General features: G+C 38.1%; 6 protein-coding genes across 12 annotated transcripts in view; 4 read left to right on the forward strand and 2 right to left on the reverse strand.

The window, feature by feature from the left end:
• Positions 1–3836: 3836 nt before the first annotated feature.
• LOC127659771 (lysosome-associated membrane glycoprotein 2-like) lies at positions 3837–12566 on the forward strand. 2 transcript variants are annotated; one of them, XM_052149724.1, is made up of 7 exons: positions 3837–4118; positions 4460–4620; positions 6119–6735; positions 6871–7002; positions 7120–7174; positions 7277–7447; positions 12082–12566. In XM_052149724.1, the coding sequence occupies exons 2-7, from the start codon at positions 4575–4577 to the stop codon at positions 12228–12230; spliced, it is 1170 nt and encodes a 389-aa protein (XP_052005684.1). In that variant the 5' UTR covers positions 3837–4118; positions 4460–4574; the 3' UTR covers positions 12231–12566. The 2 variants fall into 2 exon arrangements, with proteins under 2 accessions (XP_052005684.1, XP_052005686.1); XM_052149726.1 differs by lacking the exon at positions 12082–12566 and adding an exon at positions 10063–12054 and having other exon boundaries at positions 3847–4118.
• A 1532-nt stretch (positions 12567–14098) lies between these two features.
• On the reverse strand, positions 14099–20803 carry LOC127659772 (protein ATP1B4-like). The gene is made up of 8 exons (XM_052149727.1): positions 20311–20803; positions 19229–19451; positions 16938–17066; positions 16605–16718; positions 16081–16280; positions 15799–15855; positions 15546–15638; positions 14099–15440 (listed from the first exon to the last, which is right to left on the reverse strand). The coding sequence occupies exons 1-8, from the start codon at positions 20374–20376 to the stop codon at positions 15279–15281; spliced, it is 1044 nt and encodes a 347-aa protein (XP_052005687.1). The 5' UTR covers positions 20377–20803; the 3' UTR covers positions 14099–15278.
• Positions 20804–24164: 3361 nt separating this feature from the next.
• On the forward strand, positions 24165–34224 carry LOC127659988 (transmembrane protein 255A-like). 3 transcript variants are annotated; one of them, XM_052150015.1, is made up of 10 exons: positions 24165–24437; positions 24955–25097; positions 25604–25666; positions 28009–28098; positions 28192–28257; positions 28395–28483; positions 28666–28737; positions 29158–29320; positions 31947–32090; positions 32427–34224. In XM_052150015.1, the coding sequence occupies exons 1-10, from the start codon at positions 24383–24385 to the stop codon at positions 32568–32570; spliced, it is 1029 nt and encodes a 342-aa protein (XP_052005975.1). In that variant the 5' UTR covers positions 24165–24382; the 3' UTR covers positions 32571–34224. The 3 variants fall into 3 exon arrangements, with proteins under 3 accessions (XP_052005975.1, XP_052005977.1, XP_052005976.1); XM_052150017.1 differs by having other exon boundaries at positions 31957–32090; XM_052150016.1 differs by lacking the exon at positions 28666–28737.
• Positions 34225–34312: 88 nt separating this feature from the next.
• LOC127659987 (transcriptional regulator Kaiso-like) lies at positions 34313–44425 on the reverse strand. 2 transcript variants are annotated; one of them, XM_052150013.1, is made up of 2 exons: positions 44306–44425; positions 34313–37346 (listed from the first exon to the last, which is right to left on the reverse strand). In XM_052150013.1, exons 1-2 carry the CDS (start codon positions 44337–44339, stop codon positions 35419–35421), a joined length of 1962 nt encoding a protein of 653 aa, XP_052005973.1. In that variant the 5' UTR covers positions 44340–44425; the 3' UTR covers positions 34313–35418. The 2 variants fall into 2 exon arrangements, with proteins under 2 accessions (XP_052005973.1, XP_052005974.1); XM_052150014.1 differs by lacking the exon at positions 44306–44425 and adding an exon at positions 38037–38144 and having other exon boundaries at positions 34315–37346.
• On the forward strand, positions 40424–53283 carry LOC127659989 (NF-kappa-B-activating protein-like). 3 transcript variants are annotated; one of them, XM_052150018.1, is made up of 8 exons: positions 40424–41043; positions 51288–51368; positions 52120–52184; positions 52316–52408; positions 52496–52535; positions 52619–52804; positions 52905–53054; positions 53172–53283. In XM_052150018.1, the coding sequence occupies exons 1-8, from the start codon at positions 40724–40726 to the stop codon at positions 53281–53283; spliced, it is 1047 nt and encodes a 348-aa protein (XP_052005978.1). In that variant the 5' UTR covers positions 40424–40723. The 3 variants fall into 3 exon arrangements, 1 of the variants encoding a protein (XP_052005978.1); XR_007972585.1 differs by lacking the exons at positions 51288–51368; positions 52120–52184; positions 52316–52408; ... (2 more) ...; positions 52905–53054; positions 53172–53283 and adding exons at positions 44101–44137; positions 46816–47396; positions 47581–47721; positions 48330–49038 and having other exon boundaries at positions 40932–41043; XR_007972584.1 differs by lacking the exons at positions 51288–51368; positions 52120–52184; positions 52316–52408; ... (2 more) ...; positions 52905–53054; positions 53172–53283 and adding exons at positions 46816–47721; positions 48330–49038 and having other exon boundaries at positions 40901–41043.
• A 10313-nt stretch (positions 53284–63596) lies between these two features.
• LOC127659852 (regulator of nonsense transcripts 3B-like) overlaps positions 63597–70549 on the forward strand; it is a 10337-nt gene continuing 3384 nt past the window's right edge. Inside the window, exons 1-7 of the mRNA XM_052149809.1 lie at positions 63597–63813; positions 65580–65686; positions 65786–65892; positions 66610–66708; positions 66798–66908; positions 67000–67043; positions 67168–67353. Of these exons, the coding sequence (XP_052005769.1) occupies positions 63700–63813; positions 65580–65686; positions 65786–65892; positions 66610–66708; positions 66798–66908; positions 67000–67043; positions 67168–67353 (768 nt within the window). The 5' untranslated portion in view covers positions 63597–63699. The remainder of the gene's footprint in view (positions 63814–65579; positions 65687–65785; positions 65893–66609; positions 66709–66797; positions 66909–66999; positions 67044–67167; positions 67354–70549) is intronic.

The raw sequence follows: 70549 nt of genomic DNA on the forward strand, positions 1-70549 counted from the left end.
GCCTTCGAAACTAGTAGGCTTTTGCAAAACTATTCTTTACTGTATATAAGATAGTCCTAAAGTATGAGGCTTAATGTCAAACTGAAGTTGAACTGATAAACCATTGGTGAAATTATATTTAAAGTTAAAATTTTGGTTAGTTTTTCACCATTTAATTTAATTATTTTGATTCATTATATTTAATTTTGCAATGCAATATATTATAGTAACATTTATTATATGTATGTTTCCTTTTCATTTTGTTGGATGTTGGTAATATTAGTTCCGCTTTTTCTTGTTTCCGCGGGGAGTGTAATAAGGGCGATACGCTCTCTCGTGAGGTAAACAAATGACAGGAGAATGAAGAGAAGTTTCTTGGCTCTACAGGTATTTCTGTTAATGCTGTTTGCTCAGCAATCATTTAATAAAGATGTTTGAATTATACCCCATCTTGTATTCTGCCTTATTATTATGATGCATGTGCCTTTCTGAGACGGAGATGCTGCTACCGCAGATAATAATAAAAACCGCTTCATGCAAGAAGCGCCAGTTGAGTGTAAATAAAGCGTTTAGCGCATTTAAGCAAACGGAACCGAACTCCGAGCACTTCTGTTACTCTAAGGATGAGAGGGAGTTGTGGAGTGCAGAACCGATCTGAAAACACTGTAACAATGCGCTAATTTAATATAGAGTGGACAGAGCAGCGCAAATAAACTTTGAAAGGAGCAGAATATTTATTTAATTAAATCGCAGCCCTTTGCTATTTAATAATCGCAAAAGGTCATATCGCGGTTTCGATTTCGATTAATTGTTTGGCCCCAGTTCAGTTTATAAATCCAGTTTATAAATATGCTGCGAACAGAAACACTCAGCGTATATTTGATCTCCCCCTCCCCCCAAAAAATCAAGTATATACCTAACAAGAAGTAGTATCTGCACTTTTTTTTTCTCACTTCAAGGATTTGTATTTTGTATTATTTTTTGTTCTTATTGTCCGAATTGTATTTGCACTTCATTACTTGTGCTTACATTTGTGAGAAAAATTTAGAAATTGCATGGGATATTTGACTTTTGGACTTGCAAGCATATCTTAAAAACAAAACCTCTGTTATGATCAGTGATGAGTAAATTATTTAAGATCGTAATCCACTACAAATTAACAATTATTTCTCTAAAATTTGTATCATATTACATTACTAATTACTTCTTTGGAAAAGTTATCACATACTAATTATTTTCTTTTTAAGTTACTGTCTGTGAGAAATAGGCCTCAGATGGAACAATGGGTCCTTGATCCTTGCTTATCTGCTTTTTGTGTTTTCGGTACTGTCTTGTGCAAAACACTTACTTGATAAAAATACACTTCTGTAAGCGAGAGGAAACAACCCCATATACGGAGGATTGAGAAAGTTTGAGGTGGGGGTTGTAACCAGCCTTGTGTGACAAGAACCATATAAACCCCTTGCTTGTTTTAATAAATTGAAGAACTGCTTGTGACATTATGTGTCCGTGTATTTCTTCCCACCGGTGAATTAATCTCCTGATTGAAGAGTGACTGCGAGGAAGGCAGAATAAAGAATCTGAATCGTATTTTACGAACAGTTACTTTCTAAAACACTTTTCTGCTCAACATATTCAAAATAATGTCTATATTTATTTTTTGTTTATTGTTACACACAAGTCATTCACTCAGCACCTAATTTCTCCTTCACAACTCATTACGGGTCCATAATTCATGTATTCAACATAAATAATATATTACAAAAAGACTTTAATAATGTACTTAAAAGTAATTATATTACTAATATTATTAATTTAATTAATTAAATATGAAGTATAAGTATTATTATATTAAATGAAAGGCAGTAACTGCTATCTGATTACAAGTATTAAAAATGTAATGCACTACTTTCCCCCTTTTTTTTTTTTTTTTTACTAAAAAAGTAATTAGATTACAGTAACAAATAGGATTACACCAAACACTGGCTCTATGCACCTATGTGGTAGGAATCAACATTGTCAGATCTACTGAGGTTTTAATAATAGTCTTGATGTGCTTATAAAAACTGCATTTCACAACCACACCTCAATGACTCCTTTCTTGTGAGAACTGTGATTTTGAACTGAGAGCCAACTGAGATGCCTCTTATTAATTGCGCACTAATAGAGGAATAAAAGCACTTGTGGGGCTGATTTAATTACAGCCAGGTTTGATCAGCAAATTAACTGTCTCAACTCGACGACAGGCACATGTGATATGGAAGCATATGAGTAGCAATATTCAATTTGAAATGTAATATGCAAAATGACAATGCAATATGTAAAATGGCAATGCATTCTGTATTTAAATTTACATTTTACATTACCATTCTAGCAACGTTTGGTGCAAAATGAAAATGAAATTACATAATTTACATTTGCCATTTCATACACTCGTTTTAATATGCATTATTGAAACGCTTTATAAGTTGCAAAATTAAAATGAAAATGTATTACAGAAATGATTAGATATGTGTAACATGTTCAAGCAAAAACTGTGGCAAAAAGATCATTCAAATGTTATTTTTCTTAATTGCATTTACACTCACAGTCAAAACACTTGCGATTGTTTTTCATTAAATGTCCCGCAATGACTGTAGCAAAATTCAATGTGCACATTGAAAATGCATTCCGAGCCGATCACGCCCCTGCCCCGCCCCCTCCCGCCCTGTCAATCACTGCATCAAGGCGGGGCTCGGCAACAGGTAAACATAACATGTTATGGCTATGTTACGTGTTTTGAGCTTACAGTCTATGGTTTTGAGGTGTTGGAAAAATGGCGGCGGCAGAGCTAATACGAGCGTTAAATTCACTAGCAGATGAAGTGGAGCGTGAACAGAGAAACGGTAGTATTTCCGAAGATTATTACGAGTATGTTGGTGATAGAACCAGTACGTTGTTGGAACGTCTGGGAGAATTTTCTGCCTTATCAGGCGCCACCACCCGTTTGGCTGCTGACCTCTTAAAGGTGGTGGAAGAACAATTGTACTCGGAGAGGCCTAGGGGAGTGGGGAGACCAGCAGCCGTGGAGATCCCTGGCGAGGCCATAGAGGGGTATCTATGGGTTAAAAGTTAAAGATATCGCGGCCTTGTATGGAGTTAGTCGATGGACGGTACATCGACGAATGCAGCAGTGTGGACTGAAGTAAACAACAACTTAAATATATTTTAATGATTTTATACAAATGCCTCAAGGCCATTATCTCTGTGTTTACTCCCGAATTCTGCCATGGGAATTTTAATTTAAAAAAAGGCAGTTTTGTTTTTTATATGTAGTAACGTTATTATTATTCAGATTTAAATCTCATTGAAAAGTTTTGGTGGAATTTGAAGAAAGCGGGGATAATGTGAATGCCAAAGATTATCAGTGATCTGGAAGCTTTTTCAAGCAAGAAATGGGCCAAGATTGCAGTAGAGAGGTGACAGATGCTTCTAAGCACTTACAGGCAGCGTTTGTAAAGAGGTTATAAAGAATAAATTATTCTGCTTTACGTTCTCAAAATCACTCAAATGTGTATTAATAAACTTTCTATAATAGTTTACTGATGCCTTTGTTGAATTTTTTTCATAAAATTGTGTTCTTGGTAGTAAAATGACCTGCAGGCCATGGGGTTGAATAATTTTGATTGCAACTGTACATATGGGATAGAAATGGTGTCCATCAATTGTTCTTCCACCACCTTTAAGAGGTCAGCAGCCAAACGGGTGTCGGCGCCTGATAAGGCAGAAAATTCTCCCAGACGTTCCAACAACGTACTGGTTCTATCACCAACATACTCGTAATAATCTTCGGAAATACTACCGTTTCTCTGTTCACGCTCCACTTCATCTGCTAGTGAATTTAACGCTCGTATTAGCTCTGCCGCCGCCATTTTTCCAACACCTCAAAACCATAGACTGTAAGCTCAAAACACGTAACATAGCCATAACATGTTATGTTTACCTGTTGCCGAGCCCCGCCTTGATGCAGTGATTGACAGGGCGGGAGGGGGCGGGGCAGGGGCGTGATCGGCTCGGAATGCATTTTCAATGTGCACATTGAATTTTGCTACAGTCATTGCGGGATATTTAATGAAAAATCAATCGCAAGTGTCTTGACTGTGAGTGTAAATGCAATTAAGAAAAATAACATTTGAATGATCATTTTGCCACAGTTTTTGCTTGAACATGTTACACATATCTAATCATTTCTGTAATACATTTTCATTTTAATTTTGCAACTTATAAAGCGTTTCAATAATGCATATTAAAACGAGTGTATGAAATGGCAAATGTAAATTATGTAATTTCATTTTCATTTTGCACCAAACGTTGCTAGAATGGTAATGTAAAATGTAAATTTAAATACAGAATGCATTGCCATTTTACATATTGCATTGTCATTTTGCATATTAAATGTCAAATTGAATATTGCTACTCATATGCTTCCATACATGTGCAGGAGGAGGAGAGTTCTGGCCTGTCATATGACTTATATGAGCGCAGGTTTATTAAGGTCGAGCTTATAGTGCTGCTGATCCGGTCTGCCTGCTCAGAGAAACCACCCACTCGTCACCATGGCTTTCCGCGGTTGTTTGACTATGTTCTTGATTCTGCTGAGTGGTATGTACAACCATGTTGTTAAGTGTCATGTTATAGAGGGCTTCATGTTGCAAAGAGTTCAATATATTTTAGGGGGTTTGCGTAGGCCCACAGGAACACGTTAGCTTTAGCATTAATCGGTACCTAGGCCAGTAAAGACGCGTTAGGTAATCAGAGTGTCTACTTGTGGGAAAAATATTTTACTCCCTTTAAGTTGTTTAAATGCATCAATGCATTTTCAAAGTTCTGTGAAACGATATACATCCATTATATATAAATTTTAGCGGGAGCGTCATCATACAACTATGTTTGCTTGGTAGATTCTTAGCAAACTAGCGTTTGCGGGTTTAAGTTAAAACAAAACATGATTAACATGCTCAAAGACATTTTAAATTTCAAAATTCACATGGGCATAGACTTTGCCCTTGCCTCGAAACCCAGTAAGCTGCCTACCTAGAGAGCATTTGTGGGCATCAAAACACCATTTATGCAGTCTAGGTTGGTGCACTAGGTCTTGAAATGCATGCTAGGTAGGACCGCAATAAAGCCAGTAAACCCGTCTGATATTTGTCAATTCTTAATAAATTGTGACAGAATGGTGTGTTATGTTTGTATATATGAGCGTAAACTGTATCATTACATTGGTGTTTTTGTTTAATTAAACCATGGTTTAATGACGTACATTGCCATAGATTGATCGTTTCTCAGTTGACATTTTAAATACAGAAACATGTGATCTTGAATGGCTTGTTCCATGGGTGTGTCTGACACCCTCATTCATAATCATGTGATAGGGTTTGTTTATGAAGACACTCTTTGCTGAGCACACCAGGTTAATAATTTCATTAAACTACTGTTCACCTTAGACAGTAGACCGTCAAATCTCAGACAAGTTCAACAGGGGCAGTGGTGGCTCAGTGGTAGAGGCTCAGGGTTACTGACCAGAAGGTCGGGGGTTCAAGCCCCAGCACCACCAAGATGCCACTGTTGGGCCCTTGAGCAAGGCACTTAACTCCAGGTTGCTCTGGGGGGATTGTCCCTGTAATAAGTGCACTGTAAGTCGCTTTGGATAAAAACGTCTGCAAATGTAAATGTAAAATTCAGTAATACAGGGCATTAGTTTGCTGTTACAAGCCTGCCAGTCAGTCTGGAAGTCAATGCTCCTGTAATGTGCTTTGATTGCTGTTTTTATATCCTTTTGCGTGCCGGTGGTTTACAGACTGTGTTATTGTTCACTTTTGGTTCAATAACAAATCAAGATGTCATTCATAAAGGATGATGTTGTTATGCATTGTTTCATAGTGATATAATTAAGTTTGAATAGTGGAAATATCATTCATCAGACCTCAATTTCAAAGTTTGAGAAGTCCTTGCAACCTCATTCCTTGCTATGGATTATGTTTTTAAAGTTAAAAAGGCAGATGTTTCTAACTCTTCATCTAAATGGAAACCCCACAGGTTGTGAGGCATGATAAAATGGATGCATTTGTCTATAACATTCTGCTTCCTCCCTGCCTAGGTATTGTGTATGCTCGGAAAACAACTTTCTCTACTAGCGAAGTCTCCCCAGTCATAACTGGTTCTCCAACTCACTCTGTTCATACTAGTAGAACAACAGGAGCTCCAACTACTTCATCTCACAATACAACCAATTCTACCTCTGAAGCGCCAACTACCAGCATTCACAATACGACCAATTCTACCACTGAAGCGCCAACTACCAGCATTCACAATACGACCAATTCTACCACTGAAGCGCCAACTACCAGCATTCACAATACGACCAATTCTACCACTGAAGCGCCAACTACCAGCATTCACAATACGACCAATTCTACCACTGAAGCGCCAACTACCAGCATTCACATTACGACCAATTCTACCACTGAAGCGCCAACTACCAGCATTCACAATACGACCAATTCTACCACTGAAGCGCCAACTACCAGCATTCACAATACGACCAATTCTACCACTGAAGCGCCAACTACTGAGCACACTAATGTTACAACAGCCCCGACGACGACTCCAGTCCTCAACCCAACTGTTGGAAACTACAGTGTCAGGCATTTCGCCAATTCCTCAGCCTGTCTTTTGGCAAAGATGGGCCTCCAGTTCAGCTTCAAAACAAGTGTGGTATGTATGAAAAAAGGTTTGGATGTGTTTTCTTTTAGAAGAATGCAAAAATTGGAAGTTGTAATTTTTGCTCTGCAAATTTAAGTTGTTCTTGCATTTGTATAACAATTTTATTTTTTTTTTCTTATTGTGTAGAATGCCAGCCTTCAGACTATTAATCTTGACCCTAATGTAACCACAGCAAGTGGAACCTGTGGAAGTGGTGATTATAATTCTTCTCTTATGCTGAAGTCGGAAAAAATCACAGTTCAGTTTATTTTCACAAATGTAAGTTTTAAGAGTGGATTTCAACCAATGGGATATTTGAGTCAAAATGGCAGTAAATGTTCTTGATTGGCAGATCTTTGTCATCTGACTATATTTGCCATGTTTTGTATCTTACAGGTTTCACAAACATTCCACCTGCATGCTTTGATGTTCTCTCTTGATCTTGGAAATGGTAAGCTGTTTTCAGCATGAGAAACCATCTTATGATAATTCCTCTTCTCTATCCATTCTCTTCTCTAATAATTTTTGGTCCTTATTTGTGTGACCCCAACAGAAGGCATTTTCAATGAATCCAATACTAATCTGACTCTCTGGGAGGCATCTGTTGGCAGCTCCTACATGTGCAAGAAAGAGCAGAGTTACAACATTTCAGACAAGCTTACCATCAACACATTTGAGCTACAAGTGCAGCCTTTTGCAGTCCAGAAGGACATGTTTAGCACAGGTATGTATTTGTCAAACTTTGTAATGCAACATATAATGCTATAAAAGGTAAGTTGTTGTAAAGAATATAATCCGAAGTGGGGGTGAATATTCCACAAGGAAGCCATAAACAAAACCAAGAACAAAAATATAATATATAAATGTGTAGAGCCGTTTTAGGTCCTGACACATTTCTGTGCTTGTGGCAACACAAAGCAGAGCTTATCTGAATGGCCACCATTTTTTAAAACCAGCCGATTCTACTAAATGTGTTAATTCGGATTGAGTTCGATAATGGCCAACTGAAGTGAATTATTTAATTACCTACTACTGCCTTAACTTTAAAATTCCTTGTATTGATTTATAATTGGACTACGTTCTTTAGTGCTGTAATCTGGCTGCATTTCTCTGACACCACTACATCTAATGCATCTCACGGCTTCTAAGATGTATGTTACCATTGGCCAAATTAAGCTTTTAGAAAGAAAGAAATTAAAAATTCCCATGGACATTTATTGTAGATAGACAAAGATAGATTATTGAAATAATTTAACGGTGAAGTGTAATTTCTTCACCGCTACTGGCACAAAACTGAATTACAAAAATAAACCTTTGCCAACTCCCTTTAGACTCCTCATGCCCTTTCGTATTCTGATTCCCTATGAGCAAATAGGCCATACTAAAAAGGTGATGAATGTTAAACCTTTTAATAAACAAGACCACAATAACAAGGCCCAATTCAATAACCTCGCTGGATAGCGGGGTGTGTGGTGCCAGGCATCCAGTCCGAGGTAGGATGTTTCTTCTGGTAACTAGTAAGCATAATGACAGTGCTATTTCTGACCATTTTAATGCCCTAGTCAAGATCGCTGTTGTTGTCCGGGAAAGGTGGTGGAGTATTCTCGATTTGCACGGCAATCTCGTTTTTGTCGCTCTCGTTTCTCAGAGTGATCTCCTCATTGGTGGTATGTTTCCTCCACCTTGTAAATGAGACAAGTGTTCACTCTGGTTTTACTGTCTTTTTAGCAAGGCTTTGAAATTTTACTCTGTACATGTCTGCCATGGATGTTCTTATTCCCCTGGATTAACAAGTAGCCATGCCCAAAGTCATGCTATAGGTTGGGCTTTGTTTATGCTTTTGGATTAGGTAAGCCAACGAATGGCTTGCTTATAGTTGTCAATGAACAAACTGGGATAGTAGAATTTATTTTGACAGTTACATCACCTTTTAAGAGGAAATTCAAGTGCAGTGACATTAAGTGCATAAAATCAACTATAAATGCATACACCGATAAATCAGTTTAAAGCTACAAATCAGGGGCAGTGTATATAGTTCTGGGTGTCAATCTTTCAGGCACTTAATTAGTGAAAATAAAGTTGCTTTATACAGTCTCTTTATTAGAGAGAAAAGGTCACCAGTTGATTACACCCAACAGAGATGTGAAGGAGATTAGTTATACTAGCCTTATGGTTTTCTCCAGAGTTCCCCTTTTGGCCCACGCTAAAGACACGTTCACACAAAATACTTGACAATTTTGCGAGACAAACTTCAGATGAGAGGTCCATACACCGAGTAAGTAAAAAGGAAAAACCATATCACCCCTGTACATTAGTCGGCACGGTTTCTTGTCTGCAAATATTTATACCAACTAGTCTCCTGCCCAGCTGTTAGTGCTACAGATTGATATATTGAACACATAAAAGTATTTATTTACCTAATTTGGCATAACTGTTTCATTATGTTCTTTCCATGGTGTTAATGCATTGAGTGTATATAATCTGTTTTTATGCGAGTGAGAGGAGTATAGAGCGCTGTTGCATAAATATACATCCAATTTATATTTGCTCATGTATTTTGCAACAAGTATATTCCAAACGGACTCCTGAAGCCAACTACTCTTTGTACTTTATTTTTTTATATAATCCTTGGATTAATGCCTGGATCATATAACACAAGGTACTGTGATTCAAATACATGTGGAATACTGCACAATAAGAAACGCTGTGCAAAATTTTTTAAATAGATGCATAGCCTAATATTCGAAATAATTTATAAGAAAACGCTGGCTCACAGCCTTTATTGAAATTGCTATACTTTTGTTATCCTTAAGAATAATAACAATATTAATGCTAATAATTTAATCTGTAATTGGAGACTGTGAAGTTGGGCTACTAATACTGAGAAAATGAACTTATAAAATGATAATTTTAAAAAGTTTAATAAAAACAGTAGTAGTAGTCGTCGTCGTCGTCGTCGTCATCATCATAATAATAATAATAATAATAAGAGCAGCAGCACAAACACTGTCATTATATGGCATACTGGAAAAGCCTGCACAGTTAATGCACAACATGTTTGATTGTAAACTTGAGGGAGAGCAAATGATAATTCCCTAAAGAATCTTGAAAGCGTGTCCATAGTTTTGAGAGAATTGTTTTTTTTTTTTTGTTTTTTTTATAAAAGCTCCCTACGTTATTGTACTATCAAAAATGTGAAGACTTAAAGAAATGGCCCAGTCTTATCAGATTGCGTGTTTCTAGTTTATATCTGTTAAATTTTAGCAGGATATCTGCAGTGGTGCTAATGTTGAGAAGATGTCAGCCGCTTATGTTCATTAATGTTCTCTCTGTCTGCAGCCCATGAATGTTCAATGGATGACACCAGCCTATTAATCCCAATCATTGTTGGTGCCTCTCTGGCCGGTTTGATTTTCATTGTTGTGATTGCATACGTGATTGGTCGACGAAGGACCTATGTTGGATATCAGACGCTGTAATGCACCAAAATCACAATCAAGTGTTTCAAGGGACACAACCTGTTCCTGGACCATTGAAGATCATTTTTTGTATTTGTGCAGTCTCTATTGGCAACTGATTTGTGGCCACAAAAGTAAAGTTATTTTGTCCTTGTGTGGTCAATAAATCCACCAACCCTTAAACTGCAAAACATTTAAAATCTGAATATACAGTGGCATTCCAGGACCAGGACTCCCTATTCCCAATACTCCTGTTTTTGTCATGTGTTTGTTGCTTTCACCGTTTTGTTTTGAGAAGTGCATGGTCTTTCCTTTTTTTGGGGGCCTTTGAGCCAGTAATTGTTATCGGTGCTCTTTAATGCAAATTAGTGCTACAGTCATCGGTCTTTGTACCATTATACTATTAATGACTTAAAACAAAAATACAATTTCTTTCCATAACCCTAGGTCATTGAGACCATTCAATTGTTCACACTGCTCTGCATCAGACCCTGCACTTGCTTCCTTTTTTAATTTTTTTTTTGTTTTCTTTAATTCATGCTCATTCGATATCTTGCATACAAATTGTGTCGGAGACTGGTCAAAACTACAATTGTTTTGTATTTGCTTGTTTTGCAGTGTTTAGGTTAAATATTAAGTAATCTCCGAGTTTGTTACTCTGTACTATAGTGATGGGACAGGGATGATCACACCTCACATTTATTGAGATCAGGTGGTTTTGTATTATGTAAGCAGGCCTATGTTCATAGCTGCTGTGTGGTGAAATTGCTACAGAGAGAACCTCTAAACATGCTGGCCAACCAGTGACAGCCCTTGAAATTCTAGAACAAGAAAATGAATGATTACTACTTTAAATGCTCCCAAGCATTTCAGAAAAGCAGACTGACATAGAAGTGCAGTGGTATTTTTGACTGCCTGCAAAGCAAAGAAATGCTTTCAAGCATTTAAATCCTGTTACTGAATACTTTAGATGGGGTATTTGGGAACCCCTTTTGTTTAGTTTTTAAAGGGAATACTACAGATTAAGAATGGATCATATCCGTACTCATTAACTTCCAGATAACTATTGTAGTCTGAATTATACATGCTGCTTATCGCAAACTGTGAAGTTGTATTTGCTAAATGAGGAATTTTTCATCTCTTTGAACCCTCTTGTCTAGAGTTGTAGTGGCTTGAATAATTTTGAATGCATATGCAAGTTTGTTTTTTTTCATGTTACATGGATTGGATTGGTTTGGCTTTTCAGAGTAATATTCTTTGCTTTTCTTGTGGTCCTTGATATTCTTATCACAAATTGCATTTTTGCCTGATTATTGTCACTGCTTCAGTTTTATTTATTTTTTTGTTTTTCACTGTTCATGCACTTCTAATTTAGGCTATGCAATACCTGCACAGAATCTGTTGTAAGTTTGTTATTTTTTTCCTCTGCACTAGAACCAAGACATTTCATTCTCAAGACAGGTTACTGGTATATGTGTGCCTTGCTTATTGAAATTACTTTGCTTGCCCTCCAATCAGTTACAAAATATAACTTGCTCAATGAAGTTGGATTTTTAAGATGTTTTCTGAATGCAGACTTGATTTGTGTAAAGGGACTTTTTCTGACTGCCCTAAAACTTGATGTGTTTAATACGATTTGTTTTGCAAATGAAAAGACTGCTTTGTCAACCTTTTAATGGGCTTTTAGCTGCAATAAATGAAGATGATTGTGTATACATTGAACTAGTGTGTGCCATCTTTTCAGTCCTTTGCAGAAATTACCATGAAGTTGTTTAGAGTTGTTAATACAGTTTTATTGTATTTTGTCCCAGTTAGGTTTCATGTATAGAATTAATTGTATGATACATTTTCCCCTTTTAGTTTTCTCTTGTGTTCCCTCACTCATTTTCTTTATTTTCAGCTGAGGATTGCCTTGCAGATGAGCCTGATAACTTCATTGTACCTATAGCTGTCGGAATTGCCCTGGCTGTCCTTGTTGTTATTGTGTTATTGGCCTATCTGATTGGAAGAAAGAGAAGTCAAACCACTGGCTACGAGCAATTTGATTAGCTATAATAATAATAATACAAAAAATTAATTGTTGAAATTGTCACTTTTCTAATTACCAGAAAGTGCTGGACAATCTTGCAAAATTTGTTAAACTCATTTGGTTTATGTGCACATGATTTTTGAAAGGATTTAACTACTTAAATATTGTTTGAATAACCAATATTTCCCTTGTCAATACACTATGTACCAGTGATAATGTTGGCCTGTATGCTCTTAATACATTATTCTAATTTGATCGGTGCAAATTGTTGTGTCCTGTTCTGAGTGTGTTAGGTCTTACGATTTCAATGTGCTAGGCCTAAATTATATCACTGCTTTGAGTGTCTCACTGTACAATTTATCTCCCCCCCCCCCCCCCCCAATAGTTGCTCACCATCCCTTTTTCTCTCCCCTTTCTCCCAGCGGAGGAGTGCTTTCTGGATTCTGATTTGAGTTTTCTCGTGCCCATTGCTGTGGGTGTGGCTCTTAGCTTCCTAATCATCCTAGTGCTTATCTCTTACCTGATTGGCCGGAGAAAGTGTCACACTGGTTACCAGTCTGTATAACTCCCAGGCTGCTGCCATTGCCTCTTCTAACCCTGGCTTGTCCTTTGCCATATTTGTCTCTCCTGTTGGCTTCCTCTTTTCTGCTGCAAGACATTCCTCACCTGCCAGTGCTTACTGTTAATGACACTAAATTCTAACATGTTTGATTGCTGTCTACACATTGAACAATTATATCTCTGAGCTCAAATAATTTCCTGTATACAATTTAACCTTTTTTAATGGATATTTCTGCTTAATCACACTCCGAAGCAATGTCTACAGGCATGATTCCGATCATGTAAACAGGCCATTCAAATAACCACTGGCATTACACTGTATGTTAAATGCATGGGGAATCCTCTTTGTGGGAGCTGGTATATTTTCTCACTGTAAGGATGCTCAAAATTCTGGTTGATGTGACCGGTCGTGTGTAAATATTGCATCAAGAATGATTGGTAAATTTAAGACTTGGGAATCTCATGTTTGAGTTTATTAAACATTGACTGTATACGCTGTTAGTTCTTAAAATGTACTCTTGTAGATCAGATTGTTGCTGAAATATGGGATGAAGAGTTTCCTGGCACATTTCTTAATCAATCAGAGCTAATGATAAGTTGCACTATGTCTTGCTCCTAGCACATTGTATTATAAAGGGACACTATTTTAGTGACATTTACCAACATTTTTTTTTCTTTAGATCCTCTCTCATTTGGAAGTGGTATAACATTCCTGATAGCCACAAAACCCTACATGGATTTGTAGATTTAGTCTGGATGCATGCATACAATGTTCAAATACAGTTTCTAAGAACAAAGCTATAGTTTACAGTAGATTTAGTCTACTCCCCAAACAAGTAAACACAGATTATTGCATTTTAGTTGCACTTTGTTCCTTTTATAGGAACTTTCTGTCAGGTTAAGAATTTTGGTTCAAAGTGGAAAACATTTCAATAAAATGTATTTTCTGTTTTTGTTCAATTGTGTTATGTTTTCTCTCTCACTTTCCCTTTTATAATCTGTGTTTTTGGAGTGGAGAAGTTTTCCAAGTAGAATATGTATTGTTTTTATCTAAGAACCGGCTTTGTTAAACATCAGCAAACAGCACTGTTCACATGACTTGTAAACTCCTGTCTTGTGCTGATGGACATTGGAACAAGGCTGCTGCTATAAAAGTTACAGATGACAAAAGTCACCAAAATTGTGCCTCTCTTGAAGCTTCTCACTTAGGTGTGCATATTACTGTAATATCTGTATTGTCTAAAACACACTTTGCATGGAATGTAGTATAGTGGTGACTTTTCTGTTTAAATTATGTACATCTAATTTAAATGGAATGGAAAACTGAGCAGAAAGGTTTATTCCGTTAATTCTCATCCATCTTTATTGTTTATGCTAGAACATGAGTGTTTTTAAAAACATGAGATAGCAAATCTTTGTCAGCCATTGGATATTGCATTGTATTTACTTAGTAACAAAGATGTGCAGTTACCAATTTCCATCTCACCATTACACTCTGTAAATGTTTGTACCGTGACAACATATTCAAATACAATTAATAAATAATACTGTTGAAATCCTTCTTACAGGTAACTGAACAGATATTTTCACTCTATAGAGAAGATGAATTCTCTGAAATATTTCATTAAGTTTTAATGAAGTACAGTATTGGTTGCATGATTGCCTAATTAAGAGGATCAACTTGTATTTAATTATGAATCTCTGTGAAAATGATGAAAAGTGCTTTATGTCCCACTCTTCAGTAAAATACATTTGTCTCTGGAATCAGAATTTAGTTGTACATCCAAAAGAAGAAGAAAAAACACATTTAGTCCAAAATGTACAATAAATCATTAATTCTAAACCTCATCCGATTGTTATTCCATTAAATGAGCAACCAAAATGATAGTACGTTACTAACTGGCTCGTGGCAGAAGACAGAAATAAACTTTCCTGTCGTTTTTTTTGTGCAGTCAATTTGTACAAAAGAGGGGGAATTTAATGTAGACCGTAACTTAGAGAAAAATCATTAAAAAAAATGTAATTAATGTAATATACACATCTGACATACCAAAAGAACTTATTGAAAATATTTAATTCGTGTTAATTCTAAAGTCTATACTGATCTGGAGAATTGTTTTGCCTACTTACTGTAGACTAAGTTTGAGTGATTATGCCTCAATAGCTATTATTTGACCTTCATATCTTGATGTCTTTTCATATTTTCGTTGTATCCTATAATGGCATTTCAGCCCTGTCAGTCTCTGTTTGCTGGGTACTCACTGTTACATTACTAAAGGTGATCTATGAATGCACTGCATATATTCAGCTTGATCTTTACTTACTGGTAGATTCCTTGTTTGAAAAAGAAGTGTATAGTAGTAATGCAGCTCTGACATTAATAATGTATTGGTTGCCAGAGACATAATCAGAGGGGTAATGGGTAAAGACAGCACACTGGTCTATTTTATTAACTAGAACATATTCTGAGAATTTGTAATATCAATTTCTCTATGTCTAATGCAATCCTATGCACCCACTTCTAAAGTGAAAGACACGCTACCCAAGAAACGGTCAGTTGCTGAATCGTTGATGATGCCCTTGCCATTTAGTTTGCATTGAACATGTAGTTGGGTGTCATACTGGACTCTAGGGAAGCGCACAGCCACCAGTGGTGAAGAGTAGTTTACCTGTTTTTTAAAATTGTGAAAAAATATCCCAATGTTACCATCATTGTCACAAATGTGAAATTAATGTGGAATTTTAATAAGAACATATGGAATATGATCGCTTACATGTCTCAGTTTCCCATAGTAGGGGTAGTAATGCAAGTTAAAGATATTTTTGGGAAAGAACTCGACTTCTCCGAGGATATCAGTTGACCCTTTCTGGAAAAACATTGGAGAAAGATCTAAGACCGTTATTGTTTAATGACAAATGCAATTGGGTAACACTGTGTATTATTATATTGCTTGATCATGGTGCACAATTGAGTTATAGTATAACTTCTTATACAGTATAAACTGATTATGTTAGGTTAATTTTTACCTTTACTCCACATGAAACATTTACTGCAGTGCCTTGACCAGCCAGGTACCCAAGAATCTGTCAGAATAATAATAATAAAATAAAAAAATGTAAAGAGTTAACATACTACCTAGCTAACCAAAAGACTGGCCTAATTACATTACATTACAGATTGCACACTTGAGGGACATGATGGACACAAGATGGCACTAGAGCTTTCATGCTAAGTTTGTGCTCTGTTTTGTTTTTTCATTTGGGGGAATTTTTCAACCATTTTCTATATTTCACACTATAAAATCTTACCCGATTCATTTTAAGGAGAATGCAGGGTTTTCCTTTTGAGTAGCCAAAATCTCGATCATGTTGGCCAGAGCACTCCCCCAGCCAGGACCTCTTAAACTGGCATGCCTTTCGCTCAGCACTCTCCTCCAAGTCATCCTGCATGAAATATTTATTTCCTTCGCAAAAAAAGTTTCGCCTCTCCTGAAGTGCATCGTCATAGGCTTGACATGGCAGTGGCGGGAAACAGTAATAAAGGGGTGGAAAGGGGTGGGGGGGGAGGGGGAGAGAAAGAGGGAGACCATAAATTAACCAAACAATGGCTAATACCCAGCCTGGCCTCTACAACTTAGCCTGTAACACAAAAAGTGGGGCCCTGGCAGCACATGAGAGCACAAAGGGTTTCCCTCCTTGTCAGTGTTTCTATAGACAGCAGGATTTGGTAGAGGATGCAGGACCAATTTGAATCTATGCCTATTGTACAGAAAACGTATCTTCCATTTTAAAGACTGTAGGACCAAACTCAATAACTCTCACAGAGGACTTACGTTTTAGATAGGCTTCCAGTGATTTTGCATACTTCTTCCATGAGCTACGGTCAGAGGCGTTAAAAGCAATGTCAAACCCATGAGCTACATCTACATGAGGGGACATTGTCAAACCTGCCAGTGAAAACAGAATATTGGGGTAAGGGGTACTGTTTTCTGTTACCTATAAACAGCAAGAATATGCAAGAATGATAATAGCAAGCTCATGTATTGGGATGTAATTACACACATTCAATAATTTCCAAAATATACCAAATAATTTGTAAAAACTTGTTTTTCAAACACTTTTGAACATTTACAAAATAAATAAATAAATGGGGATCAATCATATACCTGGTGGCATCACCCTGTCATTGTAGGTGGGAGCATAGGGGCTTATTGACCACATCAGGCAGCACATACAACCAGCAAACATGGCTGCCAGGAAAATGTATAATGCGGAGTAGAAGAGCAGAATAAGGCCTAAAAAAAAGACAATAAAAGTGAATAAATAAAAAAATGTCCTTTTAGAATAACTGATTTTCAAAGAATCTAAATATCACACAGAAACATACACTCACTGAGCACTTTATTAGGAACACTATGGTCCTTCTACTGTTGTAGCCCATTCTATTTTTTTTTTCAGTGCTATTTTTATCACTACAATTGTACAGAGTGGTTTTCTGAGTTACCATAGCCTTTGTTTCAGCTCAAACCAGTCTGGGCTGCATTTCCCAAAAGCATCGTAAGCCTAAGTAGATCGTAGGAACCATTGGCGCCAATGGCCTCTATGATTAACTTAAGCTTACAATGCTTTTGGGAAACACAGCCCTTTCCAATCTCTGTTGAACTATCTCATCAACAAGGCATTTCCATCTGCAGAACTGACATTCACTTTATTTTTATTTTTTTTGGCTCCATTCTGAATAAACTCTAGAGACTTCCAGGAGATCAGCAGTTACAAACCAGCCCGTCTATTAGCAAAAATCGTGCCACAGTCGAAATCACTGAGATAAAAAAAAATCCCCATTCTGATGATTGATGTGAACATTAATTGAAGCTCCTGACCCGTATCTGCACGATTTTATGCATTGCACTGCTGCCACATGTTTGGCTGATTAGATAATCACATGAATAAGCAGGTGTACAGGTGTCCCTAATAAAGTGCTCAGCGAGTGTATGTATGCAGTTTCCATTCAATTAACCATTCAAATAAACTTTCAATAGTACAACAATTGTAAGTATCACTAATCCAGCCTCAATGGGCTAATCTCTTAGTTATGGTGTTCAGGAAAATAATGTTAATGAATCTTAGCATATGAGACCTGACAAATATGAAGAGTAGCCATTGTCCTTTTAATTTTCAATTAAGAGTCCATTAACAGCTGATCAAATGGGACGTGTCCTCAAATTAAATGGCTTTTGCTGTGCAAACAATTTCACAGGGACTAGTTGCAGTCCCCCAGCCACAAAGGCCTTTCTGTTTGAGCCTAGTGAAAATTCTCCCAGCTGCCCTTTCACTCAGGAACCTCCGGTTGCCATCATTGTGATGAACTTTTGCAGCCATACAGAGCCACGGCCAGCTCCAAGGAGCCTGATCACCCCATTCTGGTATTGTGAGGCCTCTGCACTCTCCTTTCATGGGGCACACATCATAGCACTCCAGCAGCCCCTCCCTGTTCTAAGGAAGACTATGGCTGTTTATTTAAACCACCTTGACAGCACATTCCCCATCATATCATGTCCATGTAAAGAGAGGATATGTTTAACTGCGACAAAGACAATGTCTGCACTCAATACAGGCGCAAAATGGGATCAGTGCAATGACATTTTTCCATGCTATGCCCCAGGACATTTTCATATTACTGTTTAGAGTACTCATCCCAGTGGGAATTTAGTATGTCGCTTAGCAATGGCCCGCTAGCACCATTGATTGGCTGTTCTGTCATCGCTGACTCGTTGGACCCCTTTAGGAAATGACTGCTGCCAAGAAAGTTCTGAGAATGGACAAAAAACACTTGCACTGCACTACATGTTAGATCGCACTGTGGATCTGAGAGCTTTTTGGAGGAGATCTGGGGGTCAAGGGGGCTTTGGGAAAGTGGGAGAGGAAAGCACGGTAGGGGTAACTGGAATGTTATCCCAGGCCAGCAAAGGGACTGTGACATTCGCTCTCCCACTGAGGACCATTCCCCAGGCAGTCTGTTTTTGTCAAGATGTCTCTAAGCTATTGTGCACCTATGTAAACACTAAGTTTGGACATGCACACACACACATGCACCCACAGTGACAGTGTGTACTAACACGCACACACACACACACAAACACACACACACAGTTTCTCTCTTGAGTTAGCAGTGGCAACAGACTGAACAGGCACAGGTCTACCCCTCTTGTCTTCTCCTCACCCCCTCAACTCATTCCCGCTACAAATAACTCCACTAAAAATGGAAAATAATGAGCAAAAACAATAAGCTATGGTCTCACTTGCCCGTGCTTCTATGACAAGAACATCACTAATTAAACACTTTGTTTACAGTCCAAGTAAAATTTGGATGCACTCGCTCACCCTTACACAAGTACCCTTTGTTTAATGATTTAAACTTTTGGTGTACATTCATATACAGCTCAGTATTGATACTCACTCCAACTCTTCCCTGAGCGACCCATAAACTCCTTAGTCTCTGCGTTCCACAGGTATGTCTTTACGTCATCGATTTTCTCATGCAGTGTCCTCTTGGGCTTTGGCTTGGGCTTCCATTTCTCAAAGTTGAGGTCATCCTGCTCCAGAGGCTGATGTTCTACCAGTCCTTCCTGTTCCACTTCCATGGCCTCAGCTAGTTCATGTTTATGAATTGACCCTGCACGCTAATAAGAGAGTGGAAAGTTAAATTAGTATTCACAAATACACTTCTATTAATCACATCTGTTGAAACTATCAAGCTAGACTGGAGAGACCATAGCAAGTAACATTTAAAAACCTGTTTCAATTTACAGCAAGTTCTCAAATGATCTTACAAAAGGTTTATCAAGTAGAAGACAAGTTTTTATGATCGAAACAGCGACAAGCAAGAGCAGGATCCCATTCAGTGTGAATGAAAGACGTTTCACAATCCCATTCCCATTGACGAATGGGAGGACTGAAGGCAGAGAGGACCCACACACTCACTGACCCATGATGGGAGATCTAACCTCTCACAGCTGCACAAGATCGGCAGGGTCATTCTCCAGCCAGATGTTACACACTCATTCTCAATATCAAGACATGCTTAAAATATACTTTAAAAAAAAAAAAAAAAGTGCATACTGAAAACCTCAATGGAAAGGAGCCAGAAAGGAACCCCTTATGTATATTAATTTGTTTTAATCATTTTTGTTATTATTTAATATTTAAAGATCTATTTCTACTTGAATTTGTTTTGTTAGTGTAACCTAATGTATTCAGGGTTTGACTTGAATCAAGATGTTAACACATTAAGCACTTTTTTTTCAATGTTCAATCGTTTCAATTAAGTCTATGTCACTGACATAGGTAGCACACTCTTCCCAGTAATAGTCCTGAATTTTAAAAATGGTACAAGACATCTGACCTGCAATTGAGATAGCACCAGTCAAGGCACTTTTATCTCTTCTAGTACATTGCACCAGGTCAAGATAAAAGTGCACATTATACTGGTGCATTATTTTTATATAATTGAGCAGTTGGTTGAGTGGAACAGAGACTTGCCAGTTTTAAAACTTTGTCTTCCAGGAGCAGATCTTCTGCCCCTCCCTCGGTAGAGTCGCGCTCCATGATCTCTCACTGAAGAATAAAGGTACTTGTTAAACCAATCACATATACGAGCCGTCCAAGCGATTTACTGCGAGATTTCCGTCCTCGAATAAAGTGTGTAGCAGTCCGAGAACGAAAAATATTGTGGGGAATAGTTGCTCAGACTTTTTTTGAAAGAGAAAGAGAGGAAGAAAAGAGAGAGGCCTAGAATATTGTAATTTCTTCTGTAAATAAAAATATTTTTAAATAAAAAATAAAATAAAACCTAATACTCAAAGTTCCCCAAAAATGAACTCTTGCTGTATGAAGTGTGGCGATATCTTGACGTTCCCTTAACGCTTGTAGAATTTACGTTAATTTTGGTCAAGAAGATGACTTGAATTTCATTGAGTTTTCGACCTTACAACGGATGTCGGGCGCGAGGGAGCTTCTTGTTACGAGTCGAGCATCCTAGTGAATGGAGTTGAGCTGGAGGGAGAAAGCGGGGGTGGGATACAAAGTGGAGGACTTTTTTTCTTAATCTTTTGGCAGCAGCTTCCTTTGGTGTTGTGTGGAATTCTGCACACGCACACCACACAGTCTCATTGTCTGCTGAAAAACGCTATGTGCATTAAAAGTTTCTGTCCTGAACTACATTTGCCGTTGTCAATCACTACAAACTGCATCAGCAACCACATTAGATCTGTGAGGTTTAGGACGCAGAAGTCTTTTAGTAAACTATCACCACTGACTCGTTGGGCTGTAGCCTATATGTGGAGAGACTATATACACGCGCATTACGTAATGCGTAAAAGAGACGCTAAATTCGGACATATGGGCCTGCTTTGGTGTTTGTAATTGTTAAAAGTGTAATAAAAGAAGATAATTGTCGAAAGCTTTATATTTGTACACATGTCACGTTGAGCTCTGTGAACCCGCTGATTTTTTTAAACCTGAAAAGAATGCGTCATGGAAAATTCGGTCTCGTCTGGTTCTTTTTTGCTTTCTTTGGTCATTCAAAGAAAGACCATCCATGACTGAAGCTATAGCCGAGCACATTCAATCATTTACTTTGCTACAAAAGTATATAGCGGGTTAGGCTAAATGTTGGCTATTCATCGCTGTAGACCCAGATTGAATGCCGCCGTTTATTTAGGCTACTTAGCCTATTTGGTTGTTTGTTTGAAAGTTATGGGCTAACTTTAATTTGATTACATTTGCTTATATGAACAAACTTAAACTCTGCTGGTAGCAGTACAGCCACACTTCTAGGCAACAACAGAATAGTGTAAGTAGAATGTGTAACAACACCAACTCTAAATGTTAGGCCTACGTCACACGGTGTTTAATCTTATCTTTTTGGCCATGCATCTCGTGTGTGATAATAGGAATTCTTAAATAACAGTTAAGATCGCTGAGACCACGAGGCAAAAATGAGGACTGCCAAATTGTTTCTGTCAATGGCATCTCAAGCGCGTGAATAAAATACTCAAAAGCCTACATCTCTAAAACCTTTTAAAGGGAATTTGCGGGGGAAACGTATTTCACCGCAGAAATGCAAACCTCTGATTTTTTATCTTCACCCCCACCCCTCCTTTGTTTACACAATAGCCAGTTGGTGGCGCACTTTCATTACTTTTTTATTAAAAAATATTGTACAGCAATTTTAGGCAAGGTTGTTGCTGGGTATTCTTGGGCTCCTGACTGGCTTAGGGCCCCTACACCTTAGAATTGTTGCCTCTAGAATCATTACCACCTTTCACTCCTCTAGCTACAACCCTGATTTCAGGATTAGTAATAAACAAAAATAAAAAGACAAAAGCACAATTATCAAGGCAGGACAAAACCAAACTAACACAACATAGAAACAAAGACATATTTCAAGCACATACAGCGGAAAGCAAAGTATAAGAAATAATTCTCCATAATGTTTAAAAAATATTTTATTCTTTTTAAGATTAGGGGGTTTTATGAGTGATCCGAATTCAGTAATAAAATGGGGAGAAGATTTGCAAACTTTTGTTTTATGAACTTCTATTACATTCACATTGATTTGGAAGTCATTTTTGGAAGAGAAAGCTTGCAACTACACTACATTTTTATTCTATCTGACCTTAAACTACCATTATGGTGCCCACTCACCCTAAGCAATCTTCAGTATTTGTGGCATAATGTTGATTAACAAAAAATGTATTTCACTTCGTCCCCCACTTTCGTGAAAAAAAAGAAGCAAAAATAAATGTTACAGCGAGGCACTTAAAATATAAGTGAATGGGGCCAGTTTTTGAAGGGTTTAAAGGCAGAAATTGAAAGCTTATCATTTTTCAAAAGCATTTTTTGGGTTAAAAATCATGTTGAAACTTCTGGTGTACATTCATATACAGCTCGGTATCGAGATACACTCCAACTCCTCCATGAGCGATCCATAAACTCCTTAGTCTCTGCGTTCCACAGGTATGTCTTTATGTCATCGATTTTCTCATGAAGTGTCCTCTTGGGCTTTTGCTTGGGCTTCCATTTCTCAAAGTTGAGGTCATCCTGCTCCAGAGGCTGATGTTCTACCTGTTCCACTTCCATGGTCTCAGCTAGTATTAGATATGATGCATTAATACAGATTTGATGTTGCCAGGTTTTGACTCAGAAACAGATCTTTAATTCAAATTTGACTTAACTGTTAATTAACTGTATGCTTGTTATGATTTCTATTGTGGTAAATTGCTGTTTCTTTTGTATATATATTTTTTAAATTTTGTGGCAAGTGGTTTATTTTGAGCTTGTTTTTCCAGACCAGATTCCTTGCTTCTCTTGTGAGATCTGGCAATGCTGCAATTGGTATTTCACCCACCACTTAGAAAAGTACTGTCATTTTAAAAATAATGTTATTAACCATTCTTTTATTTGGATCTAACATTTGTAAAAAAGGCTATGGAACTTTAGAACCGGAATGAAAAATTCACTGTCAAAATTTTCATTTTTCCAAAATGAAAACAAATAATAATTAAAAAAAATATATTATTATTTAGTCCCTGACTTTAATGTTTACAGATTGGGGGGCCTGGGTAGCTCAGCGATTATTGATGCTGACTACCACCCCTGGAATCGCAAATTCAAATCCAGTGTGTGCTGAGTGACTCCAGCCAGGTCTCCTAAGCAACCAAATTGCCCGGTTGCTAGGGAGGGTAGAGTCACATAGGGTAACCTCCTCGTGGTGGGGATTAGGGGTTCTCGCTCTCAATGGGGTGTGTGGTAAATTGTGTGTGTGGATCTCGGAGAATAGCATGAGCCTCCACATGCTGTGAGTCTCAAGGGAGAGACATGCACGGCAAGCCACGTGATAAGATGCGCAGATTGACAGTGTCAGAAGCAGAGGCAACTGAGTCTTGTCCTCCGTCACCCGGATTCAGGTGAATAACCACGCCACCACGAGGACCTACTAAGTCGTACGAATTGGGCATTTCAAATTGGAAGAAAAGGGGATAAATATAAATAAATAAATAATTTACGAATTGGCCCCATTCACTTCTGTTGAAAGTGCATCACTGGAACCCAGATTGTTTCTTTTTTGTTTGAAAAAAATAAATATAATACCACAAATGCTATCGATTGATCTTAATTTTTCTTGAACCCAGAATATACCTTTAAGAACGTGGTTTTCTCTTTAGGAGAGTGTCAGTACTTGTACAGTTCTAGCAAAGAGCTTAAATGTATGAAGTGCAACGACTGATATGCAAGTATATGTAAGCAGTTTTCAAACAAACATATCTCTGACCCACAGGGAAAGAGAGCCAGCGTTTCTACGTTGCGCATGCGCACTGCGGTGCTACGTGCGGCGCAGCGAGTTTGGGAGAAGGGATGCGGGCCAGAGGATTTATGAACACACCGATGCTGATGAGAGAACCACGGCAATACAGGGGGACGCATGTTGTCAGAGAATGCCACGGCAAGCCAAGATTTTCCATTCGTTAACTTTGAGGGAAGACATCTTTGTCTCGTCAACTAGGTTCTTTGTTTTTGAATTGAAGCTAATGCCGCATATCCTCATTTTAAAATGCCAGCGGGTTTGAATGCGCAAGGCAGTGGTATACCTATTTCGGACGCGATGGGTAAGTACAAGGTCAATGTCATTCACTACGCCCACCGTTTACACTTGAATGTAAATTTGAACGTAATACTTGTATTTAATAACAAGGTTAGCTATTTATCGTACTTATTACATTAGGCTAGAAGGAAAGAGAAATAAGCGTCCCGTAACATACATCCCTGCATGTACCCAACGAATGTAGATGTAAGATTGATTGGTTATTTAGATTAAAATAGACACTATCAATCAATCATCCACATGTGGATTATTATTTTAAACAGCCTGTTTTGTTTCATATTGTATCACCTACATTTATCTGGGTTTCTGGGTTGTGGCAGTGCCATTGCAGCTGCAGATACTATGAACACGCAAGAGGTCAAATACGCTGTTTACGGCGTTAAATAACACATTTATGTTTGCTTTTCCACAAAATTAATGTGATTTTAGTGTGATTCCAATGAAAGAATTGATATTCAAATGTTGGCTAAGGAAAAGGCGTGTTGTCGTGTGGCATCTTCCTACTTCATTGTCTTTCACAGGCTCATTTAAAAGGAGGAAAAGAAAGTCCATCATAGTAACAGCAATGCTCCTTATTGTGTCCATACTTATCCTTGTCTTTGGGCTGGCCGCTACCACTAGGACACAAAACATCACTGTTGGTGGCTACTATCCAGGAGTCATTGTAAGTGTGCCAATAATGTCCATAGCCATGTATTGAGGGAAGGGAAGGCACTCACTGTTTATTTATTTATTTATTTTTTTTCTCACCCCAGTGGTAAATGATGGCCATTACCTAATTACTGTAAGTCTGATTTGAGAAAGCTTATTCCATTCATTATTCATCAAGAGAAAATCTCATATTGTTCGCACTCCAAGAGAAACGTGCAAGGATAATCAACAACCAAGAATATTTTGTAACAGGTGTTTCCTGATATTAATTAGGAATTGGCTGTTTTAAAATGCTATATGATAGTGACATGGTCAGATTTCATTTATAGCTCTTAATTTGACCGTTGACCAAACCATAAAAACAATAATAATAGTACTGAGTGAGAATTAACAGCTTTTATGTGAAATCTTAATTGAGTCTTGATTCCTTAAAAATGTAATTCCTTATCTAACAGCTTTTACATAGGTTTGTCTTTTGCACAACTATAGTGACAATGTTGTGTCCTGTGATATTTTCAGCTTGGCTTCGGGTCCTTTCTCGGAATCATTGGCGCCCATTTGATAGAGAATAAGAGGCAGATGGTAAGGAGTCTTTCGTTAGACTGTTTATATCAGTTTCTGTGCTTTTGCATTCCATTGTTCAATTGACGTAAAAAAATAAAATAATCAAATTCTATTTTGCGAGCACAAACACATTTTCAAGAATGAGCTTCTTGTTTTCAGTGGTGTCATAATGGCAGAAATGGCTCACAGGTTTTAGCTCAAATAGCAGGGCATGGTGCAGGGCGTGCTGAAATAGCTCAGTTTAAGGGGAGCAGGATGGATGTCCAGGCAGGAATGTTCAGAAGCTATTGCAGTGCAGAAGGAATAGTAGGTGTCACAATCGAAATAAAGAATGAATAAGGACAGTATGTTTGGCTAGATCATAGACGCACGCACAGGTACACTTACCGCTAGGCAAATCCAGGATACACACAGTGGAGTGTATGATAAGAATATAAATAGAGGGGGTCCAAAAGTCTGAGACCACTATGAAAATCTGAAATCACTTAAACCTGGAAATAAATGGAATGTTTAGGATATTATGTAATATGAAGAAGAAATATTTAAGATTTTGCATGTTTTCTAGGTCACTGATCAACTGTACAGTACTTTGTGATAATGATCAAAAAGTCTTTTTTTTTTTTTTTTTGGAACATCCTGAAATTATGCTGGGATAACATAGACTATTAGGTTTTGCACATACATAGTCCATACTAGCTTGAGTGCATGCTAGCATTAAAGCAAAAGGGGAATAAATACTAAGAAATTCTAAAAATTATTTTAAATGGATAGATCACCCAAAAATGAAAATACTTTCATAATTTATACACCTTCATGCCATCCCAGATGAAAACAAACAAAGATTTTTAGAAGAATGTTTCAGCTCTGTATGTCCATTCGATGCAAGTGAATGGTGGCTGGAACTTTGAAGCTCCATAAAGGACATATAGGCAGCATAAATGTAATTCATACGACTCCGGTGGTTTAATCAATGTCTTCAGAAGCGATATGATAGATGTGGGTGAGAAACAAATCTAGATTTAAGTTTTTTTTTCCTGTAAATTGTCCTTTCTCCCCAGTAGGTGGCAATATGCACAAACAAATCCAAATTGCCAAAAACAAAAGAAGAGGAATGTCAAAGTGGAGATTTAGTGTAGAAAGGATTTAAATATGAATCTCTTTCTCATCCAAGACATGGATTTAACCACTGGAGTCATATGAAATATGCATTGAATGCACATACAGAGCTGATATATTCTTCTTAAAAAAATCTTTGTTTGTGTTCTACAGAAGAAGGTCATACTTGTCTGGTATGGCATGAGGATGAGTTTTGTTTCCTGAAATCTTTATTCGGATTATATAAATTGTAATTGTAATTGTATTTTAATAGAAAAGTGGTCTCAGACTTTTGAACCCCACTGAAGAGAGAGGATTTAGGAAAGATTTCAATATTTTAACATATGTATTTATTTATATAAGATGTATAAACAATGACACTTGAAATGTCCATTTATCAAATATGGGCAACAAAATATTTTTTGTTGTTTTTCTGTGTACAATGCCATAACACCAAGGCCTCTTGACAGAATGGAGCGACATGTATTTAAATCCTATGGGAGGTGGTGAAATGGCAAGAAAGGCACTCCCTGTGAAGGTCTTACCAGACCGCACTATGCCCCCTGACTAGACAAGTCATTTTTATGGGTATAGAGGATTCAACAACACACATCATTTGAAAGTAGCTTTACAGAAAATCATGCACTAACAGAAAATGAAGCTGTAAAATCTATTAAATCTTAGAGTCATCATTGTGCATTTGTAAATTGTGAATAAAAATAAATAATTGAATAATAATTGTATTTGTAACCCAGTGCCCAGTGAGCATGCCGAAGGCGACTGTGGCAAGGAACACAAAATTCCATAAGATGTTAATTAATGGAGAGAAATAACCTTTGGAGAAACCAGGCTTACTGTGGGAGCCAGTTCCCCTCTGGCTAACCAGCATGAATATAATGCCAATATTAGTTATTTATGTGCAGAGCAAGTCATAGTTTTAAATTTGTAAACTAAGTGATATGGGCCAATGTTTAAACAAAAAATATATTGTATTAACTGTAAAATGAATGACTAAAGTCTTAGAATTTACATTCTTAATTAACTGCGTAATTGTAAACAGATGCATCGTCTAATGTTATCGTCTACCGAATAACACCTATACATGTTAGACATAGCAAGTTAAGTCTGCGGCTGTAGACATTAGTCGGGAAATCGTATATAGGCATGGTAGCCCAGGTGTGAGTGCACATGCATTAAGCTATTAGAGAAGGTGAATAGGTCCTGTGCAGCCTGTTGAGCAATTGACATTGCTGTTTTGCTTACAGCTGGTGGCCTCCATTGTCTTCATCAGCTTCGGTGTGGTGGCTGCCTTTTGTTGTGCTATTGTGGATGGAGTATTTGCTGCAAGACATATAGTAAGTTATTTCGTACCATGTATAGACACATATTCAAAGATATTCATTGCTGCTGATGCTCTATCATGGCAGACTGTATTTTTTGTTTCAAAGGACCTCAGACCTCTATATGCTGGCCGATGTGAATATTATTCCAGTGGAACCTCACTTGATTTTGAAGTGAGTCGGTTGCTACCCTGATGTGCCCTTTTTAACCTACAGTATCTTAACCCATTTCCTCTCAATTTGAAGGAGAGTAAAACCCTGAATGTACCAGTAAAGTGGGATGTAATTTAGAATGCACATCTGTCTCACAGGTCCACTGTCAAACTGCATCTCGGGTCTCCTGTAACATGCGTGTGAAAAGCAACACCTGCTACTGCTGTGAACTTTACAACTGTGGCAAGTATGTGTATTTGATATCCCTCTTAGGATATCTTTTGCAAAAGGGGCAGATCTAAAAAAAAAAAAGCTATGTTTGTTTGACTTTTTTTAACTTATGTTTTTTATTTGCTTGTATGTTGTGTGCTTTTTTCCCGTTAAATTCAGCACTGTTCGAAAGAACATTTGTGTTTATTTATGTTTCAGAGAACATCCTCTTATGGGACTTCAGAATAAAGATGTTTTGAAAAAGTTTAGGAAATCCTCCATGATTTGGAAGTAGGTCTTTCTACTTTTAGTCCCTCACTGTCATTCACAGCCCATCATTTGTTGTTGGTACACTACTGAGTTTGGCTGTGTACAGTGACTGTACTTTATGTACAGTTACATTACTGATGAAATGAGAGAACCCTTTATTTTCCATTATCTGGTTCCTCTTATAGAAGTGAGCAAAGAGACAGCAACAATTTAGTTAAAGACAGTGAGTTTAAAAAAGGGGATTGGATATATTTATCCATTTCATGCTCTTCTTAAGAGTGATGTGCACTGGTATGCAGATGTTTTTGTTTTATTTTATTGCATGAATCGCTGTTTCTCATGTCATGCTTTACCTTTTTTGTTACTCTACCCATCACATGTGTCTTTTTATGTATATTTTGCAATAATGCTTTTCTTTGGACTCTATCTTAACCAACATAGTCGAGTGGAGCTGCGGGGTGGTTACCACGAATATACAGAGGTGCGTAGCTGCCAGGATGTTGTGCACCTTTACCACCTGCTATGGTCTGCTACTATCCTCAACATTGTTGCCCTGTTTCTGGGCATCATCACAGCAGCAGTGCTGGGGGGCTTCAAGGACATGGTAAGCTTTAAATGCATAGCAAACCACTTTTTTTTATGTAGATAGATAGATAGATAGATAGATAGATAGATAGATAGATAGATAGATAGATAGATAGATAGATAGATAGATAGATAGATAGATAGATAGATAGATAGATAGATAGATAGATAGATAGATAAAACAATCCACCAATTTGTAAATAGGGCCTTTTCCCCATGTTCAGTAAAAGGTTAATGAAGTATCATGGAACCACTTTTCTTTCTTATATTATAGATAAGCTGTTTTATTCTATCTTGAAGTTGCTTCTCTGTTTTGCCACATTCCCTACACAGGGTTGGGAAAGTTACTTTTGAAATGTATTCCACTACAGATTACAGAATACATGCTGTAAAATGTAATTTGGAACACATTCCGTTATATTACTCAAGGTCAGTAATGTATTCTAAATACTTTGGATTACTTCTTCAACACTGGTAGATTTTTTCACTTGTTTTGACTATAAAAACTCAGTAAGACAAAATACACAAGTTAAAAATACATTCATGAAAAATACATGAAAAACCTAAATATCTTATGCAGTGTTGTTTCTAAAACAAGATAAATCAAACTGATATTCTTTTAAGGATATTTAGATATTTTTACAGGAAAACAATACAAAAATGATTTGCCCTAATATCAAAGGTCTTACTAGAAAAACACTAATTATGATTCGAATTTTGTTGATAGAAAAATATGATCGTGTGCATGTCAAATGGCTAGAAATAGCATTTTAGCTTAGAGGAAAGCTGGAATTAATTTTTCTATTTTAAGGTTTATTTCAATTTCTTTGCTCCAAACGTACTTCAAACTTACTTCTCTGTCTGCTCGTATGAATGTAACACATCATAAGAAAGTGTTTCACCGCTGTTCAAATTCATTTTGGATCGCATCATTTATATGTGTAAATGTTTTCCATCTGAAACAAATAACAATAAAATACTAAATAATCTCTTCAGTAATCAAAATAATTTTTTGGTGTAATTGTATTCTTAATACCAATTATTTAAATTGTAACTGTAGTGGAATACAGTTACTTATATTTTAAATATGTAATCCTGTTACATGTATTCTGTTACTCCCCAACTCTGTCGCTACATTTAAGAACTTACACTATATTCCTGTACTCATGTGTAAAATATTGTCTAATCGGATACCCTAATTTAGAATATTGATAAAAAATATAATCAAACATCCTAAAATATTTCTCAGTAGGAGAATTAATACACTTAAATGTCGAATGGGCCAGAAAATCTTTGATATTTCTATTTCTCTTAAAAGCTGATATTACCCTAAATTCTTTAGAATTTTCATTTTTCTGTTGTAACTTCTCAAAATTGTCTTACATTTTTTTGGAATCTATATACGTTTTGAGAATAAGTAGACACAAATGGAATTAAATTCTTATTTGTTTCCTTTTTCTTATTTAGATCTAAGGGAGCCATATGCATCACCTCTCATTTTATTGTTCTCAAAAACCTCTTACTATAACCTCTCGGTCGAAGTGCCCTAAACAAACTTCCAATAGCTTCTAAAATATGTTCCTCCTTCGAGCATATTCTTTTAAATTGAATTAATTGTGATTTAATTATACCTCTAAAAGTGTGCCTGGGATGGCAACTGGATTTCTCCAGTAAAGCGTGAGTATCAGTCGATTTAAAAAAGACTTTAGTAGACTTTAGTTTTATTCTCCTTTTCCCAGATTATATATATAAAAAAATCCTCTGTATACAAAAACTGCAATCTCTCCTCTTGTAACTCATATTTATTTTAATTGAAGGATGATGACTATTCTAAATAGATATAAATGGAAATAAAAATAAAAAAATATTCCAAGGCACTCGAATTGTGTAGAAAAAAGTTAAAAAGCCTTTATTAAATCATGGCTTTTAGCAGTAAAATTGGTGACAGATACACCTAAGCGTTGCGGCTTAAGCCTTCGTCAGGGTGTGTGAAGGCTTAAGCCGCAACGCGTAGGTGTATCTGTCACCAATTTTACTGCTAAAAGCCATGATTTAATAAAGGCTTTTTAACTTTTTTCTACACAATTCGAGTGCCTTGGAATATTTTTTTATTTTTGTTTTTTAGCTTAATTATCCCAACCAACCAAAGAGCACCGAGATTTCACACCCTGTGTAGCACTTCTTTTGCATTCTTTGCTGTGTAGATATAAATGGAATTCTTCTATGGGGTGATGCCATATTACCAAAAATGTCATCAAGAAATCTAAAGTATATTAATGGTAAATATTGACACTTCTGAAAAGCTGTTTCTTCCATGTTACAAAAATAAATATCGGCATACGCCAGGGCACTTTTTTCCCCCATCACTGTACCATATATTTGTAAATAATATTTCCCATTAAATTCGAAATCATTACGAGTAAGACTAAGATATAGTATGGTCAAAACGGCCTCCTCTAGACGTTTAGAATCTTGATACATTGCAAAAGCCTCCCTAACTAAGACAGATGGACGGAGTGACAGACAGATAGATAGATAGAAAATAAACACAATGCAATACATAGTATACAGAATGTTGATCACTGTACATATGGTATTCTGTATGATTCCTCTGCCATTTATTGGGTCTTTCGCTTTTTTTGGAGATGCCTGCAGCAGCGCCAGATTCCTGTGAGCCAGAACCTCTTCCTGTACCTCCACCACCACAGACTCCTGGCCCCACCACCTCCAACAACTCTTTTTACAACACTGCCCCATGCTTACCGCCATACACTGCCTATGACCTTCAGGTAATTTGGATTCACTATGGACTTTTACAGTTAACCAGTGTTGCATGCTTCGTGTGGGTATTACTAGATATGTTTTATATTATATACCAAATCACACATTCCCCCCACCTCTAGTTTATGTGTGGACACTGAAAAAAAAACTTACTTCATGTTCTAACATCTAAATTCACTGGTGTGAAAGTCAGAAATGTTATTTAAGATGAATCAACCTGACTAAATTAGTTTATGCCAACAAAAAAAAATGTAAGGGTTCAGGTAGAAATCACTTTTTATGAATGTAAATTGTAGTATACCACTTTGACAATATATGCTATAAAATGTTAGGTGTCTTCACAGGGTGCCAGCATGTTCAATGAATCTTTTGGCCTGTCTGATGACTCCCAGTCTGGAGCCAGTCACATGTGGCCAAATATGATCCCACCTCGTTATTCTCCTCCTTATTACCCACCTGATGAGAAGCCCCCACCATACAGCCCCTAAAGGACCAGTCTGAGGAACAAGGGAACACATTTTGCTGCAAAGAAATAGCTGGCATGCAGGCATTTTGGATTTAAATGTAACAAATCATTAAACAACCATTGTTTTGAATGAACAACCATTGCAGATGAGGCTTTCAAAATTGAGTGGCCTTAACTGTGCTTCAGGCTATTGAGGAAAAACAGTATAGAAAGTCTACAGCATTAGCCACAGGCATTCGTCAATACAGAGCCGATGTAATATGCAACATTAAACCTTGACAAGAGTTGTTCAAGTCAACAAACCTGATGTGTAAAATATTCATGTCTTTTAGCCTCTATTCAAGAGGCCTATGCTTAGAAACATAATGAGAACAAGACTGTTCACAGATAAGCCTTAAAATGTGTCTGCTTTCAGTATACATAAACCTAGCTCGGCAACTCTTCTCTTCCTGTTACAGGTATGTCTGTGGATCTCCTTGTGATTCTTCCATCCTCTGCCTAACTCAATAATGTGAATGTGTCCCTTCCACAGTGGCACAATGTTTTGCATTGCCTCTGCTCTGGTGGCATATCTTGTGTTTTGCACTTTATTGTCTTTAGAATTGACTGTATACACAGTTCTATATTATTACTTGAGTTATTCTTAACTGTTTTGGGCAGCTAGATTGCAAAGAACTGTACATAATATTAAGGCTGAATCTTACCTATTTCCTGACTGCTTAAATACTATCAAGTCACAAATTCAAATAATCTTTTGTGGCAAAATATCCTTTGCTTGATTTATGCAAAGGTATACGCTCTTAAAAACCTGTACATCTCAAGCATCTGTCTTTTTGTGATGCTGCTGTTTCTGTGTCGAAATGACGGTACTTACCGAATGTAAAAAAGAGGCTTAGCTTTATAAGTAAACATTATATAAACGTATACTTCTATAGATTTGAATACACTTAATTGTCACTATAAAATAACATTCAACATTCTCTCCACGTTGCAAATATGAGAAGTTTGTGTTCAATGCTGTAAATATACCGAAATTTCAAACTGCCTTCTTGTAAAGCAACAGAATTAAGTCTCAAGATTTCTAGTATTATTCATTTTCATCTGTTTATGTTCACTGTGAATGATAAGTCTGTACACTCAAGAACATTGTCCTTTACTGAAGCTAAATGAGTAGAGATAATATTACAATTCTGTAATTTTGTTACTCCCTGGTTGACATTTGGGTGCAGCAAATGGGAGTACAGTCAAACGATATAAAGAGAACTCTTAAAGTGGACCTTTGCCTTGATTGTAAATTTTTGACCATATTCATGTTTACCATATTCAGTGATGGCAATATCTTTGTTATTAAATGTGAAATATTCACAGTATGTAATCCTCTTTAATGCATAGTTGGACAGGATGTCTTTTTTGCTTTTTAATGATCAGAAACCATGTATTGTAAATATTTGTCATTTGACATTTTACCATTTGAATCCATTCTATCCTGCATCGTGTAGAATCTGCACAAAAATAATTATATTCATGAATTGGTGCATTACAATATGTTCCTTTACTAAATCCACTCTGATATGGAGGGAACTTTAGCAGGAATGTTTATATGTTTGATGGGTGGTCATCATCAAAGTAGGAGACTACCACTGCAAAATAACTCATTAACATGATGCTTCTACAAATAAAAAAATACACGTATACTTTCTTTAAAGTTTTATTTCATTCTAGATCACACTAAGACATAATAATAAATAGGTTTCTAGAAATGGAAAATGGTTAAAATGAAGGTCTTTAGTACTATTATATACATGATTACAGTGTTAGAGCACTCGTGTTGTGACAATCCCAAGGAATCTTAATTGTCTTTCAAGATTTTTTACACAGCTAAGCTATGATCTGACAAAACTATGCTGAAAAAATAATAATACAAAATATATGTACAAAATATTTAAATTGAAAAGGAGAGGTCCTATGTGCTACCAACATTTGATTAGCTTGAACTTTTCTGCTTTTGTCTAGACATGATCAGAGGAGAGACTAAGTATTTTCCTCAGGTCCCCATGTTTATGCTGTCAGGGAAATTTTGTGAGAATATATGGCCAGCATATACATTTTAAAACATAATTAATGAACAGATGAAAAAAGCATTTCACATATTTACTCCATCCTTCTTAAAACTTCATAACAATCAGCATAAACTATAAATACGAACATTCAAACTCTTTCTTACTGCAGGACCAAAAACCTGCCATTAACACATATCCATCTAGTGCCAAACATTCATTAATAACTACGATAAGAAGTTGACAAGAAAAAAAAAAAAATGTAGCATCTCTTTCCAATGGAACTCTGAATATGAAAAGAATAATTTAGTCAGAATGATGATTTAGGTATAACAGTTACTTTTGGACTTGGGCTTATTTACGTAACACTCTCCCAAAAAGCATTTACACATTAAAGTTACATAACTGTAAAAAAAAAAATATATATAACAAATTGTATTTGCAAATTGTCTGTACTTGTTCCCTACTATTAATAAACAACATTGTTGTACTGTTCTAAAAACGGAACAGAAAATGCTAAATTAGCTCAACAGGTCTAATGTAGCTGTACATAAAATATGTATTAGCCTATATCTATTTAATTAACCATGTGTTATCTGACCAAGCATTATTAAAATTTGAGTTGATGAATTGAAACTGAACTGCAATGCTAAGGATTTCATGATTCTAAAGGTACATTAAAAAGAACGAAAAGCACCTTGAAACTACATTGAGTTGATGGAATACTGGAGTTTAGTCTTTAATCAGCTGGTCCAGAGAATCAACCCCCCTCCCCAAACAAGGCACCTGAGCCAGAGCAGAGAACAAGCTTGCTCAGTACATCTCTGGTATAACAAACTCAAATTCTGTCGTGCCTTCGGCATTTATTTGGTTGACCGGTTGTGGTGGTGCTCTTTGTGGTGGTGGTCCTCGTGGAGGTGTCTGAGCAAGAGCTTCTGGCCTGGTAGTTGCCTCAGGTTCTGCAAAGATGTCACTCCAGGCCAGTGCTTTGCTTTGGCTAGATGGAAGCTCCTCGCTTGTAAAGTGCTCTTCACTGGGGTTTAAATGTTGAACAGTTCCGTCTTCGTTGATCACTGGAATCCCCACCGATTCATCAGATATAAAGGAATACGGTTTGAACTGCACTGTTTTACAAGGCAGTAGCCGATACAAGTTGTTGCCTGTGTCATCTTTCTGCTTCCGTCCTGAAGGGTCTTGGTTGTGAACTTGCTTGCAGTGACCTGACAAAACCTGATAATTGAGAAACATTTCATTGCACATTAAACACTGGTACCGTCTTTCCCCTGTGTGACTGATTTCATGTTTGGTTCTGTATTCTGCCAGGGCAAACACCTTGCTGCAGTAATGGCATGGATACTTTCTTTCCCACGAGTGAGTGTTAAAGTGACGCTTGAGACTTGTCCGGCACACGTAGGGACGCTTACACACAATGCACACATAGAAAGTTTTTCCATCCATGACAATTTCGTAGTGATCCTCCTGATCCAGCTTTAATCTCTTCTTTCCTTGGGGTGAGTTACCAGACGCATTGCCGGCACTAGGTGGCATCTGCGATTTTCGACCAGGAGCGGCTCCCTCCCCTGGGTCATCCTTTAGAGGGACGATGTCATAGGTGTTCTCACCTATGTTGGCATACACTTTGCACCCTGTTGATAACGAATCAATTTCTGAGGCTTTGTCTAAAGTTATTGTCGTTTTTGCTGAAACTGCTGGGACCACGTTTATTCCAGTTCCTATTCCATTATTTGTGCTATAGGTTGATCTCACATCTGACAGTCTGATTTTGTCTGGTGACGGCTCTAGAAGAATTGCTTTCTTTTGCACACCAAGCACCTTGTTGTTCTCTAGAGGAAGTGAGGTGTTGTGAGGCTCTGGAGTGAGGCTGTTCATGCATGCAGGGGTGGTGGGTTCACTAGTTGAGCTGGTTCTTACAGGGGAAGTTAGAACACTGCTACTTGCATCTGGGGACATCACAGGGCTTGAGAGAAGCGCCATGTCTGGCTGGGGATGAAGGTTATTTTGTCCTGTACATTCAGAAGGAGGCTTGTCTTTTCTCTCTTGGTTTGTTGAATCTTTTGAGCCAATTACTACTTCATTTGTGACTTTTTGTTTTTTAGCCTCTGGCTCTCTCTGATTAACTTCTGATATCTTGATCTTCTGAGCTTGTGAGGCTTCTGTTTTTGAGACGAAAAGAATGTCATCATTGTCCGAGTCCACTTCCTTTTCTGCACTAATGCTTGCCATGTTGAACTCTTCAGCAGAAAGTGAGAATGTCTCAGTAATGATTGGCATATTCTCTGTTTCAGAACCATTTTTCTCAGTGGAGTTAACACTGCTGTCTCCTTCTTTGGACAAGCCAGGTAATCCCTTGACTTGTGCAAGTGGCGTTCCTAAATTGGAGAGAAAATTCACACCCAAATTCTGACCAGCACTAATGAGATCCTGAAGTCTGTCCGATCTAACTCTGCATATTTTAGATGTGTATATATAATTCAAGATGATCTCAAATATGTCTGCTTTGATGAAGTTTAACTCTATAAGTTGTCCAGCAACTGAGAAAAGTTGGCGAAAATAGGTGCTCGAGGCAGACAGCACAACTTTGTGTGCCCTGAACTTGCGTTCCTGCACAATTATGGTGACGTCACAGAATAAACCACTGTTTCGCTGCTCATTGATGGACTTCAAAAGTGATGTGGTGTACTGAGTGTCCTCTGCAGATATCAGCTTTAGTTTCGACATCCCTGTGAAGAAAATGTAGTCTTTAATGATTTTCCCATATTTGCCTGAATACAAAACAAATCTATTACGAAACAATGTTTTCAAATATAATGAACATTTGGCCTATTACTTCACATCATACAAAGCTTTTTACATAAATATCGCTGTTATAAACTTTTAGCTGTCTATCTGTCATGCAATAATATAAAAGGCGGTTTCTCTGCTTTTGGGATAAGATGTAGCCTACAGTTGTTTGCGAGACAAACGACACAAATGTTGATATGCCTTTCCCAGTTTCTAAATCGTTCAACATTCAGGGCAACACAATCTGGAATCCGCATGAACCCGGGAATCAAAAGCACGCTAGCTAGCTCGCTAGCTTTGCAATAACAAAAGACATTCAAAAGAGACTATGCAGCTTGCAAAGTGGCATAAAGATAATGGTATTAGTCTAGTTTGGCGTCATGAACCAAATGCTATTTCTTTGGGGAAACAGATTATTGATGATGCCAATCAGAACTGTTAGGACCCGGTGGGCAGCGGCCAGTCTGAAAACAAAAACAAATGCTCAATTCATCTCTTCTTCCTGGTTTGGCGGCAGGACGCGGCCTATCTGACTATGTGATGCACAGCAACGCATATATTGGTTAAAAATAATGCATTTAATTGTTAATGTCCTCCATTATTGGAATTTAATTCCCTTAGTCATATACCTGCAGAGCAGCCCGTTAAAATCCACGATTCACTTTGTTGAAAGGCAATAATGACAGCGATAATGTGAGTCGGTTGCAGTTGACAACACAACGAGCTGGAGTTCCTTGTGTGAGATGGAAGACTCTCACGCTACGCTTCGCGTACCAGCCGACAGGAGTCGCAAAACAACAGTCTGCCAATGAATACGCGTGATGAATACCAATTGACAAACCAACAATGCCAACCTTTAGAGCTCCGTGATGCCAAACGTCTGTTTGTTCACATTAATTCGCTGGTTATTTCACATAGTAAATATAAGGGTGCTATTACATTGTTATAAACAATCTCGTAGTTGGTACAGCAACATATTACATTATTACACAACAGCAAAAAAACAAAAAACAAAACACCTTCACACCAGTTTGTCACTGAAAAATATTCTTGATCCATGAGATTAAGTTTGAATTTGAGGCAATTTGGTCTAATATTTAATAATTTTTCAAATGTTGCAAATGTATGTTCCTAATGAGAATCCCTAAAATTATCACATTTATTTTTACACAAAATAGACTACTTACCATTTTCAGTATTGTTCAAGGTGATTAAATCTAAAGTTTTTATTAACTGTCTAACAAGTGAAAGTATATTATTTGGGGTAAAAAAATAAATAAAAAAAAACCCTATTGCAGCGGCTAAAGCCCCCTCACCCACAAACCAACCCATAATAAAAATAATTCTTAAGTGTGGCAAATTGATTTTGAATAGATGGGCTCACATTGACTGATCCAATCACAATGGAGATTCATTTGTTTATAGAATACTTGAGATTTTAGGACATGTCAAATATGTTTGAAATTAACAGGAAATGGTTAATCCTTAACCAATATTGCCTTATAACTTCTGTCCCTATATTTATACTATATCACTTTAATTCCCCTGGGGGCCTTTTTACCCTAAATGTATGGGCCTTTTAGTCAGCAGTGCAATGCATAAAATCATGCAGATACAGGTCAGGAGCTTCAGTACATCTCTGGTATAACACCACTCCCTCAAAGAGCACTGCCACAACTGATCAACCAAATAAATGCCGAAGGCACGACAGAATTTTAGTTTGTTATACCAAAGATGTATTTCAGTGTTCACATCAACCATCAAAATGGGGAAAACTTTTGATCTCAGTGATTTCGACTGTGGCATGATTGCCAGACGGACTGGTTTGAGTATTTCTGTAACTGCTGAACTTCTGGGATTTTCACGCACAACAGTCTCTAGAGCAGGGTTCGGGAACCTTTTTTCACTAAGGAGTCGATTTTTGGTTGATGCATTTTTTCGAAAGACCTATACAACAAACAAATAATTTACTATTTTTAAAAACAAAATTTTTCAATAAAATACAATGATTATATTGCCCATAGACTACTCAAAAACAAACAAATATGCAAAAATGTATAGGTAACATGTTGCAATATGGAATTGAGTACACGTGTTTGTGCGGGTCTCCACAAAATTACTTCAATCAACAATTGTTCATGAAAAATGTTACTTCCCTTTTGGGCTGGGTGATATGTAAAAATATTTGAATGATAATCGCATTTAAAATATTGCGATATCCGATTATGGTCAACCCCCATGGTCTGTGAATATTTTTGATTTATTGATTTTGCTTTAAAAATTAATTTAATTTATTGAAACACGAAAAACTTAAACAAAAGACATTTCTAAATTCAAATCATGAGATGATCGGAGATCATTTGCAGCATTCTCATTGACTACATTGTTCTTGCAAACAGTTTTTAGTCGAATATAACAGAGAAAAGGGAGATATAACGCTTTACATGCACTTCTTTCACGAGACAGGGTCCCATTGCATGCATCTGAAAAAACAGGGAATCAGACACAAGCATTAACGGCTTTTCTTTTACCTGTTCTCAAAAATATAATAAAGTGTGTTTCTTCAAGCAGGTCTTTTTGACTAACAGCATTTCTTGTCATGTGTCACTCCGAGACGTCTTATAGGTCACCTGCTTGTTGTGGGTAGATGAGCAAAATTACTCACGCATGAAATACCTGCTCAGATAATCACTCTTTACAAGAATGTAGAGAGCAGAATAGCATCTCAGAATGCACAACACATGGAACCTTGAGGCAGATGGGCAACAACAGCAGAAAACCACCTAGGGAACTTTATTAGGAGTGTTCCTGACTAAGTGCTTATAGTGAGTGTATGTGTCTATTCATCTAATGATCATATCTGCCATCTTTTCTTTTCTTTTTTTTTTTACTTTAAAATATTGATCACGCACTTAATAGTATTTAGTGTTCCATTTTTGTGACAAATATTTCGTACATATTTGAACGTAAGTTCGCCCCTGGTCTCCAGGGGGCGCTTGTCTCGTCATATTTCAGCTACAATAGAAGAACAGACCTTCCAAGTTGGATTTCATAAACCAAATGCAGATTTAGTATCAATGACCTACGCGTATTGTTTAATTTGGTCGTGATGAGCCTCAACATAAAGGAAATGTTTGACTCTTTCGAAATAGTAGCCTACTTCTCTAGATGACATCTCGCTAGTGTTCCTTATGGGGAACTGCGACATTACCCACAACATGTAACTAACACACCGTCGTTTTGTGTGTTTACAACGTATAGGAAAGATAAACTGCTTTAAATGTAAGCGGTATAGTTAGTTAGACTCTCTGTAATAATGCCCGAGTTGGAAGATAAAAATTCAAACAACTCGAGCCCGAAGTGTCGCTGCCATAGTCGTTCCAGCAGCCACTCACCGGACCGCGAGCTGAAAAATTCCAGATACGAACACGATGATGACCACAGATACTTGGACAAAGAGAGGACACGAAGCCGATTCTATATGGGTAATTCCCGTAGTCGGTCGCGGTCCAGGGAACGAGATTGGTTAAATTGGTCTGATCAGAGAGACCTAGAATACGGTGCAAGTTCAAGGTCTGATTACTTTGAGAAGAGAGATGATGCCCAACAACAGAGGCAAGACGCCTTCATCGCGAGGTGAGTTCTTTGGTCTTTGGAGGGTCATCACGTGAATACATACATGATTTTGTGTGGGATGAGCGAGGGCAGTGCTTAAAGATTAATACAAATATATATTATTGTCTTTCTATTTTCGAGAGGGGGTAAAATCTTGAGACCTGCTACCGCCGTAGGCAACTCTCACTCGGCTGTCACTCGACCTGCCACTGCTAAATGCAACTCGCACTCGTCTATCACTCGTCCTGCCGCTGCTGCAGACGACAGCTCTCACTGGCTCCGTCAATGTTTTAAGCGTCTGCCTCATGATGCATCACCGTTACCTGCGCCTCCCGTCAGCGTCACTGACAGCTCCAACTCGCACGTCACCGTTACTTGCGCCTCTCTTGCAATCTTTAGTCCTGTATTAAATATGTGTTAAGTGCTTATACATTTCTTAATCTTTAAACAAATGTTCTTTTTGTCTTTTAAAGGATTAAAAGTTCCAGTCCAAAATGGTTCGGATGACTACTGATATCTGCATTGTAGCAGCATAGATCATCTGACAGGCGTCATCTATACAAGCTAAACAGGACTATTTGCCAGCAAATTATACAATCCTCCTATTGATTCAGCTCACTCATTTGATTGGTTATGGATAGAGGGCATGTTCTCTTTTTAATTGCGTTCAATATTTTTTATACATTTTTATACAAAATTCACAACATGAGAGTATTTTTAAGGAGATTTATTAAAGCAAGTGATGGTGACATACAGCAAAACTAGTAAACATATTATTTTCTACATAAACTGCTTTTTGTGGTATTATTAGGGGAGATCAGCATAGCATCTTGTAGACAAACAAAAAAATACTTTTTCTAAACAAAATTTATTGGTAGTACAGATGGAAAAGGGAAAAAAAAAATCACCCACCAGCCTATAAACTACAACTATTTATAGAGTTACCGTGGTGGTGGCGTAGTGGGCTAAAGCACATAACTGTTAATCAGAAGGTCACTGCTTCGATCCCCACAACCACCACCATTGTGTTCTTGAGCAAGACACTTAACTCCAGGTTGCTCCGGGGGGATTGTCCCTGTAATACGTGCACTGTAAGTCACTTTGGATAAAAGCGTCTGCCAAATGCTTAAATGTAAATGTTCCTTGCCAACAAATAATTTTCTGGTAATTTGATAACTGTATGCTATGTTGATGTTTTTTTTTATGGAGCGCATGTGATTGGGTTTGGTTGCCTTATTGATTTTGTGGTTGTTTGGCACATCAGTATTTGGGCTGGATTGGCTAGCACATCAGATAAAAATAATACATAATTCATTAACATCATGCAGTATTTACATATAAACCTAATATACCTAAACAGACAAACACATACTTTATACATACACACACACACACACTCACACACACACACACACATGCCTAGTACATTTACAGTATATAATGCATGTATGTGTTTATTTACACTATTGTTAATGTTATTTGGCATATTTCACACATGATAAAAATTGAAAAGGTGTCTTTTACAAGTATCCTAGATGAAGGTAGCATGCTGTATATATGCTGCATGTAGCTCGAAACATCACGTTTGCTTATGTGGTGAGCTCATTACATTTATTTACACTGTAAAAAAATTTACATGCACTTTATCTTAAAAAATTAAGTTCAACTGCTGCCTTAAAGTTTTAAGTTAGATCAGATTTGCAAGTTATTTTACAAATAATTTTTACAAAACATAATTACAAAAAATAAATTGCATTATTTTACATTTAGTCTTAAAATCAGTCTAAATGTAAATTGGATTTGGGAAAAATTGTGAGTTGAATTGGGAAAACTTATGAGTTGAAATAACTTTTAAATCTCCATTGATTTAACTTAAAAACTTTAAGGCATCAGTTAAAATTAAGTTTTAAGTTAAAGTAGATGTATTTTTTCAGTGTAGGATCAACAGTATATGTTGATACATTTTTGGGTCGTGCATTTGGATTCAAACATTGTTTGGATGTGCACGATCTTCGATTTTTGATTCTAAATGAAGGCAGCACATTCAAGTCACTGGTGCCAATGTACTGTTACATTATGAACCAGATAAACATTTTATATATATATATATATATGATGTCTTAGGTAATGTTGCCTATGGAAAAAGTACACCACCGTAATTGAATATTGGCTACGTTAAATTATAGAGAATGTAAGTAAAATTAATCATATTTTATCAACAGACACACAAAACATGGCTAGTATAACAGTGATGGTATAGGCACGCACTTCACTTCTAATGGTCAATTTTTAAAAAAATTACATAATAATTTGACTACATAATCGTTAATTAACAATGGTCATAAAATATGTTGTGGGATTGCATTCCTTTATCTTCTATGTAAAACTTTAGATTTAATTGCGCCAGTGTTATTAATGTTACAAAAAACAAAAAAATTCTCATGAACTAAAATTAAAATGATTGGAAAAAAATAAATAAAACTAAACTAAATCAATTTTTCATAACTCCAAAACTAAGTAAAATAAAAATTATCTTTAATTAATTTTTGTTTTTAATACTCTTGGGTGAATATGGTTGTAAAGCAGTTCAATGGAAAGGAGGGGGCGAGAACCGGCTTGACGACATAAATAATATTTTATTGATTAATTAAACAAAAGACAATATGACAATTATCTACTCACCCTCAAGCCATACCAGATGTTTATGACCTTTTTTCCTCTGCTGAACAAGAACAAAGATTTTAAAAGAATATCTCAGCTATGTAGCTTTATACAACACAAGTCAAATGGGTCCAAAGCTTTGAAGCTAAAAAAAAGCACATAAAGGCACCATAAAGTAAATCTTAAGTGGCTTAAGTAATATCTTTTTTACAAATTAGACTGTCTTTTTGGGTGAGACATTTTTCACAATTTTGCAATTGCAGTATACAGGAAAGACCAGCAAGAAGACTGCTAATGTCAAGATAAAGGTTGCTCCCTATGCTTTTGGAGTTTAAAGGTTTTGTACTGTGATGACTTTCATTCTATGGACTTACAGATCTGACAGATTCTTCTAATATCTGTGTATGTGTTCAGCAGAACAAAGAAAGGCAGACACATCTGGGATGGCATTAGGGTGAGTAAATAATGAAAGATTTGTATTTTTTGGGGTGAACTTTTTAGTTTACTTCACAAAGATTTGTTTAGTAATAATGTATAACGATTTAAAGAAATGTATATGGATACAGTGGGGTTAAAGGATTATGTTAGGGTTAGACTTTTAAAATGAGACCAGTAAACGGACCTGCCTTTCCAACAGCGTTGACGCTGGATAGCATTGAAGGAACTTCTCACCTAGATCCGTCAACTTAAAACGCCACTCTCACCTTGATCTATCAACACCACTGCCAGCTCTCAGACACGATCAGTAAACATCACAAGCAGCTCTCAGACGCGATCAGTAAACGTCACAACCAGCTCTCAGACGCGATCAGTAAACATCACAACCAGCGTTCATACGCGATCAGTAAATGTCACAGCCAGCTCTCAGAAGCGATCAGTAAACGTCACAGCCAGCGTTCATACGCGATCAGTAAATGTCACAGCCAGCTCTCAGAAGCGATCCATAAACTTCACAGCTAGCTCTCAGAAGCGATCAGTAAATGTCACAGGCTGCTCTGGGACGCGATCAGTAAACGTCACAGTCAGCTCTCAGACGCAATCAGTAAATGCCACAGCCAGCTCTCAGATGCGATCCATAAACGTCACAGCCAGCTCTCAGAAGCGATCAGTAAACGTCACAGCCAGCTCTCAGACGCGATCCATAAATGTCACAGCCAGCTCTCAGAAGCGATCAGTAAACGTCACAGCCAGCTCTCAGACGCAATCCATAAATGTCACAGCCAGCTCTCAGATGCAATCAGTAAGTGTCACAAGCAGCTCTCGGATGCAATCAGTAAACATCACAAACAGCTCTCAGAAGTGATCCTTAAACGTCACCGCCAGCTCTCAGAAGCGATCTGTAATCGTCACAGACAGCTCTCAGATGCGAGGTGTAAACATCACAGCCATCTCTCAGACGCGATCTGTAAATGTCACAGCTCTCAGATGCAATTAGTAAACATCACAGCCAGCTCTCAGAAGAGATCAGTAAATGTCACAGCTCTCAGACGCAATCAGTAAACATCACAGCCAGCTCTCAGACGCAATCCACAAACATCACAGCTAGCTCTCAGATGCAATCAGTAAGTGTCACAAGCAGCTCTCGGATGCAATCAGTAAACATCACAAACAGCTCTCAGAAGCGATCTGTAAATGTCACAGGCTGCTCTTGGAGGCGATCAGTAAATGTCACAGCCAGCTCTCAGAAGCGATCAGTAAACATCACAGCCAGCTCTCAGAAGCGATCAGTAAATGTAACAGGCAGCTCTCAGAAGCGATCAGTAAATGTAACAGGCAGCTCTCAGATGCAATCAGTAAACATCACAAACAGCTCTCAGAAGTGATCAGTAAATGTCACAGGCTGCTCTTGGACGCGATCAGTAAACGTCACAGCCAGTTCTCAGATGCGATCGATAAACGTCACAGGCATCTCTCAGATGCGATCAGTAAATGTAACAGGCAGCTCAGACATGATCAGTAAATGCCATAGGCAGCTCTCAGATGCAATCAGTAAATCTAAATGTTAAAGCCAGTTGTTGACAACATGTTTGAAGCCTACTGCTACTGCAAGAAAGCAATGCAAAAATTGAGAAACATCAAACTGCTTTGAAGAGTCTCCAGCAAACGACAGCCATCAGCCAGTTCTGCCAAGTATATGGCGGCTTCACACTGCCTAGGCGAGACACACACAGCAGCTCCTAACTCCCTTAAGCAACCTCAGTGTCGCTTTTGGATCAGAGCCAACATGAGCGGAGGTGCTCTGGGTCCTCCACATGGTGACTAGACACCAGTCCTATAATTAAATGAGGAAATCGGGGAATTATTTCAGACGATGTTTCCGGCCTTTGACATCGCTAAATCATTCAGCTGCGGGAAAGATAAAACTGCCTACATTACGCGCTTTGAACTAGTGGATTTTTATCAAGAGAGTCCTAATTTCTAAAGTGACGGGACCGATTGTGATGATGTTTGACGAAAGTCTAAAGTGCACCACCAAAATGAAACAGTTGGGCCTGCACGTATGTTTTTGGGAGGGCGGGCAGGTACTGTCAAGATACCTGGGATCCCAGTTCATGGGGCATGCAACAGCCGAGGACTTAATGAAAAATGTGAAAGTAATTAATGTTTTATATTAGCTGTCATGTTTATAGTTTTTACATTAGCAAAAGGGTGATTCGAGTGATCTTTTCTGTTGTATTAAGTGGATTGTTACCTATTTTTCAGCTCTCAGATGCATGTTTCTACTCCCTGTTGAACAGTATGGTGTCTACCTCCCTTAGCTGTAACTGTGCTAGGTGGCTATTTTGCAAGAAATAATTCAATTATATTCAATTAAACTTAATTTGTATAACACAAATAACAGTAGGAAGGAAGAAACCTTGAGCAGATCCATCTGCCAAGGGCCGGATAGTTGAGTATTAGGACAATTGTGTTGTACATAATATAGGCCTATACATGGTTCCATGGAGCATAGTAAAAATGTATGAACATAGAATATATACACAATTAATAGAAAAAGGAAGGGGGCCAGCATTCACAGTTTAATGAATCCTTACTCATTTCTTGGTTAATTTTAAACAACATCAGAAATAACAGAATGTGTCTGAATGAATTGAAGTGTTAAATGTTATTTTTGTGTGTTTTTTTCCTCAGGAGTGTGTGGACCCCTTGACCTAAGGAGACTGGTGTCCATTTCAATAAATGGCCCGAATGTGAATTTCAAATTTTTTGAACTCTTCCAACAAGAACATGCAGAAAGGTATGGAGGTTCTCAACTTGTTGCTGTGGGGAGCTGTGGACTCCACATGTTACATACACAATGCTGTCAAAAGTGGCTTTTCCATGTGACAAGTGGAGAAACTGCTGAGAGCCATGCACACATTATTCCACAATGTGCCAGCAAGGAGAGAAGACTACATTGCTGTGACCAAGTCCACCGTCTTCCCTTTATTTTTCTGTGGTCACCGGTGGCTTGAAAACGAGCCTGTGATTGAGAGGGCTCTTGAAGTTTGGCTATCACGTACACAGTATATGGATGCAGTGAGAAGAAATCAACTCCCAAAACCTGGGACAGCATCTTTTGACACAGTGGTGGAAGCCATGAAGGACACTCTCATCGTGGCCAAGTTACTCTTCTCCTTGACTGTTGCCAGGCATTTCAATCCCTTTTTGAAAAGGTATCAAACAGATGAGCCAGTGATGCCTTTCGTCATCAATTGGTTGAGTTGATCAAGGTAGTGATTTATATGGATAGCTCTTTACATTATCAGCACAGAACCATTGCCACTACTGATTAGGCCTATTTTATGTATGCACTTTTGTTAATGAAGAATAAGTAATTTAATTGGAATTATGATGTCATATATATGGCTATATATTTTTATAAATGTGGATACTTCTGAGATTATCTTTTGGCAGAGTCTACTGAGACAATTCATTAAGAGAGAGGTCCTCAAGGACATTACCACACTTCTAACCAAACTGGATGTAGCTGACAAGAAGAACTGGCTCCAACAAAAGGACATTGACATCGGCTTGGGTGCTGAGTCAGCCCCCAAGGTAGTGTGGTAATTTAGAAAGATCTTTTTTATAAATTATGTTCAGCAGCAGCAAATATGATTTTATTGTACAAATTATTGACTGCTTTCTTCCCACATCCAGAGCGGGAAAATGGTTGAGCTCAGAGTCCTTGTGTTTAGAAGAGAATGCATACAGGGACTTTCAAACATTGTCAGGAAAATGCAGGAGAGGAGCCCTCTCAAATATGCAAAAGTTAGGCAGATGGCGTGTCTGGACCCCTCTGTCATGTTCAGAGACCCAGACAAGTGCAAGAGGCAGATGAAATGTCTTGTTCAGATATTTCTGCAGGACAAACAACTGACAGGAGGTGTTTCTGCGGGTAGGAATAGTTGTAGAAGAGGCTTTTAACAAAAGTAATTGGTCAGCACAGATAAATATTTTGAATATTAAGCACCTGTTCTGTGGGCAGTGGCTGACTTGGTTTTGAAATAGGCTTTGACATTGTCCACCATTATAAACAAATGTAGATACTGTAGTGATTCTGCTCATAACATTACAGATTGTTGATATAATGTTATGGTGGATTGTAATGATATATCAATGTATTTCTTTTCACTTTTTTGTCTTTTTCACTTGTTTTGTTTTAGGTGATGTCAGTCTCCAACAATTTGAAGCCTTCCTGTCTGTTGAGTGCAGAAGTGAGGAGTTCCTCTCCTCCCCACCTATGCAAAAAAGGCTTGATGTCTTCTTGAACAGTTTCCTTATTAATTACCAGGAGCTTCAGATTTTGTCTCATGGACAGGCCACTATTGAGAGAGGCTTTTCTGTTAATAAAGAAATCGAAACCTGCAACATGCAAGAGGACACTTTAGTAGCTCAGAGGCTGGTATGTGACTGTCACCTGACACGGGGGTATTACCAAAATCCACCTGAAAAAAAGAACTCTTGAGTTCGGTGGCTTCAGCCAGGACCAGGTACAATCTTTACCTTGAGACAGAGAGAAAGAGTCCGTTGCACAGGGCCAAAAGAGAAAGGTGGCATAACTTGAAAGAACTCAAAAAAGAAAGAACACTGTACAAACAGTTGCTGCAAGTCTTTCCAGAGATGCAGACAAATTTGCAGAGGAGGCTGAGTTCAAGGCTGGCAGTCAGATGGCTCCGCTAATAACCAAGTCAAAAGCTCTGTGGAGGGCCAGCAAGAAATCAGCTGAGCTCAAGAACATTGAGGAAGAGATTCTGGCCAAGGGAGAAGAGCTGAGATTAATGTAGTACACACACAGACACACACTCACGCATCCGCAAACTCACGCCAAGATGTTTGTATATTTATTCTGTAATTCAACAATGCATTAACCTGTCTTCATTACTATGATAAATTTGAATAAATTAATTTATTTTCAAGTAATTTTGTGACTATTTCCTTTTGTACATTTTGTTTTTGTTTGATGTCATGATATAGGTCTTACATTTCATTCATAATGGTTTCAAAAAGGTCTTAAAAAGTCTTAATTTTGACTTGGTGAAACCTGCAGAAGCCCTGTAAGCAGCGATCAGTAAATGTACCCTGCAGCTCACAGGTGCGATCAGTAAATGTCACAGGCAGCTCTCAGACACGATATGTAAATGTCACGTGCAGCTCTCATATGTGATCAGTAAATGTCACGTGCAGCTCTCAGACGCGATCAGTACATGTTACAGGCAGCTCTCAGACGCGATCAGTAAATGTCACAGCCAGCTCTCAGATGCGATCAGTAAACGTCACAAGCAGCTCTCAGATGTGATCAGTAAATGTCACGTGCAGCTCTCAGACGCGATCAGTACATGTTACAGGCAGCTCTCAGACGCGATCAGTAAATGTCACAGGCAGCTCTCAGATGTGATCAGTAAATGTCACAAGCAGCTCTCAGACGCGATCAGTAAATGTCACAAGCAGCTCTCAGATGTGATCAGTAAATGTAACCGGGAGCTCTCAGACACGATCAGTAAATGTCACAGGCAGCTCTCAGATGCGATCAGTAAATGTCACAGGCAGCTCTCAGATGCGATCAGTAAATGTCACAAGCAGCTCTCATACGCGATCAGTAAATGTCACAGGCAGCTCTCAGACGCGATCAGTAAATGTCACAGGCAGCTCTCAGACGCGATCAGTAAATGTCACAAGCAGACGCGATCAGTAAATGTCACAGGCAGCTCTCAGACACGATCAGTAAATGTCACCGGCAGCTCTCAGACGCGATCAGTAAATGTAACAGGCAGCTCTCAGACATGATCAGTAAATGTCACAGGCAGCTCTCAGATGCAATCAATAAATGTAACCAGCAGCTCTCAGACGCGATCAGTACATGTTACAGGCAGCTCTCAGACGCGATCAGTAAACGTCACAAGCAGCTCTCAGATGTGATCAGTAAATGTCACATGCAGCTCTCAGATGCGATCGGTACATGTTACAGGCAGCTCTCGGACACGATCAGTAAATGTCACCGGCAGCTCTCAGACGCGATCAGTAAATGTAACAGGCAGCTCTCAGACATGATCAGTAAATGTCACAGGCAGCTCTCAGATGCAATCAATAAATGTAACCAGCAGCTCTCAGACGCGATCAGTAAACGTCACAAGCAGCTCTCAGATGTGATCAGTAAATGTCACGTGCAGCTCTCAGATGCGATCAGTACATGTTACAGGCAGCTCTCAGACGCGATCAGTAAATGTCACAGGCAGCTCTCAGATGTGATCAGTAAATGTCACAAGCAGCTCTCAGACGCGATCAGTAAATGTCACAAGCAGCTCTCAGATGCGATCAGTAAATGTAACCGGGAGCTCTCAGAAACGATCAGTAAATGTCACAGGCAGCTCTCAGATGCGATCAGTAAATGTCACAGGCAGCTCTCAGATGCGATCAGTAAATGTCACAAGCAGACGCAATCAAGAAATGTAACAGGCAGCTCTCAGACATGATCAGTAAATGTCACAGGCAGCTCTCAGATGCGATCAGTAAATGTCACAAGCAGACGCAATCAAGAAATGTAACAGGCAGCTCTCAGACATGATCAGTAAATGTCACAGGCAGCTCTCAGACATGATCAGTAAATGTAACAGGCAGCTCTCAGACATGATCAGTAAATGTCACAGGCAGCTCTCAGACGCGATCAGTAAATGTAACAGGCAGCTCTCAGACGCGATCAGTTAATGTCACAGGCAGCTCTCAGACGTGATCAGTATATGTCACAAGCAGCTCTCGGACGCGATCAGTAAATTTCAAGCAGCTCTCAGACACGATCAGTAAATGTCACAAGCAGCTCTCAAACGCGATCAGTAAATGTCACAAGCAGCTGTCAGACGCGATCAGTAAAAGTACCAGGCAGCTCTCATTCTATATAATATACAGTAAAGTGTGGGCTTTGATTGCTCTTCCTACTTATTTTTTCACATTCAAAAACATTTTGGATTGATATAACTGGTGAAAGGTTAAGTAGGTGAATTCAGCCTTGTGTGACGGTGGCGGGTCGAGCGATATTTGATTGAGAACCATGGCAGGTCGAGTGAGAGACGTGTCAGGTCTCCCTGCCATGGTAAGATTTTACCCCTACTGCTATTTTCTCTATTAAGGCGCTTGCAAGAACGTGAGAGAATTGGTGAACTGGGATGTCCTGAGGTCTGGGGGTATTCTCCAAGAGTCAGAGAACCAGAGTAAGTTAAACAATCCAATGTGTATATTTAAGGGAAAGTTCACCAGAAAATTACATTTCTCTCATCATTTACTCACTTTCATGTCATCCCAGTCAGATGTGTGCAGAACACAAACAAAGATTTCTACAAGAATATCTCATCCCTGTAGGTCCTCACAATAAAAGTAAATGGTGATCAGACCTTTGAAGCTCCAAAAATTAGATAAAGGCAGCATAAAAGTAATCCATATGACTCCAGTGGTTTAATATATGTCTTCTGAAGTGATGCAATCACTTTGGATGAGAAGTAGATCGATATTTAAGTCATTTTTTTACTATAAATCAAAATGTTCACATTGTCAAAAACTTACATTTTGATCTGTTTCTCCCCACACCTATTATATCGCTACTGAAGATGTAAATTGAACCACTGGAGTCATATGGATTACTTTTATGCTGCCTTTATCTGTTTTTTGGAGCTTCAAAGGTCTGATCACCATTCACTTGTATTGTGAGGACCTACAGGGATGAGATATTCTTCTAAAAATCTTCGTTTGTGTTCTGCAGAAGAAAGTAAGTCATACACAATTTGGATGGAATGAGGGTAAGTAGATGATGGGAGAACTTTCATTTTTGGGTGAATTTATTTTTGAACCTAGAGTCACAAAATCAATTTATATTGTACATGCACAATGACCTAAAAAGTCTTTAGTAATGCATTTATTGTTTTTATGTGTATGTGCTTGAATATTTTTTATCTAATCACTCAATAGCTCAGATGAACACACTCCTGTTGAAGGGGACGTGAAGAACGGGAGATCTGATTCATGTTCGGAGGGTACATTTTTCTTTAATATCAGTGTCACGCTTGTATCTCAGTCACACATTAAAATGCACACCGACACACACTGTTTATCGAACATAACTTGAGTTTGATGAATTAATAATCCAAATGATTGATTTTATTAGAGGAAAAGAAGAAAAAGAAGAAGAAAAAGAAATCAAAGAAGAGGAAACACAGGAAACACTCAGAGGACAGTGAGTCAGAAAGTGATTCTGAAGGTTTGGGTTATTTAATTTGTCCCAAGATGTAATTGTATTTTCACGAGGTGTAAAAAGATATAAAGAGTTTATCTGTTTGTTTTGCAGAAGAGATGAAAAAGAAGAAAAGAAAGAAGAAAAGTAAAAAGTACAAATCTTGTAAGTAAGTGTACTCCATTGAATTAGAAGTCCTGGAACATTTTCTACAATGTCATGATTCTGTCCTCACAGAAGGAAATCAAAGAAGAAGGTGAAGAAGAGTCACAAAGAGTCCAGTAGCTCCAGCAGTGATCAGTCAGATGAAGAGGAAGAAGACATCAATGAAGTCTCATTGGTGGAGAAAACTGGTGTTGGAGAGCATGTTGTTGGACCTGAAGCTCCTCTCACTCACCTATCCCAAGATGATAAACCTTTAGAGTGAGTATTTTGTCATCATCCACTCTGCTACTTGAAGTTAACGGTCATTTAAAAGTTTTTCTTAACTGTAAAACATTATTCCCTCTCATCTTTACCTTAGTTTTGGCCATGCTTTGCTACCAGGTGAAGGTGCAGCCATGGCAGAGTTTGTCAAAGCTGGGAAACGTATTCCAAGAAGAGGTGAAATTGGTCTGACTAGCAATGAGATTGCTGAGTTTGAGAAGTCTGGCTTTGTCATGAGTGGAAGCAGGTGTGAAGTTGTTTTTTTGCATATATACAAATTAATCTTTCAGAAGAAAGTATAATAGACCAGGTAGATCATGTACATTTTTGTATGCTATGCTTATTAAATGTTTTACACTCTCAGGCATCGACGTATGGAGGCTGTGCGTTTGAGAAAGGAAAACCAGATCTACAGTGCTGATGAGAAGAGAGCACTTGCATCTTTCAACCAGGAGGAAAGGAGAAAGGGAGAGTAAAATCCTTCAGGGAAATGGTGTACAGAAAGACTAAAGGCAAAGATGAGAAATAGACTGTAATAAATGTAAATGTATTGTGCCTCCTTTGTTTTTCTTTGAGGCAGAAGACAACAATAAAATATAGCTGCAAGCAGCGATGGCGGGCCCAAGCCGGTGGCACCGCCACCCCCGTGCCTTTAGGGGCGCTGGTGGCACCGCCACCCCCGTGCCTTTAGGGTCGCTGTGCACGATGGGCAATAACGTAACCTCGATTTAACTGTCGAGAAGATGTGTGCTGTAGAGCTTGCACTGCAAAAGTGCGCATTGAGGGCACATATCGACCACAAAGTATGCGTGAGCACCCTTCCGATACCTAAAATGAAAAATGAGACACCCTACGGTCTCATGGAGTTAATGGACACATGAAATAAGTACACAAGACTGAAAATTCATATGAAGTGTGCCATTTGGGACAGGGCCTATGACCGTGAACCACAATAGTCACAATTCAAATGTAGAATACATTTTTATGTCAGTGGATGTCATAGGTCAATATCTTTTGCAGCACTTAAATGTGTTAATCCAGAAGGCCAGTATTTATCTGGAGGTCTTTGTACAGGTTTATTAATGTAATTATAATTTACGCTTATGTGTTCCTATGATATGCAATGGAAGTACATTTTTATGTTTAACATGGGTGTATTCACAATACATAGCATACAATATAATATTTTAAGATTATTTATCATTATGTTAAGTACGTCATTAAAGTTAAGATAGTAAATGTATTTATATATTTTGTAGTAGCTAATATAACAAGCAAGTACACTGCGGGAATTATGAATTATACCAATGGAGTATGGATTGCTTTTATGCTGCCTTTATGTGCTTTCTGGAGCTTCAAAGATTAATTTGCAATGTGTTCCACATTCAAACCAAAATATCTGACTGTCTGTTGGTCGGAGCTAATGACTGTAAATTAGAAAGTTGTTCGGCTTGACGAGAACAATATACACGCCGAGTTTTGTAACTGTAGATAGAACTAAGTTATAACACACTTCATGTGTCCTTTTTAGTCATGAATTAATTTCCTCGCCACGGCCAAAACGTTAGAGATATCAAAAATCCGTCGGCAATGTAGCATCCTCAATGTCTTGACTTCATGCTGACCGAGTTTGGTGGCGATTGGATTAATTCTCTAGGAGGAATATATATAATTCCAGAGCATGTGTTTCCAAACAACCCATAATATCCGACTTCCTGTTGGGCTGGCGTAAAACTTAGAGCACGAAAGTTGTTCGGCCCGATGAGATATAGAAGTGTACCGAAGTTTCATATTATTACATGCAAGCATGTTTGATATATGGACCAAGTTTTCAGACCCCGTTCAAGGGGCGCTGTCGAGACCCCTGCCACGCCCAGGTACCAGCTTCAGCCCGGCCCCGATGGCCGCGGGTTCTGACCTGTGTGCAAAGTTTCAAGAGTTTTTGAGTACGTTAAGGGCCCCAAAAGTCCCAGAAACCTTGAAAAACAATATCTTAATGCAAATCTTACCCAACAGAGAAATCCCTCTCCTCCCCCTCCCCTCCCCTCCCCACACACACACACACACACACACACACACAGAATCGCAGGTCTGTCTGTCAGAGAGAGAAAAATTCAGAGAAATCCACATTCAAACCACAATATCTGACTTTCTGTTGGTCGGAGCTAATGACTGTAAATTAGAAAGTTGTTCAGCTTGACGAGAACAATATACACGCCGAGTTTTGTAACTGTAGATAGAACTAACTAAGTTATAACACACTTCATGTGTCCTTTTTAGTCCTAAATCAATTTCCTCGCCACGGCCAAACCGTTCGAGATATCAAAAATCCGTCCGAATGTAGCATCCTCAATGTCTTGACTTCATGCCGACCGAGTTTGGTGGCAATTGGATTCATTCTCTAGGAGAAATATATATAATTCCAGAGCATGTGTTTCCAAACAACCCATAATAGCCGACTTCCTGTTGGGCTGGCGTAAAACTTAGAGCACGAAAGTTGTTCGGCCCGATGAGATCTACAAGTGTACAGTGTTTCATATTATTACATGCAAGCGTGTTTGATATACGGACAAGTGTACGAATACCATTCCAGGGGGCGCTGTCGAGCCCCCCCCTGCCACGCCCGGGTACCATCTTCGGCCCAGCCCTGATGGCCGCGGGTTCTGACCCGTGTGCAAAGTTTCAAGAGTTTTCGAGCACGTTAAGGGCCCCCAAAACCTTGAAAACAAAAATAAAAGCATTTCACTCATCAGCAAAATCAGCCCCCTCCCCCCAGACACAGAGAGACGTAGGGTCAGTGAGAGAGGCAGAGAAAATTCTCCAAAAAAATCCACATTCAAACCAAAATATCTGACTTTCTGTTGGTCTGAGCTAATGACTGTAAATTAGAAAGTTGTCCGGCTCGATGAGATCAATATAATTACTGAGTTTTGTGACTGTGGGTCAAAGTATAAAACCAACCCCCTCACTTTTGTCAAAAGGTGGCGCTACTGAGCCCCTGCACCACGCCCGTTTCTGAAACTTTGCACATGTCTACTGGCTAATAAATGTGATGTGTCTGTCGAGTTTCATGCAATTTCAAGTATGCTAAGAGTCTCAAAAGCATCAAAAAAGAATATTCGAGTTTGAAGCATTGCCGCGGCAACAGTATCCAAGATATCAATAATCCTTTCCCATGTCTACATCTGCCGTGTGTTTACATTACACACCAAAAGTTTTAAGTAAATCGGGTAAAAATAAGAGGGTGATTTCAAAGCATTTTGAAAGTGACACACGTCCTTCTGCCAGTTGGTGGCGCTATAACTTTGACTCACAATAGTCACATCCATGCGATCGGCCTGTTACAGCGAACACACTGCTGAAGTTTCATCGAGATCAATTAATGTATGCAGAAGTTATAACACACTTCCTGTTTCTCTTTTCACGCCATCATTTCGTTTCCTCGCCACGGCCAAACCGTTCGACATATCAAAATTCTGCCGGCAATTTTTCATCCTCAATGTCTTGACTTCATGCTGACCGAGTTTCGGGGAGATCAATTAATGTATGCAGAAGTTATAACACACTTCCTGTTTCTCTTTTCACGCCATCATTTCGTTTCCTCGCCACGGCCAAACCGTTCGACATATCAAAATTCCGCCGGCAATTTTTCATCCTCAATGTCTTGACTTCATGCTGACCGAGTTTCGTGGCGATTGGTGGAATTTTCCAGGAGGAGTATTTCAAATTCCATTGCATGCGTTTTCCAAAAAACCCTAAATAGACAATTTCCTGTTGGGCTGAGGTAAAAAGTAAAAGTATGAAGGATATATGAAACGATGAGATCTATATGTGTACCGAGTTTCATATTATTACATGCAAGCGTGTTTGATTTATGGACCAAGTTTTCGGACCCCGTTCCAGGGGGCGCCGTCGAGCCCCCCTGCCACGCCCCGGTACCAGCTTCAGCCCGGCCCTAATGGCCACGGGTTCTGACCCGTGTGCAAAGTTTCAAGAGTTTTCGAGCACGTTAAGAGCCCCAAAAGTGCCCCAATAGTCGTAAAAAAAATAATAATCATAGTCATCCTAACGAAAACAATAGGGCCTTGCCTTTTCAAGGCTTGGGCCCTAAATATAGTTAAGAGACAGATTGTAATCAGTTCATCTGCTTTGTACGCCATGCTGTATCTACTACACTACTACAAGGATTTAGAGCAGCATTGGGAATTGGGCATTCCTAATTGGGGAGTAAAGGGGAGAAAAAATAAAATATAGCTGCAAGCAGCGATGGCGGGCCCAAGCCGGTGGCACCGCCACCCCCGTGCCTTTAGGGTCGCTGTGCACGATGGGCAATAATGTAACCTCGCTTTGACTGTTGAGAAGATGTGTGCTGTAGACCTTGCATCAGTGTGGGCTCTGCAAAAGTGCGCATCGAGGGCACATATCAACCACAAAGTATGCGTGAGCACCCTTCTGATACCTAAAATGAAAAATGAGACACCCTACGGTCTCATGGAGTTAATGGACACATGAAATAAGTACACAAGACTGAAAATTCATATGAAGTGTGCCATTTGGGACAGGGCCTATGACCGTGAACCACAATAGTCACATCTATGAGGTAATTCAAATGTAGAATAATTTTTAATGTCATAGGATGTCATAGGCCAATATCTTTTGCAGCACTTAAACGTGTTAATCCAGAAGGCCAGTATTTATCTGGAGGTCTTTGTACAGGTTTATTAATGTAATTATAATTTACGCTTATGTGTTCCTATGATATGCAATGGAAGTACATTTTTATGTTTAACATGGGTGTATTCACAATACATAGCATACGATATCATATTTTACGATTATTTATCATTATGTTAAGTAGATCATTAAAGTTAAGATAGTAAATGTATTTATATATTTTGTAGTAGCTAATATAACAAGCAAGTACACTGTGGGAATTATGAATTATACCAATGGAGTCGTATGGATTGCTTTTATGCTCCCATTATTATGCTGTCCTTTTTTATTCATAAATTAATTTCCTCGCCACGGCCAAAACGTTGGAGATATCAAAAATCCATCCGCAATGTAGCATCCTCAATGTCTTGACTTCATGCTGACCGAGTTTGGTGGCGATTGGATTAATTCTCTAGGAGGAATATATATAATTCTGGAGCATGTGTTTCCAAACAACCTATAATAGCCGACTTCCTGTTGGGCTGGCGTAAAACTTAGAGCACGAAAGTTGTTCGGCCCGATGAGATCTAGAAGTGTTCCAAGTTTCATATTATTACATGCAAGCATGTTTGATATATGGACCAAGTTTTCAGACCCCGTTCAAGGGCGCTGTCGAGCCCCCTGCCACGCCCGGTACCAGCTTCAGCCCGGCCCCGATGGCCGCGGGTTCTGACCCGTGTGCAAAGTTTCAAGAGTTTTTGAGCACGTTAAGGGCCCCAAAAGTCCCGGAAACCTTGAAAAACAATATCTTAATGCAAATCTCACCCAACAGAAAACCCTCTCCCTCCCCTCCCTCCCTCCCCCACACACACACACACACACACACACACACAGAATCGCAGGTCTGTCTGTCAGAGAGAGAAAAATTCAGAGAAATCCACATTCAAACCACAATATCTGACTTTCTGTTGGTCGGAGCTAATGACTGTAAATTAGAAAGTTGTTCAGCTCGACGAGAACAATATACACGCCGAGTTTTGTAACTGTAGATAGAACTAACTAAGTTATAACACACTTCATGTGTCCTTTTTAGTCCTAAATCAATTTCCTCGCCACGGCCAAACCGTTCGAGATATCAAAAATCCGTCCGGAATGTAGCATCCTCAATGTCTTGACTTCATGCCGACCGAGTTTGGTGGCGATTGGATTCATTCTCTAGGAGAAATATATATAATTCCAGAGCATGTGTTTCCAAACAACCCATAATAGCCGACTTCCTGTTGGGCTGGCGTAAAACTTAGAGCACGAAAGTTGTTCGGCCCGATGTGATCTACAAGTGTACCGAGTTTCATATTATTACATGCAAGCATGTTTGATATACTGGACAAGTGTTTGAATCCCATTCCAGGGGCGCTGTCGAGCCCCCTGCCACGCCCGGGTACCATCTTCGGCCCGGCCCTGATGGCCGCGGGTTCCGACCCGTGTGCAAAGTTTCAAGAGTTTTTGAGCACGTTAAGGGCCCCAAAACCTTGAAAAACAAAAATAAAAGCATTTCACTCATCAGCAAAATCAGCCCCTCCCCCAGACACAGAGAGACATAGGGTCAGTGGGAGAGGCAGAGAAAATTCTCCAAAAATCCACATTCAAACCAAAATATCTGACTTTCTGTTGGTCTGAGCTAATGACTGTAAATTAGAAAGTTGTCCGGCTCGATGAGAACAATATAATTACTGAGTTTTGTGACTGTGGGTTAAAGTATAAAACCAACCCCCTCACTTTTGTCAAAAGGTGGCGCTACTGAGCCCCTGCACCACGCCCGTTTCTGAAACTTTGCACATGTCTACTGGCTAATAAATGTGATGTGTCTGTCGAGTTTCATGCAATTTCAAGTATGCTAAGAGTCTAAAAAGCATCAAAAAGAATATTCGAGTTTGAAGCATTGCCGCTGCAACAGTATCCAAGATATCAATAATCCTTTCACATGTCTACATCTGCCGTGTGTTTACATTACACACCAAAAGTTTTAAGTAAATCGGGTAAAAATAAGAGGGTGATTTCAAAGCATTTTGAAAGTGACACACTTCCTTCTGCCAGTTGGTGGCGCTATAACTTTGACTCACAATAGTCACATCCATGCGATCGGGCTCTTACAGTGAACAAACTGCTGAAGTTTCATCGAGATCAATTAATGTATGCAGAAGTTATAACACACTTCCTGTTTCTCTTTTCGCGCCATCATTTCGTTTCCTCGCCACGGCCAAACCGTTCGAGATATCAAAAATCCGCCGGCAATTTTTCATCCTCAATGTCTTGACTTCATGCTGACCGAGTTTCGTGGCGATTGGTGGAATTCTCTAGGAGGAGTATTTCAAATTCCATTGCATGCCTTTTCCAAACAACCCTAAATAGACGATTTCCTGTTGGGCTGAGGTAAAAAGTAAAAGTATGAAGGATATATGAAACGATGAGATCTATATGTGTACCGAGTTTCATAGTATTACATGCAAGCGTGTTTGATTTATGGACCAAGTTTTCGGACCCCGTTCCAGGGGCGCCGTCGAGCCCCCCTGCCACACCCCGGTACCAGCTTCAGCCCGGCCCTAATGGCCGCGGGTTCTGACCCGTGTGCAAAGTTTCAAGAGTTTTCGAGCACGTTAAGAGCCCCAAAAGTGCCCCAATAGTCGTAAAAAAAATAATAATCATAGTCATCCTAACGAAAACAATAGGGCCTTGCCTTTTCAAGGCTTGGGCCCTAATAAACAATGTTGGTGTTGAAATGCGGGCGGCACGGTGGTGCAGCGGTTAGCACTGTTGCCTCACAGCAAGAAGGTCGTGGGTTCAAACCCTGGTTGCCCCGGCCTTTCTGTGTGGAGTTTGCATGTTGTCTGCGTTGGTTCTCTCCGGGTACTCTGGCTTCCTCCCACCATCCAAAAGACATGCAGGCTAGGTTAATTGGTGTCTCCAAAAAAATTGCCGTGGATGTGGAGGTGAGTGTGAGTGTATGTCTGTCTATGTGTGGCCCTGTGATGGACTGGCGACCTGTCCAGGGTGTCCCCCGCCTTTCGCCCAATGTTAGCTGGGATAGGCTCCAGCCCCCCGTGAGCCTGTACACAGGATAGATGGATGGATGGATGGTGTTAAAATGCTTTCTCCTATCCCAATTTAAAATGAAGATACAACTATAAGCAAGCCATCTGTAGGTAAATTTTTATGTAGGAAAACTGTAAACACTCTGTGGTGTTATCAAAATCCCTGTGTTTGTTGAGTATTAGACTAGACCCGTCCAACAACATTACTCAACCAATGACATGAGTTGGGGTGGGACTATCTTTTTTTTTGACCAATTGTAGATGAAGGGTGTATTCGGAAAGCTGTGCCTTGTAGCACAAAAAAGCTGAAAAAATTCTGGATTCCAGGAAAACTCACCCAATCGGCTTCATTAGGGTTGTGTGGCATCAAGATGCTTGTTACCAACTTTCTCAATCAATTTAGAGTTTGATCTCGAGGTTATGATTAGGTGTGTTCGACGTGCATCTCGATTTGACGATCAGTGAGATTTGCCGGTGTTGTACCTAATTCCGACTGCCCGGCTGAAGCCTACCCCCCTTAGCGTGCACGCGCACAGTACCGCCGTGCTTCCACTAGACAGCAGAAAAATGTGGGAAATTCGTCTTCATTCAAGCCATCCGAAATTTATGATATGTTATAGGCTACATTTTCCAGTAGATGGCAGCACAGAATCTGAAATGTAATTCATAAGATTTCAAACGTCATTGCCCTACGTCCTTATGGAAACAGTTATCTGTGTTTCTACACAGCTCGTGTAAGAAGTCGATTCTAGTCTCTTTTGTCTGCTAATAAATCACTAGCCTACTGGTACATTTTACACTAAGGTGTCACATGCTTTACAAAATATTTTTTTTTTGTCAATCTGACACACTCAACCCAAGTGTATTTAATTTGAATGATAATTTATAAGGTTACGGGTATTAAAACAAAAACAACATAAACACACATGAATATCAGATATATAGTATACTGTGTACTGATACAAGCAACACTGTCCCATAACATATCCTATTTACTTAAACAGTTTTTCTTCTTGGTTGTTTTGAAAATGTATTAGCATAAGTGCACACACACATCCCATGCCAACCCACATAATAATGGCATTTCTTTATTTGAGCAGACAAGACATAGAATAAATAAATATTGTAGCGTTTCTCATTTAACACTACGACAACTGAACTCTTTTCGTGTTTGTTGAACACTTCACAAATATAGGGCTACTCTTATGGCCGTAACCCACGCCTTTACACTCAATATCACAGCCGTCTAACACTTGTCTCACGCTCAATAGAACCAAAAGTGTTATGAGACATAGAGTGCTGCCTGGGTCAATGCACTGTACCTATTTTTATGATGTTTTGAGTATACATGCAGAATAATGAGGGAGGTAGAATCCAGGCAGAGGTGTACAAATGGTCTAGCCTAGATAATACCCCCTGAATAATATAGGCATCTAAGTCAATAGAATCAAAAGTGTTATGAGACATAGAGTGCTTCTTGTGTCAATGCACTGTACCTTTTTTTTTTTTTTTACTTTTTGAGCACCCATGCAGAATAATAAGGGAGGTAGAATCTAGGTAGAGGTGTAAACATTGTCCTGCCTAGATAATACCCCCCTGTATAATATAAATGTTTAAGTCAATAAAATCAAATGTTATGGGACATACAGTGCTGCATGTGTCAATGCACTGTACCTATTGTTATGACATTTTGAGCATACATGCAGAATAATTAGGTAGAATCCATGTAGAGGTGTAAAAATCGCCCTGCCTAGATAACACCCCCCTGAATAATATTAGTGTTTAAGTCAATAGAACCAAAAGTGTTATGAGACATAGAGTGCTTCTTGTGACAATGCAACAATCCTATTTTTATGACTTTTTGGCCAACCATGCAGAATGAGGGAGGTAGAATCCAGGCAGAGATGTAAAAAAGGGTCCTGCCTAGATAATACCCCCTGAATAATAAATGTTTAAGTCAATAAAATCGCATTTGTTATGGGACATACAGTGCTGCTTGTGTCAATGCATTATAGATATTTTTATGACTTTTGGGCATCCATGCAGAATAATGAGAGAGGCAGGATCCAAGGCGGGCTTAATATTTATTTATTCTATGTCTTGTCTGCTCAAATAAAGAAATGCCATTATTATGTGGGTTGGCATGGGATGTGTGTGTGCACTTACGCTAATACATTATCAAAACAACCAAGAAGAAAAACTGTTTAAGGAAATAGGATATGTTATGGGACAGTGTTGCTTGTATCAGTACACAGTATACTATATATTTGATATTCATGTGTGTTTATGTTGTTTTTGTTTTAATACCCGTAACCTTATAAATTATCATTCAAATTAAATACACTTGGGTTGAGTGTGTCAGATTGACAAAAAAAAAATATTTTGTAAAGCATGTGACACCTTAGTGTAAAATGTACCAGTAGGCTAGTGATTTAACGTTCAAATAGCAGACAAAAGAGACTAGAATCGACTTCTTACACGAGCTGTGTAGAAACACAGATAACTGTTTCCATAAGGACGTAGGGCAATGACGTTTGAAATCCTATGAATTACATTTCAGATTCTGTGCTGCCATCTACTGGAAAATGTAGCCTATAACATATCATCCTAGTGGAAGCACGGCGGTACTGTGGGGGGGGGGGGCTTCAGCCGGGCAGTCGGAATTAGGCACAACAAATATTATGCCACAAATGTTGTCGATTGATCTTAACTTGACCCCGGAATATTCCTTTAAACAGTAGATGCCTGATGCACAAGCTAGCCTGCCCACTCTCCATCTAAAAGTCATTCGTGTTACCCTACGTAAGAGACTCTAAACTGAGCCATCTTGCAACAGATATTTGATTAAGGCAGACACATTGCATATATATCGTTCAATTAAACATCCTGTTTGAATTAATGCTAAACAGACAGAAACAGAGTTTTCAATCGTAAATAATTTCCTTATGAAACGGAAACAGATGCAGAGTGGACCGTCATCGCCTTTTTGGGAGATTCTTTGTATCACGAATTTCAACCAATCAGAGACGCCCGTTGATGTTACAGAGGAACAACTGCGGAAAGTTGCACACTGGAGAGACAGGAGACACGAATCATAACAGCAGCTAAACATACTAAGTTAGATATAGTTGCAAAAATTGGAAAGGTATAATGAAGGAGGACAAGGAAAACACGCGCCCCAGAGAAAGGAAAGTGGAAATAATGTGTGATGAAAACGAAAAACACGAGAAGTCAAGTAAAGAGAAGAAGGAGGCCATGACAAAGGTAGTTGACTAGCTGGCTACATTTCTCCTACAAATATAAACAACGCAGTTAGACGCTTTTATTTGAAATACTGTAAACTTTTGTTTTTGACTGTGTTGAAGTACAATGTTGACATATTTTTTGCTCTTTAAATATTAAATGTTGCAGCTAAATATGGCTGAACTTGCCAAATATTTACAGTGTTAAGGCAAGTCCCCCTGTCAATGTTGCCAATCTGCGAGATTTGGCATGTTGTTAGTAATAGTACTGATAGATTATCTAATATATATATATATATATATATATATATATATATATATATATATATATATATATATATATATATATATATATATAGCTGTTCAGATATTTACAGTTGAAGTCTGAAGTTTACATACATCTTAGCCAAATACATTTAAACTCATTACATTGTTTTTCACAATTCCTGACATTTAATCATAGAAAAAAATATGATATAGTCTTATGTCGGTTAGGATCACTACTTTATTTTTAGAATGTGTCAGAATAATAGTAGAGATAGTGATTCATGTCAGTTTTTCACATTCCCATTGGGTCAGAATTCACTTTGTTAGTATTTGGTAGCATTGCCTTTGAATTGTTTAACTTGGGTCAAACGTTTTGGGTAGCCTTCCACAAGCTTCTTACAATAAATTGCTGGATTTCTGGCTCATGAGTCAGGTTTGTAGGCCTCGAAGCTCGCACACACTTTTTCTGTTCTGCCGACAAATTTTCTATCTGGTTGAGGTCAGGGCTTTGTGGTGGCCACTCCAATACCTTGACTTTGTTGTCCTTAAGCCATTTTGCCACAACTTTGGAGGTATGCTGCCACCCCCATGCTTCATGGTTGGGATGGTTTTCTTCGGCTTGACAGCCTCACCCTTTTCCTCCAAATATATTGATGGTCATTATGGCCAAACAGTTACATTTTTGTTTCATTAGACCAGAGGACATTTCTTCCAAAAAGTGAGATCTTTGTCCCCATGCACACTTGCAGTCTGGCTTTTTTTATGGCAGTTTTGGAGCAGTGAATTCTTCCTTGCTGAGCAGGCTTTCAGGTAATGTCGATATAGGACTCATTTTACTGTGGATATAGATACTTGTCTACCTGTTTCCTCCAGAATCTTCACAAGGTCCTTTGCTGTTGTTCTGGGATTGATTTGCACTTTTCGCACCAAACTACATTCATCACAATAGACAGAATGCCTCTCCATCCTGAGCAGTATGATGGCTGTGTTGTCCCATGACGCTTATACTTGCGTACAATTGTTGGTACAGATGAACGTGGTACCTTCAGGTGTTTGGAAATTGCTCCCAAGGATGAACCTGTCTTGGCTGATTTATTTAGGGTTTCCCATGATGTCATGCAAAGAGGCACTGAATTTGAAAGTAGGCCTTAAAATACATTCACAGGTCCAATTCAGTACACCTCCTATCAGAAGCTAATTGTCTAAAGGCTTGATATAATTTTCTGGACTTTTCCAAGCTGCTTAAAGGCACAGATAACTTAGTGTATTCTGAGCCACTGGAATTGTGATATAATCTATAAAAAGGGTAACAATGTGTCTGTAAACAATTGTTGGAAAAATTACTCGTGTCTTGCACTAAGTAGATGTCCTAAATGACTTGCCAAAACTATAGTTTACTAATATGAAATCTGTGGAGTGGTTAAAAAAATGTGTTTAAATTATTTCAACCTAAGTGTATGTTATGCTTGTATTATAGTGTATAAAAAGATATAAGGAGTCTTTTTTTTTTTTACTTTTTAGATTGTGATCCGACGGCTCCCTCCTAGTCTAACAAAAGAAGAACTAGTGGATCAACTGCAGCCTCTTCCCGAGCTGGATTACCTGGAGTTTTTCTCTAGTGACACTAGGTTTGTAGATGCAGTCTTTTACAAAAGAAAGCAGAGCAGTGATACAATAAAAAATGATTATGTACATGATGACTGATAAATGTATTTGTTTATTTGCAGTCTTTACCCTCATCTCTTTGCAAGAGCATATCTGAATTTCAAAAATCAAGAGGATGTAGTTCTCTTCAGAGACCGTTTTGATGGCTATGTCTTCATTGACAATCGAGGTTTGGTTTATGCTTGTCATTACTCTTTTTGTAGGTCCAGCGTTAAATGTTTACATGCGTTCTGTGTGACATATGCTGTCATATGTTGTACTCCATTAATGTCATAGATTTTTAATTATTTACACTACCGTTCAAAGGTTTGGGCCACTTACTCATTCTTTATTATTTTTTATTTTTCACATTTTAGAATAATAGTAAAGTCATCAAAAATATGGAATAACAAAAATGGAAATATGTGAATTATATTGTGACTAAAACTATTCAAAATGAATCAAAACTATGTTATATTTTAGCATCTTCAAAGTAGCCACCCTAGACCTAGAATTTGCAGACATGTACTCTTGGCATTTTCTCAACCAACTTCTTGAGGTATCACCCTGGGATGCTTTTTTAACAGTATTGAAGGAGTTCCCATCTATGCTGGGCACTTTTGGCTGCTTTTCTTTATTATTAAGTCCAAGCCATTCATTTAGTTTTGTAATTACATTAATATGGTGAAACAATTATATTTTTGTCTGAAATTTATTTCAGACATGTAAGCATACGCCTTCAGATCAAAAAGTTTTGAAGATTACGAGAAACATTTCAGTCAAGTGACCCAAACCTTTGAACGGCAATGTATTACTAATCATTATTGTTCAGACTGCGATATTTGGTGTGCTGGTGAACTTCTCCCCTCAGTGAGAGACATATTATCCTGTATTTCTAATGGTATAGGACAAGAATACCAAGCCATTGTTGAGTTTGCACCATTCCAAAAAATTTCTAAGAAAAGGAGCAAGAAAAAGGATGCCAAAAGTGGAACAATTGAAGATGGTGATATTTTTTTCCCTTTAATTGCAATAAGTGCAAGCAGTTGTTATCCTGGGACAAATGTTAATTTGTTGTTTTCCCATAATTATCAGATGCTGATTATAAGAAATTTTTGGAGCTCTACAATGGTGATGAGGAAAAATTTCCTTCCAACCCTGAGACTTTACTTGAGGAAATAGAGGCCAAGACAAAAGAACTCAGTGGTGAGTTACTGCAATAAATGTCTTTAAAAATTGTAAATTTGAAGCAGTTTTCACTCATTTGAAATGATTCTCAAAATGTTTATTTTTCTAGCTAAAAAAACAACACCTCTCTTGGACTTCCTTAAGAATAAACAGGTAAAATGGGGGTGCGATATACTGAATAGTTTATTTGGATGATACAAGTTAATTTACCTTATTACATAAATTATGACGTACTCATGTGCAGTCTATTCACACACTTTTAATTTATCCTTCCCAGAGGATTAGAGAGGAGAAGAAAGAAGAGAGGAGACGGAGAGAGCTAGAACGTAAACGCTTGAGAGACGAAGAGCGACGTAAGTGGAGAGAGGAGGACAGAAGAAAACGAAAAGAAGCTGAGAAATTGAAAAAAGGAGAAAAGGCGTCTGATAAGGATCAACCTAAAGAAGAACAGCCAAAAATAAAGGTACATCACTATGTAATGCCAATGTTATTCAACATCATGATTAAAGGAATATTTCACCCAAAAATGACAATTCAGCTACTGTTTACTCAGCCCTGCATCATTATAACCCTATATGTATTTCTTTTTTTTATTAACACAAAGGGAGAAATTGTGAAATTTTTTTATTTTTGGTGATGCCATACAATGGAAGTTTATGGTGACCACCGCTTCAAGCTTCAAAAGAATGCAAAGTTTAATTCAGAATTCTAATAATTTTATGTAACTGTTATGAAAGCATATGATATTATTTTGTGAAAATGTTCACGACTAGGGCTGCACCTAACGCTCTTTTTTTTTTTTTTATTATTATTTTTTTTTTATTGATTAATCTAACGATTCTTTTTCTGATTAGTCGATTAATCTAACGACTAATATGCTGATTTTTCCATTATTATTACTTGATTAATATAACATTTAATTAACCCAAAATAAATATTTAAAAACTTGTCTCAGTAATATTTCAATATTTTATTAAATTATCTTCTCTTAAACACAAACAAATGTACAAGAAACCAAGTGTGCACTGCAGAGCATTATTCTGCAACAAAAATAGCCCTGTCTTAACTGGTAATCTCCATGTTACAGTCCAACATTAATTTTATTTTGGAGAGATTTTATGTTGGACTGCTAAACTCGAGGTTGCACAGTGTTTTGATATTCCTCCTGAAAGTGACTTGAATTTTACATTTGTTTAATTTATTTTGTTGTTGGATTGCTAAATGTAGATTACTTTAATTTTATTTTGGAGTGATTTTAAGTAAGAACTTGTTCAGTTCGAGTAAAAGGAAAGTGCAATCTACATTTAGTAATCCAACAACAAAATAAATGAAACAAATGTAAAATTCAAGTCATTTTCAGGAGGAATATCAAAACATTGTGCAACCTCGAGTTTAGCAGTTCAACATAAAATCATTTTACAGTAACATTAGTGCAATTCGAGCAACGGTTAACTTTTTCTAACAGGAATAAATAAAACTATTGCAATCTGCATTAAATCTCAGTGGGGCAAGGAATATAATAACATATAATATAATAACAGTCACACAGCTTACGCTATTTTGTCACTCATACATGGCTGTTAAAGTAAACAGAAAATATAAAATGGACAAATAACAAAATTAGATGACGCAGGGTGTAACGTTACATTAGCAGCGGTGCAGAATTTCTTTTTATATATATATATATATATATATATATATATATATATATATATATATATATATATATATATATTTTTTTTTTAACACTTTTTATACAAACATAAAAAAATCTCACAAAATGTATACAAAACTTATACTATACATACAATAAACACACAAAGGAAAAATACAAAAAATAAATGTAACCCTCCCCCAATAATACATAAATGCACAAGCAAATTTCAACTCTTAAAAAGAAACCTAAGGAAGGGGCCCCAGGTTTTATCAAATATTTTGGAAGCATCGACCTTAGAAAAACTAATCCTTTGAGCTTAAGGGCAGCAACCATTTCAGCCAGCCATTTATGAAAACTGGGTGGTAAAGTGGACTTCCACTCCATCAAGATCACCCTTTTAGCCACCACCATACCAAACAGAGACAATTGCTGAGAATGTATCAATGCTAATAGGGACAGAACATCCATGCAAAGCTAATTCAAGATCTGGACTTATATCTTCACCAATAACATTTGAGTACCACTGAAAAATATTCTTCCAAAACTCAGAAATCACAGGACAAAACCAAAAAGTATGAGCATGCATACCATCTGAGCTCTTACATCTATCGCATAATGGGGAAACTGAAGGGTACATTTTATTGAGTTTAGTTTTGATATAGTGTAACCTACGCAACACTTTAAACTGTATAAGTTGTAAACTTGTATTAATTGAGCAGGTATGAATTCGCTTCAGTCCTTCTTCCCAAATCTCGTTTGAGATATTAATTCCAGTATAATTTTCCAAGCTACTTTGAGGTGATCTAAAGACACTACAAAATGAGAAACAAACAAAGAAACAAACCGTGTCACCAAATGTTTACCCATAGGAAGTTGACCCAGAAGATCACACACATAATGATCCTGAGGCAAATCCTGAAACTCAGTAAAGGAATGTTTTATGTAATGGCGCACCTGTAGATATCGGAAAAATTGTGATTTTATACAAAGGTTTTATACAATTGTTCGAAAGTGGCGAATTTGACATCTGTGCTCAGTCCTTTGCCTCTCCACAGTGAAAATATACATTGTACCCTCCTTAAAGATACAGGGTTGGAAAAAAGAATAGCAGCTAGGGAGCAACCAACAACTGACCGAGCCTCCAAGTACAGCCACTTGGGATGCGTGTCCATTAAGTTATCGGCAGCTTGATTGCTAATCCGCCAGAACATCATAGCCCTGGCATTAGCAGCCCAATAATAATGATGGAAAACGGGTAGCACTAGACCACCCAACTCTTTAGGCTTCTGCAAATGAACCTTAGAGATTCTATGTGCTTTATAGCCCCAAATAAATGGAAAAAATAACAGAATATAAATGTTTAAAAAAAGAATGTGGCAAATATATAGGCAGGTTCTGAAAAAGATAAACAAAGCGAGGCAGAGAGACCATTTTAATAATTAACCCAACCAATTAAAGATAACGGAAGAACCCTCCATTTATCAATATATATTTTTAACTTATTTATGGCTTCTGTGAAATTTAGACTGAAAATATGTTATTTTGTTTTAGGAATGACTAACCCTAAATAAGTAAAGTGATCCTCAGTGATTCTAAAAGGTAACGAGCTCAGAAACTGAGCATCCAGCCCTTCACCCAAGGGCATGAATACACTCTTCTCCCAATTAACAGAATAACCAGAAAACAAGCCAAAAACCTCAAGTGATTCCATTTAAAAATGGCAAAGCAGAAGAAGGATCAATCAAAAATAAAACCATATCGTCCGCATATAAGGACAGCTTAACCTCAGAGTGACCACATGATATACCCCTAATCTCCAAATGATTACGAAGATGGATGGCCATGGGTTCTAAAGCTAGATCAAATAACATTGGGCTTAATCAACAGCCCTGTCGTGTTCCACGCAGAAGAGGGAAGAAAACAGCTACTTACCTTTAGTAAGTATTGCAGGTTTAGGGGAAAGAATAAAGCATTTTTATGAATGGTTAAAAATTCTCACCAA

This window comes from Xyrauchen texanus, chromosome 19 (genome assembly GCF_025860055.1).
Source record: "Xyrauchen texanus isolate HMW12.3.18 chromosome 19, RBS_HiC_50CHRs, whole genome shotgun sequence".
NCBI classification, from domain to species: Eukaryota; Metazoa; Chordata; class Actinopteri; order Cypriniformes; family Catostomidae; genus Xyrauchen; species Xyrauchen texanus.

Coding starts and splice junctions, on each gene's coding strand:
- LOC127659771 (XM_052149724.1), top strand. CDS start 4,575: ATGGCTTTCCGCGGTTGTTTGACTATGTTCTTGATTCTGCTGAGTG. Junction 6,736..6,870: donor TCAGCTTCAAAACAAGTGTG/GTATGTATGAAA, acceptor CTTATTGTGTAG/AATGCCAGCCTTCAGACTAT. Junction 7,175..7,276: donor CTCTCTTGATCTTGGAAATG/GTAAGCTGTTTT, acceptor TGACCCCAACAG/AAGGCATTTTCAATGAATCC.
- LOC127659772 (XM_052149727.1), bottom strand. CDS start 20,376: ATGGAGCGCGACTCTACCGAGGGAGGGGCAGAAGATCTGCTCCTGGAA. Junction 16,281..16,604: donor ACTGGAAGCCTATCTAAAAC/GTAAGTCCTCTG, acceptor TGCCATGTCAAG/CCTATGACGATGCACTTCAG. Junction 15,639..15,798: donor ATGTTTCATGTGGAGTAAAG/GTAAAAATTAAC, acceptor ATGTTTTTCCAG/AAAGGGTCAACTGATATCCT.
- LOC127659988 (XM_052150015.1), top strand. CDS start 24,383: ATGCCAGCGGGTTTGAATGCGCAAGGCAGTGGTATACCTATTTCGGAC. Junction 25,098..25,603: donor GCTACTATCCAGGAGTCATT/GTAAGTGTGCCA, acceptor TGATATTTTCAG/CTTGGCTTCGGGTCCTTTCT. Junction 28,099..28,191: donor TATTTGCTGCAAGACATATA/GTAAGTTATTTC, acceptor TTTGTTTCAAAG/GACCTCAGACCTCTATATGC.
- LOC127659989 (XM_052150018.1), top strand. CDS start 40,724: ATGCCCGAGTTGGAAGATAAAAATTCAAACAACTCGAGCCCGAAGTGT. Junction 41,044..51,287: donor CAAGACGCCTTCATCGCGAG/GTGAGTTCTTTG, acceptor TTCTCTATTAAG/GCGCTTGCAAGAACGTGAGA. Junction 52,536..52,618: donor AGAAAGAAGAAAAGTAAAAA/GTACAAATCTTG, acceptor CTGTCCTCACAG/AAGGAAATCAAAGAAGAAGG.
- LOC127659987 (XM_052150013.1), bottom strand. CDS start 44,339: ATGCTATCCAGCGTCAACGCTGTTGGAAAGGCAG. Junction 37,347..44,305: donor CAACGCTGTTGGAAAGGCAG/GTCCGTTTACTG, acceptor TTTTCTTCACAG/GGATGTCGAAACTAAAGCTG.